The 72,089-nt window shown below is 36.1% G+C and overlaps 1 protein-coding gene across 2 annotated transcripts; it reads left to right on the plus strand.

The window, feature by feature from the left end:
• The first annotated feature begins 9,993 nt into the window (after positions 1–9,993).
• Positions 9,994–60,133, plus strand: LOC142334975 (uncharacterized). 2 transcript variants are annotated; one of them, XM_075383306.1, is made up of 13 exons: positions 9,994–10,215; positions 15,871–16,008; positions 16,609–16,747; positions 17,288–17,478; positions 20,748–20,854; positions 21,228–21,437; positions 35,583–35,805; positions 41,147–41,212; positions 41,579–41,775; positions 45,679–45,990; positions 47,569–50,319; positions 54,395–54,663; positions 59,356–60,133. In XM_075383306.1, exons 1-13 carry the CDS (start codon positions 10,101–10,103, stop codon positions 59,528–59,530), a joined length of 4,893 nt encoding a protein of 1,630 aa, XP_075239421.1. In that variant the 5' UTR covers positions 9,994–10,100; the 3' UTR covers positions 59,531–60,133. The 2 variants fall into 2 exon arrangements, with proteins under 2 accessions (XP_075239421.1, XP_075239427.1); XM_075383312.1 differs by lacking the exon at positions 54,395–54,663 and having other exon boundaries at positions 59,356–59,476.
• The last annotated feature ends 11,956 nt before the right edge of the window (positions 60,134–72,089 follow it).

The following is a 72,089-nucleotide window of genomic DNA, read 5'->3' on the forward strand; positions in this document are numbered from 1 at the left end:
TTGATTGCAATTAAATTGGCTGTCAAAAGCGAAAGCATTAAAAATTATTTGAAACAATTTTGATGAACGTAGAATTTTTTTGTGAGTTGATAACTACTCACGGCATTTTGTATTTTATTTCGGGGGTCAAGTATCAACTTCTTAACGATAAAATTTTTACTGAATTTTAACTGTGAAGATATTTGCAATTAATTGGCTTTTTATCAATTATAAAAAATTTTTTTAGAACGGCTTCGCAATCAATTAACTGTAGGGCATAGTTGCAACTCACAATTGAAAATCCACTCGTTTCACATTCCTTCCCTGCACTTAATTGCCTCAATTTTACAGTTCTAAGGTTCCATAATGGAAAAAACAAAAATTTAACAGTATGTTAACTTAATTTTTGGTTTTCAGCGGATGATAATTGTCATCCAGTGTTGTTTACACTGTTGTTTTTCAGATATTTAATATTACTATTAATGGTATCATCCAGTCGTTAGTCGCAGCGTACGCCACTTGCAGCAAAAATGCGAATTCAGCAGTTCATAGTCGATTTGGATAACCAAAATGCCGTGTACAGACCAGGAGATGAAATAAGAGGCAGAGTTATTCTTCGACTTGCAAAGTCCATTCGAATTAGAGGTAATAATTCTCGAGCCTGCCTTTCAGAGAATAGATTATTTACCACATTAGTTGCGAGCGAAAACGAAATTTGATGCTCAAAGGGTATTTTTTTGTTTTCTGGGTCATTATCTTGTTTTCTTACGACTCGAAGAGATACTAGGTGAGCATGTGGAAACAAGTGTTGAGGTCAATTGTCTGGTCAAAATAAGGGAGAAAATACGAGTGATTTTGTTCATACACTTCTGAGATAGAGGTTAAAAAAAGTTTTTGTTAAGTGATTAGAAATTGTTGTTACCGTGCAGCATTTTCAAAATTGTTTTGTTTTAATTTTATTGACGCAAGTGGTTCTTCGCACACATAATAGCAAAAAATTGTGCGCTTGTGACCGTTTTCCGCCATTTTGAGGATAAAACAGACTCGTAGATGAAACTTTAGCTATTTTGTCATTTTGCGGTTATAGTCACTTTCAGGGATTTTTCATTGGAAGCTCTTGTTGAAGAATTGGGGCTGTTAATTTGACTCATCTGCTTTTGCCATTAGTTGTTTGTGTTCTAGTGCTGTTTGTTTTTTGTTTTACATTTTTCTCTGCTGATGTTTGTGTATAATATCATTTTATTGATAGATTTGAATAATACGAAATACGTATTAGTTTTAAGTTAACGAAAATTGATAAAATTGAGTCAATTGTTGCCTTTTTTTGTTTTTTTGACTACTTCTGCCTGTTTGTTTCATTCTGCTTGTATATTATACCTTGTAAGTATTCTTTTGGTACTTGAACACAATTGGATGTTTAATTGGCCTGTTCACAGTATATCAGCAATGAGTTGTTTATTTCCGCCCTATGGATTTTCATTGTGATTTGGCGGACTGCTGCGTGGGACGTCCTTTATTACAGAGAAATAGTATGGAAACTGCGTTTCGTTTTTTTATATATCAGGTTTGGGGGTTGAGGGTTTGACTTGACTTGATTCCAGAATTTTATGTCCAGATTGTTGATGAAGAGAAATATGCTGGATCGATGGTTGCTGCAGGTCTAATGAGACGCTTGAAAATCTTGTTTTTAAGACACCTCCATTGAAGGTCTTCAACGCGATATTGGCAATGTCATTATACATGAACTATTTAATAATGGATTCAATTCCATCATTTTGGCCAAACCAGCCAAAATGTTACCACTGGAGCTTCGGAGCATCAAGAGAAATATTTCCTCCGGGACAACAGCCATTTGAATGTTGTGGTTTAACGCATAATATTGATTGGGACACTCGACGCTTGTGGCGGGTTTAAAAAACTAATGACGATAGAAGCAACCTTCTCCAAAAAGTTGAAATCACAACTAGATACGCACGACGAGTACCGGGGTGGGCATTATTATTGAAGTAAGAAATCGAATGGAAAATTTTGACTTTTGAAAATTTAAGTTTTTCTGATACTTGATGATTGAAAATTTTGTCAGCCTCAACAAGTTAAGGAAAACGATAGATAGGTATATGATTAAAAATTCCTTTTCAGGATTAGAAAACAAAATCACCGGGAAATTCAAAAAATCAGGAACAAATATTGGAAAATTGATGTACTAATTGTAAATAATATGTGGTTGTGGTTTTGTCTGTATATAATTTCAAAAATATGTTTTCATTTCAACTCGTTTGTGAGAATCGGTAGATAGGGTCAATGACACGATCATAGAATGTATAAATCATTTTATTCGATTGTGAAAACGGTTTTAAGTAAACCTGGCGATGAGCGCAATGTTCGAAGACGTTCTTTTTTGAACAAGTTCATCGGGATTCTCTATTTGGGGCACCCTTGTTTTGCATTTTCAAAAATGATCAAACGGAAGTGCTTGATTTTTCCGATCCTTTCATCTTTGCTGATGACTTGAAAACCTTATCTGTACAGAAAGAGTATTGGGAAATTCAAGATGACTATCTTTCCATCGAGATGTGGGTTGAAGGTAATAAAATGGTGCTTGATCCCAAAATATAGTTGTAACCTATTGTTTAGATGCAATGGAAGTAATTTAAAACTTATGGGAGCTGTTTTAAGGCCTGCAAATATCTCCAAATTTAAATGCTTGAACGGATTTTTCAAATATCCAACATGAAAGGCATCCCGTTTCGCGTCGTGATAGAGAAGAGTGAACCTATTCAACTCCGAGCCAGGGACTCAAAGAGCACGCTTCCGGTTCTGGGTTAGAAGCCTGAAAACTGGCCTTCGTCGTCGATGTGCCGTTCCTTGGCCTCACGTCATTCTGAACATCTTCGTCGTTTACTTCCTCGAGTCTTGATCCCAAGTCGTTGAAGGCTTCCAGAGCACCTTGTTGATAGCAATATACAATTGCAAATAAGTTGGGAATCTTTTGAAGAGTCGCTAGCATGTCCTTAACCATAACTGGATTATTTCTGTTCGTCTTGTAGTGTGGCAAGGTTTTGACGTTAATGAGATCGTGTTACAAGATACTCTTTGTCTTTTCAATGTCACTAGAGGATAGATTGTTGAAAAGGTTCTTCTCTGGTGTGAACGAAATGGGTTTGAATTTCAATCCAGCAATCGCTTGGAAAATCTCGTTGAGGTTTTCCAGATCAGTGGCCCTAATCGAGACATGAAGCTATCAGCAGAGATTATAGAAGAATGAGGGTTTGACTTGGCTTGATTCCAGAATTTTATGTGCAGATTGGGGATGATGAGAAAGATGCTGGATCGATGGTTGCTGCAGGTCTAATGAGACGCTCGAAAATCTTGTTTTTAAGACACCTCCTGTGAAGGTCTTCAATGCGATATTGGCAATGTCATTTTACATGAACTATTAAATAATGGATTCAATTCCATCATTTTGGCCAAACCAGCCAAAATGTTACCACTGGAGCTTCGGAGCATCAAGAGAAATATTTCCTCCGGGACAACAGCCATTTGAATGTTGTGGTTTAACGCATAATATTGATTGGGACACTTGATGCTTGTGGCGGGTTTAAAAAACTTGTGACGATAGAAGCAACTTACTCCAAAAAGTTGAAATCACAACTAGATACGCGCGACTAGTACCGGGGTGCGCAATATTATTGAAGTAAGAAATCGAATGGAAAATTTTGACTTTTGAAAATTTAAGTTTTTCTGATACTTGTTGATTGAAAATTTTGTCAGCCTCAACAAGTTAGGGAAAACGATAGAGAGGTATATGATTAAAAATTCCTTTTCAGGATTAGAAAACAAAATGACCGGAATTTCAAAAAATCAGGAACAAAAATTGAAAATTTGATGTACTAATTGTAAATAATCTGTAATTGTGGTTTTGTCTAAATAATTTCAAAAATATGTTTCTATTTCAACTCGTTTTTGAAAATCGGTAGATAGAGTCAGTGACACGATTATAGAATTTATAAATCATTAAATAGTTTCAGATTATATGAACCATCGGGGCAACCGTGGTGGCCCCTTGTTTCTTAGATCGTGATCACTGCAATCTATCCTGCATATCTTTTCTACATTCCTGCTGTGGTAGGAGTCTGTGGATATCCTCTTCACCCTCCTCCACTCAAACCAACAGCTCATTCCAATTTACCCTTTTTTCGAATTTTTTCATTTTCTTGCAAATTCATGTTTAAAATTTTTGGCGCTAGCTCACTTTACCATTCTGTTAATTCCATTGAAGAAGAGTACCTACGAGAAGAAATTCAGGAGCTAGTTCACTCTTTCCCCGGCTTAAACATTAATCCAAAGTCAAAGAGTAACGTTACAAATTTCTTGATTTCTGAATCATTGCACTACGAACATTTTATTATCTGGCACGATCTCATTAATAATACCATTTCCAAACACCCAAAACACCCAGAAGTCACCCCTCTTGAGGTTACCAGCCTACTTGAGAAACTTCGCGGTCTACCAAATTTGTTTTGCCTTGTCTATTGCCACCGCGAAGGGGCACCTGAAATCTTTGACTCACTCCGATCCTTACCTTGCTTTATTGTCAACATTACCCAACATATCCTTAGCCCAACGGAGAAAAGCGACAACCATATAATCGAAAAGTACCGAAAATTGCATCAGTCACCAGATCTTGAACTGCGCACTCTATCGGCAATAATTCATCACTACCCCCAAATAGAACGACTCTTCAAAACACGAGGACAGAAGAGAAGGAACCAGGTGGAGAAGCGCGAAGCAAAGAGACAGAAAAAAGACAACGCTTAGTGCAGGTTAGGTTTGTGAGTCCTTGGCTCCGAGCCCCTCCACTAAGTACCCTGTGTCGCTTGTCCTCTCCTCCTTCATGATGAACAAGCACTACACTAGAAAGAAAATGGTTACCGACAGTTGTTCGTCCTGCAATGAGAAGATACCAAAAAATGAAAAGTCATTCGATTGCGCCATGTGTGGAAATCGAATGCATTTATCTGAGCAATGCACGGAGCTTAGTGAGGTAGCACTGAAGGGAATCCTCGCACTTCGAAAAAATGTTCTTCTATTATGCAACAAATGTGTTGGAGAAAAATGCCACGAAACAATCATGCAAGATGTTAATGAGAACAAAGACCAGAGGGAACAAATGCAAAATATCGAAGTGGAAATGACTGCCATGAAGCAGACTATCAGTGAAATAAAAACATTCCTGACCCACAAAGCAAAGGAGGCTGAAGTACAAAACCCAGTGACAACTAGCGGTACAAACATACCAAAGAAACCGCCTGAGGAACTGGACGGAATTCGAATCCGTGGAATTAAAGAATGTGCAGATAAAAACGCAATGAACCGCCAAAACTATGACTACATGGAGGTGCAAAAAATCTTGACTCATCTAAATGTGAGCACTGAAATCAAGGATATAATCCGACTTGGAAAGTACGATGAGAATAAAACAAGAACGATACTGATCAAAATACCAAATCCATGACAGCGAAGAAAAATCCTACTGTCCGCGAGAGAACTTAAAACATTTGACACACCAATATTTCTCAGTCGTCAACTAACTCGCGAGGAAGCGGACCTGGAAAACAAAGCACTTAAACGAAGACGCGAGATGATCCAAGAAGGCATTGAATCTAAAAATCTTAGAATAAACTACGGCATTCTCTACCAAAAGATCGGAAGCGCATGGTCTGAAATCAAACTCTCTCACTCAGCAGTTGAGGATTGACTATCCGCCTACCTGAATATCCTTGTTTTCAACGTGAGAAGTATACTTGAACACCAGAGAAGGACACACTTTGCAAACTCAATACAAACAAAAAATCTATACGAAGATTTATGCTTAACGGAAACCTGGCTCACTGAAAATATACCTGATGCGGCTTTGTTTTTACCGTGCTACGAACTTCACCGAAAGGACCGCCCAAGCAGCAACGGCAAGTCAAGGCATGGTGGGGTCTTGATAGCAATTTCAAACTGTATTCCGAATTGTGCCATCGAAAGTGAATTTAATGACTGCGTCATAGTGCGACTGTCTATCCAGAAACCTGCTATCATATGCTGCATCTATAGCTCACCCAAGATAGTAAATATAAATGGAAGTCAGTCCAGTTTTCGAACTTGATCAAATTCTTGAGGAACAAAAAGCTTGAGTTCAACGCTGCCTGTGTCTACATAGTCGGTGACATAAATTTTGACCATACAAACTGGCTTTCAATGACGTCTGCCACTCCTGATCAACAGCTTGTACTAGATGATTTAACCGAGCACAACTACCAGCAGTTAATCAAAAGTGAAAATGGTCGATCTCTGGATATCATTCTGTGCAATAAACCACAAACAGCTCTGAACGTGGCGGTAGATAACCAAATGAGAATTCTTCATACCTCAGACCATCAACCATACTCCGTCAAAATCAGCCTCCAAGCTCCACTCAACCATGAACACACGCCGTTACCAAAAAGGGAACTAGATTTTTCGCTATTTGCTTTCAAGAAATCTAACTGGAAGGAAATTAACGAAATCATAAAAGATCACCCATTCAGTCCATACTGTTTCAGCAATCCCGATCAAATGGTCGAAAAGTGGTACGAGTGGCTCTATGAAGTTCTGAAGGACCTTGTTCCACGGAAAACGAAGCATCGTCGCGAGCTAGCACCATTGGTAACACCTGTGTCTTCCACTCTTATCAAAAAGCTGAAAACGTTGCAAAAGAAACAAGAAACCCGTCCTACGAACGAAAACGAAGGAAAAATAGAAAAAGTACAAACGAATCTAATGACATCCCTTCAAAAAGATCAACATAGCTATGAAACACAGCTTTTCCAAAAAGGCAGGTTCTCGGAGCTCCAAAAATACCTCAAAACGCTGACCAAAGCCAACCATATTCCACAAGAGGTTTTCCTCGATGACAAAATAGCTCGAACTGACGCAGAGAAGGCGGAATTGTTCAATCAATATTTCCAATCGGTGTTCACTGAACAAACTTACACCGCTTAAAAGCGTGTTGCACATCCGACACCGCTAATAGACATTATTCACTTCAGCCAAGCCGAAATAAAAGAAGCGATGTCAAATCTTGATGTACACAAATCAAAAGGGCCAGACAGCATAGGAAACGAAGTCCTCAAAAACTTGTCAGAATCACTGTGTAAATCTCTTTATATGCTCTTCAACCTTATTGCAAACAAATGTCACTTTCCAAATGAATTGAAAACGAGTGAAATTGTACCGATGTTCAAAGATGGCAACAAGCAGGAAGTTACAAACTATAGACCGATAAGCCTACTGTCGACTGTCTCGAAACTGCTTGAGAAATTAATTTTTAACAAGTTATATCCCCTTGTCTCGCCATTCTTATCAGAATCACAGCATGGATTTCGTTCAAAAAGGTCAACGGAAACGAATCTAATTGAATTCTCACACCACCTTTTCATCAACATTGCTTCGCCCAGCTGCGATTTCCTCATGGCTTTTTATATTGATTTCAAAAAGGCATTTGACAAGGTGAACCACGAACGACTGATAGAAAAACTCTCTTCTTTGGGAATCGGAGGAGCATGTCTGAAGTTGTTGATTAGCTACCTCACAAACAGGAAGCAAATGGTTCGAATCAACGGAACTATCTCGACTGTACTGAGCGTTATCAGCGGAGTGCCACAAGGATCAGTTCTTGGTCCCTTGCTTTTCTTGGTTTTTATCATTGACCTTCCCAACTGCTCCATGTCAGACTCCTTTGGTTACGCTGATGATTTCAAGATAGTTGGAACCAACCCAGTGGCAATAAATATCGACATTCTGAGGATCTGGAAATGGTGCCAAAGTAATCTCATGGAAATAAATTTATCAAAAAGTAAATGCTTGTGGTTGAAGGGCGTCGGCACAGTCCGCTTGCCAAATTTCAGTTTTGGAAGCACTTCAGTAATTAAAGACCTAGGAGTAGTTGTAGCCGACACTCTTACATGGGCAACTCATTCTCAATCTCGTACTCAAAAGGCTTTAAACGCTCTTTACTCTATCAAGAGAAACCTTTCTTTGTCAAATTACGCAAACAGGAAAAACTCGTATGTCAGTTATCTTGTTCCAATTATCAGTTACGGCTCAAGTGTGTGGAAACCAGGCAAAGTTGAACTCAGTCAAATTGAAAGTGTACAGAAAAAAGCAGCAAATTGGATCACTGGAGCCAAAATTCCTTACAAAGAACAACTCTTAAAACTCAATTTACTTCCCTTATCCTTATAGCCTGAGCTACATGTCGTTTTGTTATTTGCAAAAATTTTAACGGGGAAAGTTGATCTAAACTGGAAACTTCATGTATCAATAACCGAGCCAGGTACAACTCGATACCAAACGACTTGTAACTTTATATGTCGACAACCAAAACTCAGGAAATGTGAATCCGATTATTGGTACAGAGCCTGCCACCTTGCGAATACCTTTAATGAGTTCTTCCAATACGATATCCTATTTCATGAAAACCACAAAGCCAAACTTCTCGATCTGTATTTTGTCTACTTCAGACTGCGTTACGATGAAAACAACACGTGCTCTTGGCGAATTGTGTGGGTGCAACAACTGCATGAACGTGAAAAAACTGAATTTTGTTATCTAATAAACTGAACGAAACAAACTGGGGTTAATGTAAAACCCTTGGACTTTTTCTTAAATTCTGTTTTATTATTATTATTATTATTATTATTATTATTATTATTATTATTATTATTATTATTATTATTTTAATCGATTGTGAAAACAGTTTTAAGTAAACCTGGCGATGAGCGCAATGTTCGAAGACGTTCTTTTTTGAACCAGTTCATCGCGATTCTCTATTTGGGGCACCCTTGTTTTGCATTTTCAAAAATGATCAAACGGAAGTGCTTGCTTTTTCCGATCCTTTCATCTTTGCTGATGACTTGAAAACCTTATCTGTACAGAAAGAGTATTGGGAAATTCAAGATGACTATCTATCCATCGAGATGTGGGTTGAAGGTAATAAAATGGTGCTTGATCCCAAAAAATAGTTCTAAGCTATTGTTTAGATGCGATGGAAGTAATTTAAAACTTATGGGAGCTGTTTTAAGGCATGCAAATATCTCCGTATTTAAATATCAGATCTGATGCTGAAGCTGCACATGAAGGAGCGTTTGAAAACATACAAATAAGAATATTTATCTTCTGAAGTGATTTAAGTTTCTCAGTGTGAGGTCCTTCATTAATTTTCGCTGATACTTCTGGTGTTTTTCTATGGATTTTTCTGTTTAAATGCTAACATAAGAGATATTCAGCATTAAAACACTGGAAACAATGTCGTGAAGTGGATAATTGGCGACAAAGTAATAATAATATTGGACGATAAAAAAAGATTGGACAAATAACCGAATTATCAAATTAATTTGGAAATTCGTGGAAATAGATTTTCGGAAGACAATGTTTGCTCGTGGCAACTTGCGATTGCAGCAACTGGAAGAAATAAAACTGAAAGAAATTATGTTGATTTTAATGAGTGGGACGTATCACTCCCTCCGCAACTGCATTAGCCGTAAATCCTCTACAACAAAGCCCGCAGTCCGGTAGTTGGAATAATTGATTGCAATTAAATTGGCTGTCAAAAGCGAAAGCATTAAAAATTATTTGAAACAATTTTGATGAACGTAGAATTTTTTTGTGAGTTGATAACTACTCACGGCATTTTGTATTTTATTTCGGGGGTCAAGTATCAACTTCTTAACGATAAAATTTTTACTGAATTTTAACTGTGAAGATATTTGCAATTAATTGGCTTTTTATCAATTATAAAAAATTTTTTTAGAACGGCTTCGCAATCAATTAACTGTAGGGCATAGTTGCAACTCACAATTGAAAATCCACTCGTTTCACATTCCTTCCCTGCACTTAATTGCCTCAATTTTACAGTTCTAAGGTTCCATAATGGAAAAAACAAAAATTTAACAGTATGTTAACTTAATTTTTGGTTTTCAGCGGATGATAATTGTCATCCAGTGTTGTTTACACTGTTGTTTTTCAGATATTTAATATTACTATTAATGGTATCATCCAGTCGTTAGTCGCAGCGTACGCCACTTGCAGCAAAAATGCGAATTCAGCAGTTCATAGTCGATTTGGATAACCAAAATGCCGTGTACAGACCAGGAGATGAAATAAGAGGCAGAGTTATTCTTCGACTTGCAAAGTCCATTCGAATTAGAGGTAATAATTCTCGAGCCTGCCTTTCAGAGAATAGATTATTTACCACATTAGTTGCGAGCGAAAACGAAATTTGATGCTCAAAGGGTATTTTTTTGTTTTCTGGGTCATTATCTTGTTTTCTTACGACTCGAAGAGATACTAGGTGAGCATGTGGAAACAAGTGTTGAGGTCAATTGTCTGGTCAAAATAAGGGAGAAAATACGAGTGATTTTGTTCATACACTTCTGAGATAGAGGTTAAAAAAAGTTTTTGTTAAGTGATTAGAAATTGTTGTTACCGTGCAGCATTTTCAAAATTGTTTTGTTTTAATTTTATTGACGCAAGTGGTTCTTCGCACACATAATAGCAAAAAATTGTGCGCTTGTGACCGTTTTCCGCCATTTTGAGGATAAAACAGACTCGTAGATGAAACTTTAGCTATTTTGTCATTTTGCGGTTATAGTCACTTTCAGGGATTTTTCATTGGAAGCTCTTGTTGAAGAATTGGGGCTGTTAATTTGACTCATCTGCTTTTGCCATTAGTTGTTTGTGTTCTAGTGCTGTTTGTTTTTTGTTTTACATTTTTCTCTGCTGATGTTTGTGTATAATATCATTTTATTGATAGATTTGAATAATACGAAATACGTATTAGTTTTAAGTTAACGAAAATTGATAAAATTGAGTCAATTGTTGCCTTTTTTTGTTTTTTTGACTACTTCTGCCTGTTTGTTTCATTCTGCTTGTATATTATACCTTGTAAGTATTCTTTTGGTACTTGAACACAATTGGATGTTTAATTGGCCTGTTCACAGTATATCAGCAATGAGTTGTTTATTTCCGCCCTATGGATTTTCATTGTGATTTGGCGGACTGCTGCGTGGGACGTCCTTTATTACAGAGAAATAGTATGGAAACGTCAAGTAGAGCTATTGTTGGAACGTCACTACTTTTATAGATTTTTCCCCACAAAAATTTTTAAGAGTTTTTATTTTTGCGGGATTTAAAATTGTTTGTTTTTCGCGTTTCGTTTTTGTATATATCAGGTTTTTCCGTCTGGAATTATTTCGTTTTGCTTCGATTGGATTGCAGAGTTTTCCCGCTATGGTTTTGTTTCGTTGTCAAGATTTTTGTTACGAGCATATAACTTCACATTCACTTCGAATCCGCTTCTCCATTCGTGCAATTTCAACTACGTTTTTTTTATACAATGATTGTTTTTTTTGACACTAAAAAATTGATTTTCCTCACTTTCAAAATCACCTGTGCTCACTTTTAGGTCAACTGAGTGTATGCCACTCTAATTGAAGATTCTTTGCACGAAGCTAATAGAAACAACACAAGTTATTAATTGCTCTCAAACGTAGTCCTGTCGGTCTTTTTATGCGATTTTTCGCTTGACCAATTTTTCGTCTGACGCATTTGACTTTTGGTCCTCAGAAACGGGATAAACAGGTAGCGCCCAGCAAGCCTTAAGAGCTCTTAGAGCCTTTCAGCTGAAACCCACACCCCAACCAACCACCGCTCCCACATCAGTCCCCCAATCCACTTTTGCACCCCCGCTGCGCTTACTTACGCCCCTTCAATTAAGCTAAAGCTAGCCTCGCTAAACCGTGCCTAGCTACTGACGAAGCCAACCGCTCGCCGATAGTTTGAGAGCAGTTCGCCCGACGTTAGGTGGTAATGTCAATTTCTTTTGTTTCAAATATCAAACAGTTTTATTGTTGATTCTAATCATTGAAAGCTAATTCAGTATATTCGTTGTTCGAAAGTTTCAAAATTTAAAAATGAATTTCAGTAATTCTTCTGAGCAATATTTTAGCATCCATATCCGTTCAATGTTTCTCTAGGAACTTTTAAATTGTAACAAGATTTAGTTTTGATTTTGAACAGATCCTCTTATTTTTTTTTTGATAGTTTCATCAAGTTTCAAAAAAAAAAACGTCAATTAAGAGAAAGCCCCTCCCCTAAAAGGGTAAAGGATGCAAAGGATAAAGAAAATAAAGCATCAGAATTATGAACAAGATAGATATGGTAAGTAGCAATTAAAGTATAATATGCAGTGATTTTGAATCAAGATTAGAAAAAATATCAAGCATTTAGCATAGCAGCCTCCCTTCCTCTACAATGGTTCATATTGACGCTTCTACTGCAGGGCGCCTGCGCATGGAGCGCGCGCCACGGAGGCAGAGTATGGAGCTACGTAAAAGAGCGAAACTTAATTTTGTCCTTATGTACGTGATCACGTCCGAATATGAATCTTCTTTCTTATCGCTGATCCTAGAAACCAATCTCTGTATGGCTTTTGATGCTGATGGACCAGCTCCTCCTGTACACGAGAAGATTTACGGACAGAAGGTGGCTTTCTCGACGTCGATTATCCTTTGTTCGTATTTCAGCTTCTTGATGGACTCGTGATATTTGTAGGAATCCGGTATGCTTCTTGGGCAACTCTTCGCATACGGATTAAACACTTTCACATCAAAGAACGTTCTGCTTAAGCGTGAATCGAAGAAACCATTAGCTTTGATATCTAGTCGAGCGTCGTCATCAATAGTAGTTGTATTTGCGAAGGTTTCCCCTTGCAAAGACTGAAGACAGGGCTCTACTTCGACATCATCGCAGACCTCATTGAGCAGGTTGGCAAAAGAGTCACGGATGTCATTGTGTCTTATGTGCGTTTAGCCACCTTTTGGACAATGAAGAGCATGGGCTACATTAAAGTTTTCTCCACATGCGCATCTTGATGGCAATTTTACGGGATCCCATCCATATCTAAGAGCAATTCCATCTCTAAACTCTCCCTTGGTTAAATCAAAATGATATCTTTTCAATGGAAGTGCATTTAGCCAGCATGATGCTCCTTTTTCCATAGCCAAATCTAGAGAATATGCCTCTTTATCATTGATGAGATCTTTGATTGCCAACTTTTTCGCTATAGCTTGTTCCTGTTTTTCTTTTCTGATTTTCTGAAGTATTTTCTCCTAATAAAACTCTGCATCTATAGCGTTTTGATTCTGTAACGGCTCACAAACCCGAATAGATCTTTCATATTCGTTTGCCCTGTCTTCAGGAAGAAGAATGTTCAGCCCACCCTCTTTAAGAGGAAGAGAGAAGACCTTCCGGTATCTGTCACTGTAAGAGGGATGATTCAACATTGAAGATATAAGATTTTTATCAATTATTTTTTCGGCTTCCCTCAGCAGACTGTCCGCGTTTGGAGTAGTCCTAGCAATAAAAGTCAACTTGTGTTGCAATCCGTTCGTAAATGATTTGTACACATTCTGAGGGGACACCTTACTATGTTTAGCGAGTTTCTCAAGCATGTTAGAGTAGTTCACTGACTTTTCTTTCAGAAAGTCGTTACAACTTTCATCAGAACCAATAACTGAACCTAGGAGTCGATGACCTTCAATAACATCAACATCTAATCCCGAAAAAACTTTGTTCGCCTTCTGAACAAACTCAGGTTTTGTAATAAGATGACATTTGATCACATTATAACCGAATGCACTGTCATGTTCATAGAGCTTATCTAGCACGAATCGCAGTGATTCAAGACTACCGGCCACATTACCGTCATCTGCGTACCATTTATGAGTCAAATTTTGATCTTCGAGCATGTCGATGAGAGGAAGTATAGCAACTCCGTACATTGCCATGGCTATTGGATCACCTTGTGTTGTTCCTTCTTGAGACTTGATTACTCTTTTATCAATGAAGAGGTCTGATGGGGTCTTATACGAGTTTCTGATTGCTGTATAAATTGAGGGACAAAGCTTTCTGATGTTGTTTAGAGCCAGATCTCTATTCAAGCTATTAAAAGCGTTCCTGGCATCAATCAGTAGGATACCTTCAGTACGATCTTCAAGAAAGCGCTGTCGGAGTGCATGGATAGCATGTTCGATGCCACTCTTTTGTCCAAGGCACATCTGTACGTTTCCCCCAAGTAATTGGAGATCTCATTTAACGCACTTTACTATGCTCCCGCCTATAATTCGTCTTATGACCTCGCCAATGCCAATTGGTCGAACCCCAGGGCATTTATCTAGTGCAATCAGACGGCAAGCGTTATAAGAATTCATGAAATTTAATTCTTCGGTGGCAATTCTGATTGCAAGTTTGGACACTGTTTTGCAAAGATCGATTGAGGAGGATTTGTATGATGTCAAAAGTCGTCTCCACTCGCTAGCATCAAGACCAGATGGGCCATGGCTGCCATTTGTTTTCATTGCGGCGCGTTTTATTTCAGAGACATTTATTTTTTCAAAAATAGAGGGATGGAACGGCAAATACCGATTTTTCAGGTCAGTTACTACGTACTTAAGATCAGCTTTCTGACTGCATGGATGCTTTTCTTGTAGAAGATCGAGTAAGCATTCGATATCTTACCGGACTCCATTTGTTTGTCAAAGGCTTTAAATTCATCCACTTCTCGTTTTCTATTTAATTTCCTTAAGCGTTCCTGAAGTGCCTTGGCCTCAACAAAAAGGTCGTCGAATTTGCATCTGATCCACAGATCGAGCCTTCTAGATAAGGTTTTTGTTATTGAAGCATCATTTTCACTTTTGGATCTTGCGAGAAGTAAATGCGGCATTATCATTGTGCAAATCATAGCGAATTCAGTCTGAGGTCCATCTTCAAGCGTTCTGGTGAGAATGATGTTCATAACATCTGCAATTTTGAAGCCTACTTTATTTTTGCTAATGGTAAAGAAGATTGGTTTCCAATGAACTATTTCGTTGTATATTTTCCTTAGTGTTTCTATTTGTTCGTCTTTAAAATTTTTCCAAAAGTTGCATGGTTCCGGGGGTGTCTCGATTGAGGGTGTTGGATCATGTTCTTGAGGGTCAATTTTTGCAGGTTGACTGCAGTGTTTGCAAATGAAGTTTGGATGGTGATCGTTTTTAGTTGACAGACCACTGCATTTGATATGCATATATGTACCGCAACCGTAGCACCAAACTCCACCTCCTCGGAGGTGAATAGAACACTTAGAGCAATGGGTTTGAGTATCTGACATTGTCATCAAGTTTCAAAAATAATAAAACTGCGTACAATGTTTCAGGTCTATGTTTGTGATCAGTGATTATACTTGAAAAAGAACTAAGTGCTTCAAAGAAATTGAAACCAAATTTTGTTGTCTCCGTCAAGTAGGATGTTTAAAGTATAGAATTTTCAATCTACTTTTGCTGACGCGTTATGTATTTTCTGTAATTTTTGGTATCCTAGCATGTTATGAAAATTGATCCATTTTTCTCTTTGTTCCGAGATATGGAATATAGTTTTTTCGGAGTTGGTTAAATATGTCATGAGTCGATTTTGAAGTCAATTTTGAGTCTCAATGTCGGCTTAAGGAATTTTCTCACATTTGGTAGAAAATTTTTGGCAGGTAGTTTTAACCACCAGATATCGCTATTTAAAACTCTTGATTCTCTTGGATCTCAATTAATGTTGCAAACAGATTATTTTTTCTGTTGAAACGTTGTTTCTACCAAGTTTGCTTCTCGGTGATTTAGGTGGTACTAAGTTGGAGATGATGCGAATGGTATGCGTTGAGCATTGTACCCGTTCACATCTTTTCTATTCTCATTTGAAATGCTACGTTTCCTCATACTTTTTACTTTTTTGCCTTGCTCGGCGATTCTGATCATGTGAAGCTATGAAATGATTTTGTAGGTTTGAGACTGAACATTGTTGGCGAAAGCTTCAGCCGGTGGGAGTTTGGGAAGAAGTCTACAACGAATACAAGCTCATCGTATATTTACAAATCATATGAAAAATACATCGACTACAAACAAACGCTGCTAGGAAAAGGTTTGTTATTTTTCGCTATTTAGAAGTGATCCGCAGTATTTATGAGAATTAAAATTTGACTTTATGCACTACATATACAGCAGTACTCTTCAGGGTATTACCCTAGAACATTTAAATTAAATACTTCTGCTTGATAATAAATTGGCACGTAATGTATTACGGCCTGATGGCACTTTAAAAACTTCCAAAATTTCCTTGCCATTGCCTTCTAAACAAGCGATTTAATCTCGCCTTGTGATATAGAACTCATGTTTCACGAAGGAAGGGTTTGCTCGTTTTGGAAGGGCTCATTTTATACTTATTGGAATGGTTGGATTATACATCACTGGAAGGGTTTGCTCTGTGGCAGTCTATTATTTATATATAAGTATACAGAAGCCCCCCCTCCCCACCCCACCGACTAACCTTTTAAGGGATGGTCTTTATTGTAATTGACGTTGATGCGTTTTATCGTGGACTAAAATAGTACAAAGCAGGCATATCAAAAGTTCATCTGCATTTATTGATGTCCCAAGTAAAAAATGAAAAGCCTTCGGAAAAAATAACCTCGGGTAGAAAGGATGAGTTAAAGAAATCATACTTTGTGTTGACATTTTATAGAAGAGCACGATTCGAAGGCTAAGAATGTGGGACTGCAGAAAGGCGACCATGTGTTTGAGTTCAGTTACAGATTACCCGTCAGTGAAGATGGGGGAGTGGATCTACCAACGTCCATCGAAGGTGCCTATGGATATGTTAGGTAACGTTATCCTCAAGTGTTTGCTGACAGTGCATTGTTAGTATTTGTAACCTTCTAGCAATAGTCATACGGGCTTGAGACACAGATTTTTTAAGAAAAAACAGATGGTAGTTAATTATTTGTGATCATTGATTTCTGGCGAAATTTCGATCACGATGATTGAGTGGAATGAAACAATTAATTGCGAATAATCAGAGAAGATTGATGATATCCTAGACGACTACAACCTTGTATCTCAAGTTGAAACGGTCATGTGCAAGTTTTAAAATGTCAGATTTCCCTAAAAACAGTGCCAAATTTTAAAACTAACGGCGTTTCAGAACTCGCAAAGTGCGGGTTTCAAACAAGGAGGGTTTCTTGACTTTGAGAACGTCAATTTGAAATTCTGGTTCGCTTCTTGAACCGCTAACATGTTTTAAAGAATACTAGGGTCATTTAACCAATTTTTCAATCAGAGTCATGTAACCATTACAAAAAGTCTTTTTAACATACAAATTATTGAGATTATTGAAAATGTGGGATATCTCGTTTGTGTATCAGATATTGCATTCGTGTTGTGGTGGACCGGCCAATGAAGCGCAACCAGTGGACTTTGAAGCCAATCACAGTGCTGAAAACGATGGATCTGAACCAGGAGCCCACTGCACAGGAGACGCCCAAAGTGTGTAACACTAGCAAAGTGAGGTCGAAGAGTTGCGTGTGCAGAACTGGAGCGCATAACCTTTCCCTCGGTTAGTTAACTTTTTAATGTTAGTTAAGTTTTTAATAGCCGCACAGCGATAGCTGGGGCTATTATTGGCCTTCTCTTGGTTTTTTTTACAATTCAAAGAATTTGAATTGTATTGGGGCGCTGTCTTTTTTTTTAAGATCTGTTCACACATTTTCATGATTTTTGAAGTCAAATTGGAGTAGTGATTTTGGTCACGCCGAAACAGGAAATGGAGCGAAAAATGGTTTTGCGGCGTGAATCTTTTTCGCTCTAATTTTAAAGTAGAGTGAGAAAACTGTGTTTGAACAAAAATTCGGTTTCCCTTTAGTGGTTTTTTGTTCACATGCGGCAATTTCACTTTGATTTTTACTGTTTTTCGATTATTTGGACCGGATTTTTTTTCTAAATGGTTTTTCCAATCCATTCACAGCTCATTCTAGACCTAGTTTTTGTGTGAATTAAATTTTCATTTCTCGCTAGTGGGTTTTTTGTTCACATGCGGCATTTTGACATTGATTTTCCGTTTTTTCTTATTTTTTGATCTGATTTTTTTAAAATGGTTTTTTCAATTCACTCATAGTCCATTCTAGGTCTAGTTTTTCTGTTTAGTCAATGAAAATTTTTTGAATTGTACGTCAGGACTTGTCCTGCTATGTTTTTTATTTCGTCGTCATGATTTTTGTTACGACCATATGACGTCACGGCCACTTTTTGTTCATTCGTTCATGCAATTTCAACTGAATTGCATGTGTGACGTCATTTTTCGCTCTTAGTGGAGCGAATTTTTTTGTTCATGCGCGTGATTAAATTTTTGGTCACACTTGACTTACTTCTTTCTCAAAAATGACTTCCTCAATTTGAAACTGACTTTTATTTACTTTAATTCAAAGAGATAAGGTCAAATGGGTGTGTGTTACTCTAAATGAAGGTTATTTGAGATCAGCTAATAGAGGCAGCAATAAATTTATACAGATTATTAAATACAGATTATTTAATACAGATTATTAATCAAAATATAACAGATCAGCCTTCAATGGAAAGACGAATTTTTTTGGTCTGTCTTTTTTACTTTTTTTTTAGACTGCCGATCTACGAATCTATTGCGGCTATTTTCTGGCACTCTGCCAGCTATGTTTAATGTTAGAACACTTTTTTTAAATGTTGATTATCTTTTTCCGCGGAATGAAGTTGAGTGAAGCCATTATTGTAAGCATGTTGGAATTTTTCTTGTTATCAAAGTTATTTTTGATTTTGCGCATTTTCAAAGCTAGGGGGACAAATTTTTGTGTGTTCATACCATACGGCAGTTGATACGAAACCACGTAAAATCTGTGAATTGACCCCAAAACCAATCTCGTCTTTCACAATTTCTCCCAAATGAAATACAAGAACAAAATCTTGGAGGGTAACTGTACTGTTCTAGTAAAGCAGAGAAAACTGACATTTTTTGTTACATTTGGCTTAAATAACTCTGAAAAATGACTTCTCTCCCTCCCAAAATGATCTTTGCTCAAATGAGTTAAGATATATGAGAATATAATACTCAAAGTAAAGGTATTATAAAGGTTGAGTCAAAATATGTCATCTAAGCTGTTTAAAAAATATCTTCACTTCTTGGCTCTTATTTTTTCTTGGCTTTTTGGGATTGGCGCTCGACAAAGCTATCGCAGCTATTTTCTGTCAATCTGCCGCCTATGTTGAGCAGCTGGCTTACTGCAATGTTTGAAAGACAACTATAATTTGTTTTCAAATCGATTATCAAAGATATCCTATATATTAAAAGCATGGCAGTTTATAGGGCATCATGTTTAACTAAAGGCATTAATGCCACTGATGAGCATGTTCAAGAGCTCTCGAAGAGGATGTTTAGGAGCTCTCGAGGAGCATGGTTAAGAGGACAGATCGTGAGAGGTCAACGGCCAAAAAAGTTGCTCTCTTAAAAGGTCAAGGTCGGAAAAAGCGCACTCACACTGATTAGAGTCATTCACCAAAATGCAAAGAGTCAACGACTGAAAGATGAAGATGCCATAATGTTCATGCGCCGAAAAAATCAGGGATTCGAGAAAAGTCAGTGACCGAAAAAATGTCAAATTTTGAAATAGATGCAAAAGGATAATTTCCAAAGAAAATTCAGATGGAATATGATTCTTCAAAAAGCGCCGATTTATTTTCGTTGCTTTCTCTTTAATAATAGCTACGATAGTGATAGCTGAGCGGAGCTATTATTGAAATGTACTTGATTTTTTTATTTTGTTGACAAGATGATTGTTGCGAGCAAATGAGGTTATGCTCCTCTTTTGCGAAGTAGGTCTTATTGACTTATTGCGAGTTTAACGATTTTTCGCTCTCGATAGAATGATTTATGGTTTTATCGCTTTCGAACAAGTTTTGTCATGAATTTTTTGCCTGACGGATATGAGTTTTTAAATATACTTGTTTTCCTTTTCTCGATGTTCGCGAGATTTAAGTTGTGCTCTCCTGGAGATTTTTGAGAACTCGAAACTTCTAGTTGTTTTTGAAAGTGAGGTAAAAGCTGCACCACGGTTTTAAGCATTATTAGTTATTCCTAGGAGGTTCTGATGTTGCTGTAAGCTGCTTCGAAAAGTTTTTAGCTTACCGCAAAGGCAGGTTGCAATTGCGCCGGTACTTACTTTCGTGGTAATTTTTGAAGGCTCGTCGGTTGTTTAATTGTGATCGGAACAGAACATATTAAACTTCTGTTTATATACCGATTTAGCAGTTTTGTTCATTATTGCTGGACATTGCATGTGCTTATTTTCTTTTTTTGTGGGGAGAATTTTTCGTCAATTCAGGTTCGTATACAATTAATTAGATTTTGGTAAATGCATCATTGAAATTTATATTAGGATGAGCACATATATTCTTCGAAAGATTTGTCAAAGTTTTCAAATAAAATTTTTTTAGCTTGCTATTGCTGACCTGCTAGTGCTCTTGAATTTTTCTGCTTCATTTTAGTGTTTTGGATCCGCAAACTCTTATTTCAATGCATTGCTTTTTTCTATACGTTTAAATTAGATAGATGTAAGGCAACGAGAGGGATTTCGTTTGAGATCATATTTTTATAAGTTGTTGCCTCGTTTTGCATTCCACTTTTGTGAATTAAAAAAATTTCTAAACAAGAGTTCTGATCTGAAAAAATGTTGGGGAAATTGAAATAAGTTTTTGGTCATTTTTTCAGACTTGAAATGAAAAGAAATTATTGGGCAATGTGAAGACTTGAAGAAGTTAATTCATTTTCCGCTTGAAAATAAGTATTTGGTCGATTTTTAGATTTGGAGCGTACTGGCTTCTGTCCTGGTGAGAGCATAGTGGTGAATGCCAAATGTGAAAACGGAACAAGCAGAAAAATCCTGAGAACGTCTGTGGATTTACTACAGGTAAGAGTAAGAACACACGTATTGCTAGTTCGATTTTTATTCAAAACTAAATTATGAAGTATATTAATTTTAAACTGAATTCCAAATTTTTTCACCATTCATTAACTTGCAGGCACTGTTGCATTCCACCAAATTTTCAATTCTTGTCAAGTTATTAACTCAATGCTAAACAATTAGCTCAGTGATTTCACCGAAGTTTGTCAAACGCAGCTGAAATGGAAGCAATGAGCTCTTGCCAACTGGCTTTCGGATGAACTAGCTTTGAGTTTTTGCGGTACAACTTTTCAGTTTATAGGTCATGTACTTGAAAATGTATTTGGATGATCTTCATTATTCACTGAACTGTCCAGATGCCATTAACATGACTTTCCAGGTGATCAACTATCTGGGCAACAAGAAGCCCCTGATTGGATCAGTGCAGAGCAAGACAAGGAGGACAATGAAGGTGGTGCAAAGCGTGAGGGGTGAGGGCTGTGGGGGGCACTCGATTGTGCACTGGAATAACGTGCCCCTCATAGTACCCCCTGTGCCTCCCAGCAGACTGGATGGGTGCAATATTATAGATGTGCAATACCTCATTAGAGTCAGTAGTAGTATCTAAATGTTTCATTGTACTCATAGGTACCCTAAAATTTTGGTCTATGTAGTTCGAGCAATAAAGCTGTTCCCTATAAAACCATTAGCGTTAGCGGTTAAATTGCTCTTGAACGAAGTTCATAGCAATTATTGTAAACGTGTGTCTTTTTTAAGCAACAATTTTGCTTGACAATTTTGACTTTTTGAGTGACTTTTACGCCCTTGGCTTTTTGCGTTTTGCGTGATCTAAAATTCTCTCTCAATCACAATTTCGAGCTGCTGAACTCAATTGGCGGCAATTTAATACTAATAGTCAAATGAAAAGTGCGCTGAAACTGGTGTCATTTTTTACTTTAAATCTTAATAGGTGTAAATGTTAACCTCTAAATGTGGTTATTTGAAGCCCACTATTGATTTTCTTAGTCCCATTTAGACCCCCCCCCCCCCCCGACTGAAGCAGGCTGCAATTGATTAGAGCTCCCACTAGTCGTTCGAGAGCAATTCTTCCGACGTTTAGTCGGTTATGTTTCTTTCTTTCGATACAGTTGCTCTCAGTAACTCAATGTTTAACAATCAATTAATTTGTACAGCTCGAAAATTACTGGTTTTTGTTCTTAACGAAAGTTTGTAGCAATTTGTGTTGTCTTTTTATGCCATTAATTACATTCGGCCAGTTTGACTTTTTTAAAGTTTCTGACTTTAAACGTTTGAGGTCCTGATTGTGCGTCATTTAAATTGATGTCGGTAAATGTTAAATAACTGAACTCAGATGTGAGCGCTAACTGGCTGCTGTTTGCTGCAGCAAAATTCAAACGAAGAGGGCCCAGTGCGCTTTGGGTGCTCAATTTGAATTGTTTATTTGTCGATATTGAACCCTAATTTTGTACCTCTCAATGCTGAAATGTGAACAAATTTGAACTGTCAAATAGGTAAAGTTTGGCTCTGAAGCAGACCTCTGACGCGAGGATATTTTATACGATATTCATCAATCGTTATTAATTGTTGTAGCAGTTATCTGGGTCCTGGTAGTTTTTGATGAGATTTTCTGTTTCATTGCTCTCGAATGAGAAGCAATTATTGTAAACGTGTGTGTCTTTTTTGTCTTACGCAAATTTTCGCTTGACTGATTTGCGCTTTTCTTCTAGAATACTCTTTGACTTCTTAAGTGACTTTTTCACGCACTTCTTGATTTTTGAGCGGTTTCAATTGCTCTCACTCCGAAATAAAACTTGTTGTTCAAACAAAAACGATGGTTAGATATACAATGACAAGGCCTGATGGGCGAGTGGTTCTAACACCGTTGAGGTGAAGAAAGCGTACTAAGGAGGTCGAGGTTCGAATCCTACGTTCGGCTGATTTTTGGACATGAAGAAAAATTTATCTAGGCTACAGACCCTGAAATAAATTGCGCCGCCTGTCATTCGAGAAATTTTTCCGACGATAGTCGGCTTATGTTTAATTACTGTCAAACGAAGCTTGTAGCGTTTTTTCACTCCTCTGGTCTGTTTTATGAGTTTATACTGAGTCACCATGTTTACTGTTTAAGGTCCATATTTTAAACGTTTACTTAATATACTGTTTTTGGTTTTAATGATTTGATAAGACCAGTTTCCTAAAAAAAATGGGAAGTGTGCTCTGTTGACTGTTCCTTTTTGTGTTTCATTTGGTGTACACTCTTTTGACCACTGAAGTGTGTGCTAATGATACTGATAGCCAGGTTCCGTGTTTTTTTTAAATTCTTTGAATTGTAATTTGGGATTTTTCCTGCTATAATATCATTTTTGATCTCCCTCACTCGATAAGCGCACTTCTGCCCAATTTATTAAATCTAAATTGAGACTGTAGACTCTAATTGAAATTAAATAGAGGTTACTTTAAAATAAACATTTATGCAGCTATGTAGCATTGAAAGTCCTGGGTATTTAAAATTTGATTTGAGAATAATCATAGTTTTAAATGAGAATAGTTCTAATTAGTTTTGAATAGTTTTTTGTCCTTGGTCGTGGTATTCTGTTTTAACTAATGGTCTAAGCTGTCTATTTTGCTACTTTTGTCCGTCAGTCTGTTGGCTATGTTTCTTAATACTTTCGATAAGCGCACTTCTGCCCAATTTATTAAATCTAAATTGAGACTGTAGACTCTAATTGAAATTAAATAGAGGTTACTTTAAAATAAACATTTATGCAGCTATGTAGCATTGAAAGTCCTGGGTATTTAAAATTTGATTTGAGAATAATCATAGTTTTAAATGAGAATAGTTCTAATTAGTTTTGAATAGTTTTTTGTCCTTGGTCGTGGTAGTCTGTTTTAACTAATGGTCTAAGCTGTCTATTTTGCTACTTTTGTCCGTCAGTCTGTTGGCTATGTTTCTTAATACTTTTGATAACAAATTAGTATATTTCGATGCCGATAATTTTAATGATAAAATTAAACTGGGGCTAGGTTGATTATTTTTTTCCGGTACAAAATTTATTTTTTCCGCCGGTTTTACTGGGACACCAAACTCCATTTGCCCTGTTTAACCACATTTAATTTGTTAATAATATTGGAAAAAGATAGTGAGGAAAATGTTGTGACTTTTATAATAAAAATTGAAGTAATTTATGGAATGCGCGCGTGTGAGCTTGCCTCTATTTTTTGAAAGAAAACCGGGATGCATTCTAGCTGATACTGAACTGGGAGCTCTGGTATTGACCGTTTTACTTTATTTACCACGTCAATACCCTCATTTCCTTCTTCCCTTTCGTCACAATTGCTCATCGAGTTAGGTTGAACTTATGAAGGCCACTGGGAAAAGTGGAAGACGGAGAATTAGAGCACCCAGTTTATCCCTACCTCGTATCCCACTAGGCAATACTGTTTTGTGCATTACTGTCTTCTTTTAATGCTGCAATTTAGCGTGGACATTTATATTCTGTTCTATTTTTTCCTCAACCATTGCTTAGATAGAACCATCGGCCGCTGGGGTAGATAATGCACCGTTTTCAACGTATAAGCATAGCCTGACAAGAAACCTAGTAATTAGAAATGATATGCGAAAAAGTATGTCGCTTTCACGCGTTTCGAAGGATGAATTATCACTTAAATCATCCGAGAGCCCGAATAACTTGTATTAAATAGTTGCATGTTGCATGTTAGGGGGTGTAAGAATGCGTAACTAGTGTAAAAATGGACCAGTACTGAATTCGAACCAGCATCTATTACTTGCAGGCCTTAACATCTTCAATTTGGATGTTGTCTTTCTTGTTCCTCAAGTCCTCATATTTGAAGCTAAGTATACGTTGAACAAGTAGCTTCTTGTCAAGCTGATCTTATTCACAATTTACTTTAGGCTTTTGCCTCAACGTTCTAACATTTTGTAGCTAGAAGATTTTGTATGTTGTGACTTTTATGCTAAAAATTGAAGTAATTTATGGAATGTGTGAGCTTGCCTTTATTTTTGAAAATAAAACCGGGATGCATTCTAGTTGAAAACTATCAACTAAAAAACTATCAACTAGTGACTAACACTACATGTTAACTATAATTGCGACAGTGAACAAATCTGTTAGTGTTTTATCGAAAAAGTTTTTTAATCAATTTTTATTTCCATCGCGATGGATTGAATCTGATTTTCGTGAATCAAACAAATATATCAAAATATCTCACAGCTTCTAAATTTCAATTTTGTCTGTGGTTCAACTTGATGCTAGCTCACTTTTTGATTTCATTGGAATCATTTCCTCTCTTCAATGCGTGTTCGCGAAGTTGACAGGAAAGTGTCTGTATTTTATACGTGTGTGTGGGTATACATCAAAGTGGTGCAGCAGAGCAGAAATGGTAGACGACTGTGCAATTTGAGCATCATTAATGGAAAGAGAGACGGAGTGAAAAGGTGAAGCATCAATTAGTCGAACGATTGCATAACCGACAGGAATTATGCAAGCATTCGGCGAATCGATGCCCAACTTTTTCTCAATCTCTCTCTCCCCCCCCCCCCCCCCCCATAATGAAATATATTTTTCAATGGCAATTGTCACCTCTTAATAGGCGACATAACCCGATACTAGAGTGAAAACGCGTTCAATTTCACACACTTATGAAAAAATTCACAGGATTAAACCATATTTTGTTTCCAGAACTCCCACAGTTTCAAAATCCAGACTTTCAAATTTTCCTACATTTTCGTCTAACGTGTCTAATGTGTTGTTTTTCCCGGTAAAAGTTTCATCTGCCGATGAAAACATGCTCGACTACAGGTTATGTAACCCAATGTCGTGTCTACAAATAACCCAGCTATCAATTAGTTGCCCCCATGGGAAGTCTGAAGGCTTTGATCTCGGCGTTAAATATTTCCGCGAGGTGATTATCAGCCTATCCATAATAGTTTTTGCATAATCGGGAGGACAAGCTGTGCATTGAATTGTAAACGGCTACCAGGTTATGGAAATTTCACTTGTTTATGAAGGGCATTACAGTTAATGTCAGTATGCTACAGCTTTAGAGTTATCATAGCAAATGAATGAGTGACCGCTGTTAGTCTGTTACTTTTAATCGTAATCTGATGAAAAAAAAATCGGTAGATTTTTTGTCTGGTGTTTTAGAAGCTTATAAGCAGAGATTGTTCTCAAGATTAAATGAATAGATTGGTCTCGAGTCACCATATGCACTGTGAAATGAGATATTTCCTTTTAGCTTCATTAGCAATAATTAAGAAATGAGATAGTTCCTTTTAGCTTCATTAGCAATAAATATTCCTATTAACTTCATTAGCAATAAATAAGCAAAAAGCATTTCAGGGTTAGATTCAGTGACATTTTGCGACAGCATTATTTTGATGCTTTCATTGCTGCTACCATATTAAGTTTGCAATCGTCTCACGTCGATATAATATGACGGTTTACGATTGATATTTTTTATAGCAGCGATTTTTCACTTAACCGCTTAACATGGATGAACAGGTATGCGATTCACCAAAACTGTTTTGAGGAGGCAATTTCATAGCGGAAAGAGCGTTTCTTTTGCTTAAAATTCCCCCCTAATGCTAGCTTGCATAAGCCCCACCTGCTTACTAAGGAAGCCAACCGCTCGACGGACGTTTGAGAGAAACGCCCGTCGTTAGTCGGCGATGTTTTTCTTGTATAGACTGTTTAGTTTAAGAGTTTTAAATCAATTTTTGTCTTGTCTTAATTTCAAACTAAAACGCCCATTTTTGCGCTTTTTTTTGTTTCTGCCAATATGTGGTTTAAGTTGCTTCTTTAGCTATTTTTCTCAGCTTTCAAAGCTTCTGAGTGAAAGCAAGCAGTATTGGCTTTAGATAACATCGCCTAAGCATAACATGACAATTTTAGTTTTAAAAATTCTTCAATTCTTCTAGTCAGAAATTTGAATAATTTTTTTGTTCAATTTTATGCCGAAGTGTGTCAAGTTTTTCTGCCTACATTTGCAATATACTTGGGTTTTTCTAAAATTCTCTGTTTTTTTTTCAGTTTTCCATGTGAACAGAGAAAGAGGTCCGAACAAATATTTGATACGTTGTACTGATAATGGTGGTCTTTGGAGCAGCCACTTATTGTTAACGTTGCAAGAGACTAGGAAATTCTAAGGTAATCTTTAGTTACCCGTTTTAGGTTTATTCAGATTTTTTTTTTCAAATTGTGGTGGCCTACAATTTGCTATTGGCTCCTTTTCAATAGAATAATTTTCTTTCGGGCAGGTAGGATTCCTGTCGACTTTTTACACTTACTGAAACGTTTGAGCTTCAGTTAAACAGGTTCCAAACAAAGTTTTTGATTAAAAAAAATAAATGCCGTTTTTTGTTTTTGGTTTGTAGAAATAGTTTCAAATAAACTGTTATCAGATTTCTACTTTTCGTTCGTTTCTTTCGTTATTTTTCATTTTTTTTCATTTGTAGTACGCCTGGCCAGAAGCATAGTTGGTTGAGTTAAATGGAACTTGCAATTTTTATACAGCTTCTCTGTTCGAACTTAACAATTTGCGTTTTGTTATCCTCTTAGTGCTTTTTCTCTTTCTCCGTTTTGCAAGTTAAAAACTTTAATAAATAAAACTTTATTCAAGTGATCTTTTATTTTTTGTAAAGTTTTCATGTGAGGCATCCATTCACCGGTTTCTTTTTGAGTACCTACTGAGAAATAATGTGTGACGGTGTGGCTACTTTTTGAGAAGATGAAAACAAAAATCAATAATAGATTTTGATTTTCATTTTTTTTCCATTTTTCTCTGAAGTTTTCTCTTTAATGCCAATCGTGTGTTTGTTTATAACATGGCTGACCTAACTCAACTGAGTTAAATAGAGTTCAACTAAGCTAAATAATTATCAGGCTATGGTCTTCGGAAGACCTTACAGTTTGAGATTTCATGAAAATAGATATAGTATTTGCAATCCGCTCTTTCTGTCTTTGGACTTAGTGTTTAATTGGTCTCGAACGGGAAGCAACTATTGTAAGCGTGTGCGGTTTTTATGCAGAATTTTTGCTCGACCGTTTTTGCGCTTTTCTAGAATAATCTTTGACTTCTCAAGTGACTTTTTCACGCACTTCTTAATTTCTCAGAGATACAATGACAAGCCCATGATTTCTGAGTGGTTAATGCTTCTGTCTAGGTGAAGGAATCGGACTCAGGAGGTCGGGATTCGAACCCTGTTTTGTCTGAAGTTTTTGCACCCTTAAGGAAAAATTTACGCCCCACCTGTGATTCGACGTTAATCGGTTATGTTTTCAATTGCTGCCATTAAGATACTGGAGTACTTTGTACTACGAAAGCAAATCAAAATACTTCGCACTTAAAAATGTTTCCGTACAACAATCATTTTTTATTTTTCGTTCTTTCAATCCAAATCTGCGCTGTGGAAATCAATGGTGGCTAATTTCCGGCAATCTGGGTTTTTAAAAATTAGGCTAATGTCCAGTTTTTAGTGGACCTGTACAGTGTCATGCTTTATTTAACCGCTGCTCAAATGGCTGTTTTCCATAGGCGCTCTGAATTTATGCCGCGCATCAAAACAGTTTTTTGGTATCGTACGGATTGTGATTGATAAAACAAATACAGCATCTTGAGGCCTCGGAGATCGTTAGCTAAATGTCATAAGTATTCTCTAGATCGTGATCTCTCTTTTTGTATCATTTAATGAGTTTTTGTGAATTGTGTTGAATCCGTTTTCGAACGAAAATTAATTGCTCTGATGAATTTTTTTTACATCCGCAACTTTTGAAGAATATAGCAATAATGGTAATAAATTAGCTTTTCTAATTTCCTTTATTTATGCCTCCCTTATTTGTTTCAAATTAAATATTATAATAGAAACCTACAAAAACCCACAAAAACGGCAATTATTTAGACGCTCTCCTTATTGATTTTTTAAAATTGTATTACCTTTTTTAGTTTTACGTAAGTCATGACTTTCCAGCTTGACTTCTGACTTACTCACATTTCGAATTGAATGGAATTTAGAATTGCTTCAGAATTGCGCAAATACGTTCGGGGTCTCAAAAGACAACAAGAGAATTGGGAAAAATTGATAAAATCCAACATTAAGGCTTAATAATAAGTATTAATGCATTATGTCAGCAAAAACTTTCTAGTATACTGCTAACTTGTAATAGTAGAAAACTTGTTGTCCCACAATTTAATAGGTTAATGAATGTAATTAATATGCAGACCACAAAAGAACACTTTTTGAGAGTTTTTGTCCTTTTTCTTTTTTTCCTACCTTATTCAATGTGAGCGTCAATAAGGTGTCAATGGCGGCCGGCTTGGTTTTAAGTGAGCAGGCTTTGTTTAACTTGGATGCTATTCCAGAATCTTCTGGCAATGACATTCTTCTGTTTTTCGCGACATTTGCATTTACTGACGTTTGATTTACGTTGACCGTTTTAGGCCTTTATTAGGTTTTTACAGAAATTTGAGCTTTTAAGTTTTCATTGCTTTGAGTTGGACGTTTTTCTTGTTCCTTTTAAATTCAAATTTCGACAGTTTGAGAGGTTTGGCTAATCTTTTTCGATTCGTTTAATAAATTCAGATCAACTTGAGTCAATTTTTTTCCCATTTTTTGAATTTTTCGGCCTATTTTTTTCATCTTAGTCTTCAGAATAGTGTTAGTGTATTTGATTAGCTAGGGCTGTACGTTTGGTTTCGTTGGTAACTTTTGTTTTAATATCTATCATATAAATCATATAAATTTTGTTTTTAATCCATCAAATAAATGTAAGCACTTAATTGAAGTTGTTTTACTTGTATTTGTAACTTCAAAATGGCCGAGATTGACCGAGATTTCCTTGATATTTCTACTAAGCTCTTATTTTGGAAGCATGCTGTTTAGCGCAACGGGCGTTGGATGAATAATTGATGCAGCAAATTGATCTAGAAGTATTGCGGCGACATTTTTGTTGTTTCTGTTTTCCCCTATCTCTAATTATGTTTGACAGTGAGTTGTGTTGTCTTTGTCTCATGCTGTCATGCCGTGAGAGTCTATCAAATTCAATGCATCTTGGAAGAAGTTTTAATTGGCAGAAATCACATAAAATTAAAGATGAAGAACTGTATTTGAAGAAATACTTAATCTCACAACGTGAAAACATTGCTTTTAAAGTAAATTGGGAGCTTTGAAAAGTTATTTTTATTTTTAAGGAATGAAATGAAATATGCAAATGGATTTAAATTTCATGTAACCAATGTGTAAATTGATGTTTAATTTTGGCGCTTTTATGTTTTTTCGGACTAGGTTATTTTTTGGCTATAATTTTATTTACTCTTTCCAAGAAAAGGTCGCCGAGCTGATTTGGTTATCGCCGTTCATGATGAGCTTCAATTACACTTTATGCTCAAGAAAAATAGTTATGAGTTATTGGGGGGGGGGGGGGGGGGGTGATAAATGACGACGCTGGTGGACGAACCAGTATGGATCCAAAAAGTTTTTTTTGCTCAAGTTCGAGATAGAAATATGCAATATCGTTGAAAAGAATTGTGAAGCTAATGTTTTCCTTGTGTATTTGGTCGGTTGGTAGTTAATATTTATAGAAAATATCAATAGAAACGTAACTAACGAGGAAGTTGCTTGCTAGCTAATTGTTTTTATCCATGAATATACGCGTTGTTTACATTACCGAAAACTTGGCTTAATTTTGTTTCCTGTTTGTTCGACGTCCTTTGCAATTCGCTCACTGAAAATTTAATCGAACATCTTATATTTGTGCTTTATCAGCATATTTTGAAGATATTTTTAATGGAAACTTTTGTACTTTGAAATTCGGTTCGTAAAAGTGTAATCGAACATCTTATAATTTGGAGACTTGATTAAACTTTTCTCACATATGCTCTACCTAAAGAATTTGCCTGAATTTAATGTAATAGCTATTATGTATGCATGCTTTCACCTTTATGCCAACCAATATTTGCTTATTTCGCGACTAATTTCCACGAATCCGCCCTCCCTACCCACAGCCACCCTCACTCCCCTGCCCCTGCCCTCACACCTTCACGGCTGCTCTGATTGCATAATTGTTCGAATATTTTCTTGGATAGCCTGATACATGTTTTGAGCACGCAATTTATTCTATGTGCGAATTCAATACGACAAAGGTGAAATATTGAAAGGGGGTAATACCATGTACACTTTTGATGTATACCTTAACCTTTTCGAATAACACAAGTTTTGCTCCAAATTCACTTTACTTTATTCATTATTCGGCTATGTGGGTTGCTCTTTCGTTATTATATGCACTATATAGCTTGAGGTGTATGAACGCACTAAGATAGAGGTAAAGAGTCGCCTCTCTTTTGCACTTGTTGGGAAAATAAAAGGAGAAGTAGCGGAGGTGGTAGCTAAGATGGAAAAAAGAATTGAAAAAGAAATCTGCACCGCTAAGCTCTAAATGCTTTTCGGTTGCTTTTTATTTCTCTGTCTATCTTTTTTTTTTATTTTTTCTCCGCTTAATGTTAAGTCACAATTCCAGACAGAATATAACATAAACTGCGCCGTGTGTAGCTTCAAATTTCATGCTTTTTATGCGCCATCATCTTTTGAAGTGAAAAAGGAATGAAGTTTGCTTTCAACTTTATCCTTTCATAACTACAAGCGCCCTTTTTTATTATTTAAATAAAAATACAGCCTACATACCGTCAACTATTAACTTATTTTATTAACTAAGTTAGTGGATGCATGTTGGTTTAATGTTTAAATATTCTGTTTACGCAAAGTGTATTAAATTTTTTGAAGGTATTCCGCCAATTTTTGAATTACTTTTCTGCGCAGAATTATCCGGATAAAAATAAGCTATATAATTCCGAGCTGTATATGAAACAAGTGTGTGAGAGAGAAACAACGTGTATGTATGTATGTATATGCATGCCTTTTTCATTCCTAGTTGTTTACAGTGTTGGGAAAATGGCGCCTATTTTCCCACAAGTATCCTTGTCGGATAGAAAGCAATGGAAAGGGGGAAATGTCCATTTACACGCATGGAAATGATCCCTCTAGTTTTCCATGGACTGTTACCATCCATACTTTTTACTTTTTCATGCTGGATTGGAAATTGAAAACAATACAAGTTTCATTTTGGACTGAATGGAATTGTATCGTGCTCCTTTTAGTTAAAATGGAGGTTCCTTCAAATGAATGAAACACGTAAAGAAATAAGTGTATGTTGTTTTTGCTAAAAGTGTTGCGTAACTACTATAGTTGATTCAGTGTTATTTGTTGGCTACTATAACAACAACGGGTTGGGTTCTAGCGTGGACAGGGCAATGACAATAAATCAAAATGAAATGAGGCGAAGAAAGTCCAGAGTGTTAAGGGATTATTTAGTGTAGCACCGCCCCTTCTCGAATATTCAAATTGACTGTGTATTTTCAAATTGAACAATGAAAGTAACAATGTTTGTTCAAGAAAACAGCAAATATCTACAGATGATGCAAATATTTTGGGCAAAGACAAGAAAATTCTCGCGTTTAAAAATTGAAAGATGGCCTGGAAGTTTTCTAATGGTTCAAAATTCAAAAGAGATTTTGCATTTTTCAATTAGCTGTCTTGAGTTGGGTTGAAAAGGTTCCTGCTTTGAGACGTTTCTTGAATTCTTGGAACCGCGTTTTTGTCAAATAGATTTTTTAATGGCTCTCAAACGAAGTTTGTAACAATTATATTTGTCTTTCGCTTGACTGATTTTTCGTCTGACCCTTTTGTCTTTTCGTCATCAAAAACGGGATCAACAGGTAACGATCGGAAGGCATTAAGTTCTGTTGGAGCTTTTCGCCTTTTTAGATTTAAAGTATCTGATTCGACAAAAACTATTCTGCAGACATAATTTCGTGGTGTCAATAGCGGTTTTTAATTGCTCTCATCAAAATTTAATTCAAATAGTGTAAACGTGTTGGTCATTTTCATGCAAATTTTTTGACTTTCCGAGTGATTTTTGCGCCCTTGACGTTATCGTTTTGCGTGATTTAAAGTTGTCTCTCATTCACAATTTTACGCAGCTGAAATCAAGTGGCGGCAGTTCACTACTAAAAGTCAAAGTCAAATGAAAAGTGCGCCAAAATTCGTCATTTTTTCACTTCAGATTTTATTAGCGTCTAAATTGGTATTTGATAACCTCTAATGACGTCATTTGAAGCGCCCTAAACGGCAGCAGCTATTGACGAAGGCAACCGCTGGCCAGTCGTTCGAGGGCAATTCGCCCAACGTAATTTGGTTGTGTTTGCAGTTTCTTTCTTTTGTAGCGTTTTCATTTTACGCAAAATCTTTTGACTTTTTAGGCTAGTTTTCTCTCATTAAGTTGTTCAGAGTGCTTTTATAAGAACATTTTCTCAGCAAAGCAATCTAAATTTAAAGAGGATGTCAATATTGAAAAACGTAATCAAAATTTGAACGGGATCACCCTATAACGCCGAGTTTTAGACGCTTTTACTAAAACTCTGTTGAAGTCATCAAAGTTTTCAGGTGTTATGCAAAATGGTATCGATACTAATCGCTCTATCCACTTATTAAGAAGTAGGAGTAAGCCTGACTTTAAATTCCTAACAAAATAAAACCCAGTTTTGTCATCTGTCTTTTTTGAAGGAAAATATTATATAACTTTTTTAATAGCCGCACAGCGATAGCTGGGGCTATTATTGGCCTTCTCTTGGTTTTTTTTTATTTCGTCGTCATGATTTTTGTTACGACCATATGACGTCACAGCCACTTTTTGTTCATTCGTTCATGCAATTTCAACTGAATTGCATGTGTGACGTCATTTTTCGCTCTTAGTGGAGCGAGTTTTTTTGTTCATGCGCGTGATTAAATTTTTGGTCACACTTGACTTACCGCGCTCTCAAAAATGACTTCCTCACTTTGAAATTGACTTTTATTTACTTTAATTCAAAGAGATAAGGTTAAATAGGTTTGTGTCACTCTAAATGAAGGTTATTTGAGATCAGCTAATAGAGGCAGCAATGACTTATACAGGTTTTTAATCAAAATATAACAGAGCAGCCTTCAATGAAAAGACGAATTTTTTTGGTCTGTCTTTTTTTACTGTTTTTTTTAGACTGCCGATCTACGAATCTATTGCGGCTATTTCTGGCAATCTGCCAGCTATGTTATGCTTTTCGATCCCAGGTGGGGTCAGGGGAATCAACTAATACTATTTTCCACCAATCTGGCGGGTATGCTTTGTTTTATTTCGCTGTGAAGTTTTGAACCTAAATCATTTGCGTTGCAGAATTCAAAACTCATAAATGATTTGTTCTTTGGCTAGAACTAAGTGAACTTCTTATGCTAGTTTGTTTTAAAATCCTATTAAACACTAGATAGTCCCCTCTCTTTGCTTTCATTCATTTCTTTCCCACGATTACACGGAGCCATTGACTGGCACTTCCTTGGTGTTAGTTTGGGATTAATTTGTTCATGTAATAACTTCCCAGATATTGAGGCGGTTCGTTGGTTTACTCACAGTAACAGCTGGCAAATGCAATTCTACAAGTCCAGTGCCTGAAATTTGATCGTTGTGTGTAGTATTAACCGTTAGAGGCTACAGACTTTTGGTGGTTGAGTTGTTCAGTAAAATATGACGCGAAATCGACTCTGTGGCCGCTAGAGCAAAAAAGAGAAAGTTTTGTCATGGTGACATGTTCTGTTATGTTTCAGTTTCATAGCCGAATAAATTTGAATCTGTCAGGATTAGATTTCCTATTTAGAAAATCTTCAAAAAACACTCGTAAATGTTTCAAACTAACACGAAGTAGCGCGACAATGCTAGAAGTGCTGAAAGGTTGACAATAAGTTCAATGAATGGTGTGGAAATTAAAAATCTTAAAATTTTTAAATTTTGAGCCCTAGAGTTTTCAGCTGCCTGAGGATTCCGTGGTTTCTAAGTTTCATAATTAGTTAATGACATACCATTACATTTTTTGATTTGTTAAGTTGCACTTTAATTTCATACTGTGTATTGTCATCATTGTGTTTTGCCCCCCCCCCCCCCCCCCACGTCCGCAATGCGCACGTGCCGCTATTTTGTTACATATAATGTGCTAAATGACGAGACATAGTTCGAAACGGGGTTTTAAAAAACACAATGGGGGCCGAAACAGAATAGATCCGAATTAATTCAGGGCTGCTATTAAAATGCGATCGAAATAAGATTATAGAGATATCAGATCAAAGATATCGCGTACATTGCTGGAGGCACAATCAAGCAACATTGGTGGTCTTAAGGGCCACTGAAGTTGTTTCAAATGCATTTCAAGCTGCTGTTCTTCATTTTAAAGACAGTTAACGATTTACATGCGCTGTTTTCAAATTTAATAGCTATTTTTACCAGACAAAATAGTCAAAACATGCGATGACATAATATGGTATTATATGGTACGAGAAATTAAAATCCGATTGCTCGTCAAAATATGCAAGAGCGCAACAAATTTACAGAATTTTTACCTGACCTGAACAGAAAGTTGAAATTTTGAATTTGAACATTTTTTGTTACCAAACATGTTTCTGAGCATAAAAAAATTGAATAATGTTTCAAGAAGGACACAAAAATTTGGTTTACGGCTGCTTCTAAATTCCCGGATTAGTTATAGTATTTTACGATTTATTTTTTAAGTACGTTTTGATTCAATTATATCTAACCATATTAGCTGTATTATCATATTTAATTTAAAATGGACGTATCTGTTTCAGTTTACAGCGTACTTGAAAAATGGCAAGCGACTGTTCTGCGAAACTGGGGTCCTGGTGGGAACCGAACCCCTGACGAGTAGTTATGCGGCATACTACGGAGAAGGCATCAGCTGTGTTGTGGACAGAAGCACATCGATTCCCGCAGAGTTAAATGCGAAGAGTCAGCAAGGCGGAGAAACTGAAGAGGAAAATGGAACGGAACCGAAACAATATGTACAAACAGGTATAGTGTACCAAATGTCGCTTGTATGAAACGGGCAGTTGAAAACGAGATCTAGCTTGATGATGTTCAGACACCATTATTATGTATGATTGCGTGATTGATTGAATTGCAAATAGCCAGGCAGATATAGTTGCTCAGACATTCCAGACTAACTTTATATGTTCTTAATTGATAACGTGGGGAGAACTTTAACTACGTAGTCTGTAATTTTTGTATTTTTCTTACCTGATAAAAGTAGGGAGAATGCCAGATTTTATTTTGATCATCAATAAATCTGGTTTATAGTTATTTAAAAAATGAATGAATGACTGAAGAAATGTTGGCTACAAATATGGTTCAGTTTTTTTTATTACGCAGAAACGACAGTTTTTTTTGTTGTAACCTAGGTAGCCATTAGATTAGTCAAAAGGATCATGCATGATGTTGTACAAATCATAACGTATTTCCTTGTGTTATCCTTATATGGAATTGAGGAAATCTTATATGATTTTTGAATAAAACTCGAATTAATAGCCGCACAGTGATAGCCGGGTCTATTATTGGCCTTCTCTTGGTATTTTACGACTCGAAGAGGCTTTATGGTTTTCTGTTTTTTTGATAAGTGAGCGAGCAAGAAAACTGGAAGTTCAGGGAGTGAATAAAGTTTGAAAAAGTTGTTATGTTAGAGTGAACAAATTCGAAGAGCGGAGAAAAGAGAGTGGTTCTTTTGTTCATGACTTCGTTTGAAACAGAGCGAGAAATGTAGGTGTGAAGAAATTTTCGCTAAACGAGCAAATTCGTTTGTTCACGTGCGGATTTTTCCAGCTGTTTCTTTTTGGTTTTTGAAATTTCTTTGTCGTATAAAAGATTATTTTAGACTAAAATTATAATTTTCAGATTATTTGATGGCGTTTCGAAAATTTTTAGTAATTAAGTAGAGTTTTGCGCTAATTTGGAGGTTTTTCAACTAATTCTCCGGTTTTAAGTCTATTTTATTAATTTTTGGCCCATTATTGTGTTTTATTGCATTTTTACTGAGTTTAAGCTTAATGATGGTGGGCAGATTTTATTGCAAATTAAATTTAGGTTTTGTAATTTTTAATTACCTTTTTTTTGCTTTATTTCAAAGTCAGATGTTTAATTGCCCTCAAACGAAGTTAGTTGTAATTGTATTAGTCCTGTCGGTCTTTGTTATGCGTTTTTTTTAACCGATTTTTATTTTGACCCATTTGCATCAAAAACGGGATAAACAGGTAGCGCCCAGCGGCAATAAGTGCTCTTGGAGCCTTTCAGCTCACTAGTCTCCAAGTATGCGATTCAGAGAAACTGTTTTGGAGACTTACTCATGGTGTGAAGGGCGGTTCTGTGAGGTTGACTACCGCCACATCAGGCCCCTCTCACTTCGTCCGTAAGGGCCCCTACACATTGTTCAGTCCTTGCACATTGTTCAGTCCCCTGCACATGGTTCAGTCCTCAAGGGCCCCGTGCAGCCAAAAACCGCCCTCCCCCGCTGTGGTACCTCCGCTGTGGTCCCCCCACTATCCCCCCTCCCCGCCCGCCGCCGCCCTTACATCACGCCCCTTCAATTAAGCTAAAGCTAGCCTCACTAAACCTTGGCCACCGCTCGCCGGTCGTTTAAGAGCATGTCGCCCGACGTTAATCGGTTATGTTTTATTTTGGCTATTCCGAATTTTTGAATGCAAGGTTATTGTCTTGACTGCTCGAATTATTGTTTTCCCATTGTATTTTTACTTGAAAACGTGATTGAATTTTCTTTTTTTGTTGTTTTAATTACTTTTTATTTAAATTTTGTTTACTTTTATTTAAATTAAGATAGTATTTTCTTTTTTCTGATGCTCACGGCCATCAGAAAAAAGTTATTTGGCAGGCTGATTTTTGGCAGACATTGTTGGCTGATTTTTGGCAGGCTGATTTGTGGCAGTAATTGTTTTCGGAATTCTTCTAGCTTTTTTTTACCGCAAGTACTTTTCGTTAAGATTAAAATTACCGTGTTGACTAATTTTCTCTGAGCGAAAGAAATTCTTTGAGCATGCGCTTCAATCAGTGAATGAATTGTTGACTTTGAAAAGTGTTTTTGAGAGAATGAAGCATATAGTTAACCCTTTTGGCTGTTTTTTCGTCAATTTGACTCTCTTTCTTTGCTTGTAATTTGGTTGTTGTTTAAATAGTTTTTGACCAATGCTGCATTGTATGTAGCTGGCTGAAATTGATAGCAAAGTTTTTGAGATCCTAGTAATTAGTTTTAAGGGCCAATTAGGCACATATTTCTCCATTTTTTTGGATTATTTCATTATATGTTTGTTTTTTTTGCATCTTTGAAAGGTTATTTTTCTGGAAATAAAGTATATTTGGCAGCGTCCTTTGATAGTTTATACATTTGGCTCTTATTTATAGCTTACCTCATTTTTGTTTTATAGAACTTTAAATCTACTAATCCGATATTTGCTATTTTTGTCCAATTGTCTGTTTTTTGTTAGTTTTTTTGGGTTTAGTTAGTATAAAGTCTCTTTGTGACCGGCGCGGCTTTTTTTTGTGTAATGAATAATGGTTTAGTCTTTGGCATTGACTTAGAAGTGCAGTGAAAAATTTGTTCCGTAAACGCTGTTTTAACGATATTTTTTACGGAAATTTTTTTGCAAAATTTTTTAGTGTTCCAAATCTTTGAACTGTTACAACTTTTTTGTTTACACAAGAGATTGAACATCTTCCGAGCCATTAATGCCAAGTATAATTTTATGTTTTTCTTGCTCGTTTTCCTATTTGATTCTGAACTTTCCGAAACTATTTTTACGAAGTCTTTTTGTTTCTTTGTTCTCTTTTTGACAATGTTTTCGTATTATTCAAACTCTAGCATGTATCATTCTAGCTTTCTCCACAAATCTAGTTTTTTTTTCACTGATTTTCATGCGTTAAAAAATTTAATTTCAAACTTTTTTGCTAGATTTTTAATTTTTCTTGGTTTGCAACTGATTTCATATATATTTTACCACTTAGGCTTTTCTGGGTTTAGTTTTTAAAACTTCGACTGAAATTCAGTTTTTGCGAGTTTTTTGGGGTTAGGTCTTAAATGAACTGTTTTTTTTTTCATTTTGTGTTACTCTGTTCCTTTTTTAAAATTATTTATTTTTTGCAATATTTAGAATTCATTTTGTCTGCTATCTCCAATAAGTAAGAAATATAGCTTCTTTTCTTCAGTCCTAATTCTTAAGTGCTCTGACGCCAAATGAAATTGTTTAGTTTTTTTTTCTTGAGTCCTCTTAATTTTAGTTTCCTTTTTTGAGGACAGAAATTTTATTACATGCCTTAAGCTTTCCGACTGTATCTTTTGGGTCATAGTTGATTGTGGTGTGCTGATTCTTGAAAATATCTTTAGTTACTTCGTGACAATTTTACTGGTCATATTTTGAGCCTATCAATATTTCTCTATTTTAAGAACTTTGGCCAATTTTCAACGCCACCAGATGTTTTTAGTAATATAAATTTGCAGTATAAAGATATCTCATTGAGTGTCATCTGTCAACTTTTTGTCTTTAGGTTTAAATTTTTGTGTCTTTTCGTATAATCTTGATTGCTTTACTTGTTTTTATGTAAACTATTTCATTGACGTCAATGCTCAAATCTTTCTCCTTATGAGGTATAATCTTTTATACAAATAATTTCTTCAAAGCTGGTAAGGTAAAGAATAACTGCTTTACCACAAAAGATAATGGTTTCGGCTGTTGTTACGGCCATGTTTTTTACAATTCAAAGAATTTGAATTGTATTGGGGCGCTGTCTTTTTTTTTAAAGATCTGTTCACACATTTTCATGATTTTTGAAGTCAAATTGGAGTAGTGATTTTGGTCACGCCGAAACAGGAAATGGAGCGAAAAATGGTTTTGCGGCGTGAATCTTTTTCGCTCTAATTTTAAAGTAGAGTGAGAAAACTGTGTTTGAACAAAAATTCGGTTTCCCTGTAGTGGTTTTTTGTTCACATGCGGCAATTTCACTTTACTGTTTTTTCGATTTTTTGGATCGGATTTTTTTCTAAATGGTTTTCCCAATCCATTCACAGCTCATTCTAGGCCTAGTTTTTTGTTTGAATTAAATTTTCATTCGCTAGTGGTTTTTTTGTTCACATGCGGCATTTTGACATTGATTTTTTGTTTTTTTTTTCTTATTTTTTGATCTGATTTTTTTAAAATGGTTTTCTCAATTCACTCATAGTCCATTCTAGGTCTAGTTTTTCTGTTTAGTCAATGAAAATTCTTTGAATTGTACGTCAGGACTTGTCCTGCTATGTTTTTTATTTCATCGTCAACATTTTTGTTATGCTTTTTAATCATTCGTTCATGCAATTTTAACAGAAGTGCGTGCGTAACGTCATATCTCACTCTTAGTGGAGCGAGTTTTCTTGTTCAGTCGCGTGATTAAGTTTTTGGTCACACGTGACTTGCCTCACTCTCAAAAATGACTTCTTCACTTTGAAATTGACTTTTTTTTAACTTTAATTCAAAGATATAAGGTCAAGGGAATGTGTGTCACTCTAATTGAAGCTTATTTGAGAGCAGCTAATAGAGGCAGCAATAACTTATACAGATAATCAATTAGAAGATAATTTCTCATCTTTTAATGAAAAGAGCGATTTTTTTGTGTATCATACTACAAAGGTATTGCGGCAATCTTCTGGCAATCTGCCAGCTATGTTTGGACTTTGTACAATTCAGGTGAAAAATTATCTCAACATTTTCGTGATGGTGTGTTCTTTATTTTTTTAATCGATGGTGCATAATAACTGTTACAGAAATGTTGTATTACACGTTTTTAGAATTTATTATGATCCTTTTATAATTACCGGGAAATCATATAAATCATATCTGACCTTGAATAATAAACAGGAATCATTATGATCTTGTGTGTTTCCCAAGAATTCTATATAATGGGTAACTGGGAAACATGTTTAGTGACAGTTAATCTCAAATTTTCCAATAAGAAATTTGGAGGTGAAGAAGTGTAAGAAACTTTAGAAATATGTCCGCAGAACTATTCACGTGTCAGGGCAATTTACACAATGACATTATACGCAATGCCATTATACACAATCTACGCAATTTTTAGGACAATTATTTAGCCGACTATACATTTAAATGGCTATCACAACCGAACATGGGATTATATTGGCCGATTAAGTATGTTAAAACTTCCTTTTAATAGCGACTGCTAATTTGTAGTCGGATTATTAAACGAAAAGATCAAAGGGGCATTGGGCAAATTGGCATTGTGTAAAATGGCATTGGGTAACATGGAATTGGGTTAATTATCATGTAACCAGTAGAAACTGAATAGCGATATGTGTTTTCAGGAACGGAGGCTAAAGTGGAGACGGCAGATGATCAATTCTTCCCAGTCTACACGAATGTGGCATGTCGTTAGTACTTCTTCTCTGATCGCTACTCTCATGCGGCCAAAGTTTTTCACGAATTAGTTCCAGGTTTATCGTTTTTTGAATATTTATCATTTTGGCTCTTATAAGTTATTTGCTCAATTGGCATGAATTTAAAGTCGATAAGTGGTAAGTTTTTCTCTGAAATTGTTAGCAGATTTGTTAAAAAAACAGATGTATTCTGTTTCGCGGTTCCTGCTTAGTGGACATATACGCCCCCAGGCGCACGTGTTGTTTTTACATAGTATCGTGTTATGTAGCAACACATAAATTGTAATGAGGCTCCGCCCTCCTTTCGCATTTTTAATTTATGGTAGATACAATTGGTTTAGAGTTGTGAATAAATTTCAGCACCTGCGTCGTTCGAGGAGTGTGTGTACGGTGGAGCAACCCTGACCAATGACGAGTACACTATGGGACAGACAGTGTTCGTACCCCTGTACAGAGTGTACCACACCCTCAGACACCAGTCCATTGCAATACAGGCATATGGCAGGGCCAGTATTGTTATAGAGGACATGTCCCCGTACAAACCCATCGGGGTTCCGGTTAGTGAAAAATAAATGTTCCGAGTTTTGCAGGCAGTTAAGTTTAATCAGAGTTATTGTTAATAGCTCCGGAGCAATAGTGATGCCATTATAGGACTCATCGTAGTTGTTTTACTGAGAAATTCCTTTGGGGCGTTGTCTTTACGACTTGAAGAGGAGTTTGGAATTTACGAATTGAGCGATTTTTGTAGCAATTATAAATTAATCCTGTGGTCTTTTTTACTGCAATTTTTAGCTTGAATAATTTTTTTCGTCCTCAAAAACGGGATAAGCAGGTAACGTCCGAAGGGAATTAAGTTCTCTTGAAGCTTTTCGGTTCACTAGACGCTAGGTATGCAGTTCACCCAAGCATGTTGTCAGGGCGGTTCTTTTTGTTTGACCAACCCGCGAGCTCAACTACGCCCCTCGCCCCACATCAGACCGCTCCCCCAATCCCCACCCCTGCACTTTGTTACACCCGTAACCCAACGAGCTCTTGTTGGTTTTTTAGGTTTCATCCGTTTGTTTTAGGTTTGTTTTAGCTGTTAGGTTTCTTTTGTTCTAGATCTCATTCGTTTTTTAGACAACAGGTCTATATAAAGCCATGGCAGCTATTTTCTGGAGATCCGCCGGCTATTTAGTGAAAGTGGTTTAGGAATTGTCGTGCAATGCTTTTTTTAGTGCGTCGTCTTCTTCGATTTTTGACTATTTGATCGCATGCCTGGAATTAATGTTCCCGCTTTTTAATTGACTTCCACCACTTATTAGCTGAATTTGTTAGCATTATTACCACGTTTTCTTTCTGTGTAAGATTTATATCAATCGACATTTACTTTTGTATGAGCATGCACAATATATCAAGTAAAATGACCTCAATTATGAAACCAAAATTTAGAACTTAAATTTCAACGGAAATTCATTAAGAGGTCACGCAGACTCTATTGCTCGAATGACGTTACTTTGCAAATTTTGATTGCAAAATAAGGATTGAATTTGGGGTGCTCTTTTTTTAACATCTGTTCACATGTTTTCATGAACTCGATGTCAAATTGGAGTAGTGACTTTGGTCTTGCTGAAACAAGAGGTGGAGTATAAAACGAGTGGTTTTACAGCGTGCAATTTTTAATTGCTTTCGAACGAAGTCTGAAGCAATAATTTTAAACGCGTCGGTCTTTTAACGACTCGAAAAGGAGAATTGAGATTCTATAGGCTTTTTTATCTGACGTAAGTTTGTTCATGACTTGAACTTTTGACTTTTGTTTTCGAACGTTGAGTTCTCCCCTAAACTAAAAGCTGTGTCGTCATTTTTTAAAGCTTGATCTGCAGTTTCATTAGGCTATCAATTTTTTCGTTATTTCTTTTCTTTGATTAATAGTCGGCCTCATCTTCTCAGCCGGCTATTGTAGCGCTCCTAATTTTTTTTACAATTCAAAGAATTTGAATTGTATTGGGGCGCTGTCTTTTTTAAGATCTGTTCACACATTTCCATGATTTTTGAAGTCAAATTGGAGTAGTGATTTTGGTCACGCCGAAACAGGAAATGAAGCGAAAAAGCGAGTGGTTTTGCGGCGTGATATTTTATCGCTCTAATTTTAAAGTAGAGTGAGAAAACAGTGTTTGAACAAAAATTCGCTTTCTCGCTAGTGGTTTTTTGTTCACATGCGGAAATTTCACTGTGGTTTTTACTGTTTTTTCAGTTTTTGGATCGAATTTTTTTCTAAATGGTTTTACCAATCCACTCATAGTTCATTTTAGGCATAGTTTTTTGTTTGAACCAAATGTCCAATTCTCGCTAGATTTTTTTGTTCGCATGCCGCATTTTGACATTTTCATTTTTTGATCTGATTTTTTTGGGAATTGGTTTTCCCAATTCACTCATAGTCTGATCTTGGTCTAGTTTTTGTTTAGTCAATGAAAATTCTTTGAATTGTGCGTCAGGACTTGTCCTCTTATGTTTTTTTTTGCTTCCTCGAACAAAAAAATGTTTTGCTTTACCTCATTTTGCCGCTTTTTCAACATTTTGCGTGAAATCTTTTAGACTTCTCTAAGCTAGTTTCTCTCTTCTCTTTTTCTGCTAAAATTTATTTTGAACAGCAGTTACTCAGCAAACCAATTCAAAATGAAAAAATTCAGTATTAAAAATTGAAGTCAGAAATAGAAACGGGATAAACCTATAAAGACCTATTTTAGATGCCCGCTATTTGAACGTCGTTCCTTTAAGTTTTAGTTACCATCTCTAATGCTTATTGGTTTTGATAGTAGCCCCTGTAGCCTCTCTCTAAGAAACAGAATTATGTTCAACTACAAAATGCCATCAAAATAAATCGGACTTAGAAAATTTTTTGTACAAAAATTTTTTTCAATATTTTCTATTCTTTCAATCCCAATCATGCTTATTGGAATAAACGGTGGCTATTTTCCGGCAATTTGCCGGGTATGTTTTCTTATTTTAGGTATGGTTAGGTTAGTTTTTATATTGCAGGGCTCTTCGAGTATTTTCCGGTTTTCTACCGGCTAGATGTTTTTATGCAAAAGTTTGGCTTGACCGATTTGACTTTCGAGTGCCTTTTGCGCCCTTGACTTTTTTCGTTTTGTGTGATGTAAGTTTCTCTCTCATTTGAAACTTTAATTAGCTGAACTCAAGTAGCGGCAGCTCACTATTAAAAGTCAAATGAAAAATGCGCCGAAACTTTGAATTTTATTGGTGGTTATAATGATATATAATAACGTCTGTCATTTGCAGCCCCGTGGCAATTTTAGTCCCCCCTCCCCGACTGAAGCAGGTTGCAATTGATTAGAGCTCGCACTTATCGTTCGGGAGCATATCTTCCGATGTTAGTCGGTTTTTTTCCCTCTAATTTTTAAGTAGGTTGGGAAAACCGTGGTTGGACAGAAACTCTTTCTCGATTATTATTTTTGTTTGTGCGGTAATTTGACTTCTGTTTTTGTTGAAGTTATTAGTTCTAACTGCTTTTCGGGAACAATTTCCAGTAGTTTCTTAGTGCAGCTTTTTGTTTAGTCAATGAAAATTCATTGAAATATAGTTCAGGACTTGTCCTGCTATGTTTTTTTAAATTCTACGTTTCAATCACGTTTTTCAGATTACATGAGTCAGGACTTTCGTGTTTGATTTCTGACTTACCTCACCCACTGTTTCAGCTGAGTGAGTTTTTAGAGTTCATTCAGCACGTTTACTCGAATAAGTTGCAGGTCAAAAAGGGAAATAAAAACAAACGGGATAAACAAATAAAGCCCAAGCACTAAGACTTAATGTTCAAAGACTTAGTGCATTAAGTTATCAGCATTCCTTGGAGTATACTGCTAACTGTCATTAGTGTTCAGTGTATTGTCCTCCTAATGAGACTGAATTCACCACATCAACTCTAATGAACCTGCGGGCCACATTAAAACACACTTTGACATTTAGGAAAAATACTAAATTGTCATCAATTTTCCTCTTTATTTTTCTCAATTTGTTTCAATCCAAACGTCGGTCGGTGGGGTCCACGGCGGCTATTTTGCTATTTTACACCACTTTACAGACTTTTTTGCGTTGAGTTTCGGTTACTCTCGTTTTATCGAATGGACTTAGCGCTTGTTTAAAAACGAGGTTAGTGTGATGATTAATTACTTCTGCACAGGTTTCTATTCAATTGTTTTGGGAATAAAGATGCATACCAATGTTTTCTCAGTCGACAACAAAGTTTTTATTATCTCATTCGTTACCTGGCTTAAAAAAATGAAGCTGAAATTATATTTAAAAATTTGTAAACTTTGTGCGACGCGTAGCTCCGCGATTTCAAGCAACTTGTTAATAATTAATCTGAGTGTTTATAATCGTTGAGGGTCCTCTGATTCAGTCCTAAAAATAAAATAGTTTTTAGAGCTCTGAAAGGCATCTGATTCAATCCTGATATATTGTAGGTCAGTGTGCAAGTGAGTGAAGTGCATCTGCCCACTGTTGGCATTCAAGAGGAAGACGAGGAGTACTTCGACGATGACCACTCGGATCCACTGGCCTACCGAGAGAGCACTGGTGAAAACGAAGACTCGGAAATAACATCATCTCCACTTCCGAATGGAGAGTACATTCCGGAGAGACCTCTGGAACCGATCATGTTTGAAGTGCATCACAGTGGGGAGTCGCAGTATGCCTCGGCTGCTGAGTCACCGCAAATGCAAGTGTACCCTGCTAACGGAACTGAAAACGATCACTTTGTGGCACCAAACGCCAAGGTATCCAAGATATTTAGTGTATATTTGAATACTGCTTGTGGACGTGTTGAGTGATATATGTGCATTGAAACAAGGCCGGTAGGCCACAGAATCAATTCATTAAAAACAAAATTGAGTATCAAAAAAGTGGTATACTGTGTTTAATTTGCAAGAGTATGTGAGTTAGCGTCCATTTTTCTTTCCGATCTGTTATTGGATAGTTTTATTGGACAGATGAATTAGTAGAGAGTTATGCTCTTTCTACTAGTCAGTAAATTAAGATAATTTTGACTTAGAAAAATTTTTAAGTGGGTTTTGATTTCTGCTTTGGGGCTTTTTCTTGTGCATATTTTGTATACATCTATCTTCATAGATAAATGATTATAGACTCGGGGGCTTCTAGTCAACTCCTATATTCATGTATAAGTTCTGACAGTAGTCAAAAGTCAAAGAGCATCATAATATGGGCTATTATTGGCCTTCTCTTAGTTTTTTTTACAATTCAAAAAATTAGAATTGTATTTGGTCGGTTTTTTTGAAGATCTGTTCAAACATTTTGACGATTTTCGAAGTCAAATTGAAATGATGATTTTGGTCTTGCCGAAACAGGAAGTTGAAGGAAGCGAGTGGGTGGTTTTGGGGCTTGATTTTTCGCTCTAATTTCAAAGTAGAGTCAGAAAACGGTGCTTCAACAAAAATTTGATTTCTCGCTAGTGGATTTTGATTACATGCGGCATTTTGACATTGACTTACTGTTTTTTCGATTTCTTAGATCTTATTTTCTGAATGGTTTTCTCAAACGGTTCATAATCCCCTCTAGGTCTAGTTTTTTGTTTTTTCAATGAAAAGAATTTGAATTGTATATCAGGACTTGTCCTGCTATGTTTTTAATTTCGTAGTCAAGATTTTTGTTTTGACCATATGACGTCACAATTACTTCAAATCTGCTTTTTGTTCATTCGTTCATGCAATGTCAACTGAATTGCGTGTGGCGTCATTATTCACTCTTAGTGGAACGAGTTTTTTACAATTCAAAGATTTTGAATTGTATTGGGGCACTGTCTTTTTTTTAAGATCTGTTCACACATTTTATGTATGATAGAAACGAAATATTCTATTTTCCGTGTTAATTGCTCTCGAACGAAGTTTGAAGCAACTATTGCACACGTGTCTTACGCAAAATTTTCGCTAACTCGTTTTTCCACTTTTGTTCTAGAACATTCTTGGCCTTTTAGGTACCTTTTCTGCGCTTGACTTCTCAATTTTGGTGTTGTATCAATTGCTCTCATTCTGAAATAACATTTGTTCCTAAAATAAAAGCGATCGTGAGCGGTTGAGTGTCATGTTCGGTTCGTTATAGGTGAGCGGTTAAGATGTCAGACAGCAGTCCTGGAGGTCAAGGGTTCGAAACCGTATGAGGTGGTATTTTGCGCCCTTAAAAATTGCTAAGCTACACATCCTAATTTAAATTCCCCTCCCGGCCTGTCCGAGAGCAACGTTCGAGAGCAATTCATCCGACGCTAATGTGTTTATGTTGGAATAACAACTGTATATGTTTATAGTAAATAAAATCTTTGCTAATCAGGTATTTCTGTTCAGGTTTTGAATGGAGTTGAATACCACCAGGAAAGCTCAATTGACACTCCAGTGCGAGAAGACGACAACAACAGTTATCCGGCTACAGCCATTGTGTCCATTGAAAATGAGAATGCAGCGGAATACAGTGACTCTGAGGCGGAACAGGAACCAGAACCGGTGGCTGTTCCACCTGAATCCGTCAGTGACGATGTTGGACGAGAGGAGGTCTTTTTGGAGAATCATGTCGCACCAGTCCAGGAACCAGAGGAACCCAGACCCCTGTTTTCAACCGAACAGGTTTTGATAGCTTACGAGAAGGAACCATATTCAGTGGAGGAGGATATACCTGAGATTGAGGAAGTGGAAAATGTCGCCGAGGAAATGAAAGTTCAAGAAAGCTGTCCGGAACCACCGGTTTTGGCTCCTCCGGAAATCGAGGAATCATTGGTTCCCTCAGAGCCGAAGGAGAACGAAAGTGCTCAGTCTGTAGAGTTGGATTCGAACGGGCTACCGATTGGGGCAATGATACCACTTACTAACTCAAACGAATCTTTCAACAGTGATAACACAACAGATGATCAACCTGCGTCCGAAGTTTTCCAAGAGGAACCAATACCTGTAGCGCCTATAATGTACACATACAATCAGCAAATTGAGTCACCCGTGACTCAGGAATCGAAGGTCACAATTGAAAACGTGCGAATCATTCAAAACGCTAGCATGATGGAGACTCTCGAGATCATAACCACAGATGTAGGAACTGAATTAAACAGTGAGCCATATATCAACGGAGAGGGTGATAGCTACGAACCAACATTGCAGATTGCTCCTCGCGATTACCAACATCCCTCGCAAGAATCGGGCAGGTACTCTGAAAGTGATGCCGCTATGTACGAAGACTTCAGAGCTGACGATATTGAAGCGCAGCATGATCGATTACCAAACGGAACTGCGAGCAACACTCTCGAAGAACTGAGCGTTGATACTAATGCCCCGACTGTTGATTTGGATTCTACGGAAGCTGAGTATCATTCCGGATCTTCGAACTGCGCGGAGTTCATGGTCAACTCGCTTACTCCAGATTACTACTTGGTGGATAATGACAATGCAAATAACTCAGCGTTGACCCCGGATCTGCCGTCACCTAGTTTTCCAGAACCGATTGAAGAAAATGAACCATGTGAGGAACCAGTGGAAGCTTCATTTGAGGAACCAGAACAGGAAGAAGAACCCGAGGAGACCCAGGTTGACGATGAGGATGAGTCGTATGCGGCCAGCGATAAAGACGAGGTCACTGAAGTTTACCAGCCGAAAGAGGAAAAAGATGAGGAAGAGGATTTGGAGAAGAGTGCAGAAGTAGAACGACAATCTTCAAGTGGAAGTTCATCGCTTGTTGAACCTCTGAACTATGTTGAGACGGCTGAAAATATTGCAGAGGCAGCAATAAGAGAAGCTACAGTCCAGATCTCAAAGGACGAGGTTGTCAGAACTTCTGTCCATTTTAACGTTGAAGAAGAACCGAACACGGGGACTGACTCTCCTTCAATCGCACCTGAGAAACTCCTGTATGTTGATGATGTTAACACTACAGAATCTTCCGACAAAACAAGTTATGACAATGTGCAGTTTGATGATCTTTTGGACTATGAAGAGAATACGAGATCTGATCAGGTTGAAGATCTCAATTCGAGTCCTACTGAGAATGGTACACTTGAGAGCACTGAGTTGTCGCCGCCGCCTTTAGTTCATTTGGACTCTGTGACTAACGATTATGAGAATGAACAGGAACCAGAAAAGGTAGATTTGGGGGTGTTTCTACCACCACCTCCGGAACCACCAGTGCAACATCACGAGCCACAGTTCCAGGAAGTTATTGCTAATATATCACTGGAACCTAGCATGAATCCTAGCCAGCAGCAGTTTGCACAAATTCCCTCTGATCAGTTGTACAATGTTCCAACTCAGAGCACGGTTGAGTCAAGTAGCGAAGACGAAGATGATGAAGAGGGGCTGTCTGCTATTGAAGAGGAACCTTCACTAACTACTCAGGACGGAGAAGAATCGACACCACCCCCAATTCCTGACAGAAGTCTTATACCAGACTTCCCAGCTCCACCGATTCCACTACGGGCACCAGCGCCAGAACCTGAAAGCTACCTTCCTGACCCTACTTACAGTGGAACTGTAGACGACTATCTGGCAAATAAATTCCAAGATGATCCATTTCCAGTGCCAATTATGGAACCACTTTCTCCCATTACTGAAAAGACTTTTGACGGGGAAACAACCGCGGATGAGGCATCGCCGAGCGTGTTCAGTGATAACAACACTTCTAAGCAGTTTGATTTGATGATGTCGGATTGTGGCTCTTATGATGTGAATGAAAGTGATCCTGGAATGCCAGTTCCTAGTGAGGTAAATCAGACGTTCAACGACACGTTCCCAGAAATTGACGACGATGATGCAGCGGAAGACATGCAAAAGCACGAGTATAGTCTTCAGAGCGATGATCATTCGAATGAGAATCTGGAGTCGTTGGTTCCACCGGAACGTGAGCCGATAACACCTGAGGATGACATCTATATCTCCTATGGACCAGGAGTGAGTGGGACTCTGGTGTCTGAGCATGCTGAGAATGACGATTATGACATAGACGACTTGATTGGACCTGGACCCGAATCAGTGCCACCGCCGATTGACAGGTCTCAGAAACCGACTGATCAGTCGCCGAGTCATGATAGCGGCAGTTCGCCTTTCCATGCACAAAATGAGGTGAGCATGGTTTTTTAATAATAGCCGCACAGCGATAGCTGGGGCTATTATAAGCCTTCTCTTGGTTTTTTTTTACAATTCAAAGAATTTGAATTGTATTGGGGCGCTGTCTTTTTTTAAGATCTGTTCACACATTTTCATGATTTTTGAAGTCCAATTGGAGTAGTGATCTTGGTCACACCGAAACAGGAAGTGGAGCGAAAAAGCGAGTGGTTTTGTGGCGTAAAATTGTTTCTCTCTAATTTTAAAGTAGAGTGAGAAAACGGTGTTTGAACAAAAATTCGCATTCTCGCTACTGGTTTTTTGTTCACATGCGGCCATTTCACCTTGATTTTTACTGTTTTTTTATTTGTTGGATCGGATTTTTTTCTAAATGGTTTATTCAATCCATTCATAGTTCGTTCTAGTCCTAGTTTTTTGTTTCAACCAAATTTCCAGTTCTCGCTAGTGGTTTTTGAGATTGATTTTCTGTTTTTTTTTTAATCTGATTTTTATAGAAATGGTTTTCCCAATTCACTCATAGTCCGTTCTAGGTCTAGTTTTTTTGTTTAGTCAATGAAAATTCTTTGAATTGTACGTCAGGACTTGTCCTGCTTTGTTTTTTTATTTCGTCGTCGCGATTTTTGTTACGACCAAATGGCGTCACAACCACTTCAAATCTGCTTTTTGTTCATTCGTTCATATAATTTCCACTGAAGTGCGTGTGTGACGTCATTTATCGTTCTTAGTGGAGCGAGATTTTTTGTTCATTCGCGGGATTAATTTTTTGGTCACACTTGACTTACCCCACTCTCAGAAATGACTTCCTCGCTTTGAAATTGACTTTTATTTAATTTAATTCAAAGAGATAAGGTCAAATGGGTGTGTGTTAATCTAAATTAAGTTTATTTGCGAGCAGCTATTAGAGGCAGCAAAAACTTATAAAGATTTGTAATCAAAATATAACATATCAGCCTTCAATGACAAAATATAACATATCAGCCTTCAATGAAAAGACGTATTTTTTTGGTCTGTCTTTTTTACTGGTTTTTTATACTGCAGATCTACAAAGCTATTGCGGCTATTTTCTGGCAATCTGCCAGCTATGTTTTTGATGGTTACTTATTAACTGTAAACATAACCGTTCTCCTCATTTTCAGTGGTTTTGAGTTCTACTGAGGTTAAAAGGTGACCACAATTGGGGTCGACAACATGTTCCCCATTTTGTCCAAAATCAAGCAATTTAACTTGTTTTACATAAGTATCTGTCAAATGACTTGTCAAAAAACCGATTCTTGAACACGCAAAATTAACAATAATTACAACCCTCTGGAGCACGTACGTGCTGTATTAACGTATAATGATCTGATGTGTAATGACACACAAGTTAAAGTGTGGAGAGGAGTTGAAAGCGGTCAATTCTAGATATTTTTCAGTTGCTCTCGAACGAAGTTTGAAGCAATTATTGTATACATGTCTTTTTTAGGCAAATATTTGGTATGACCTTACTTTTACATTTGTAGCTAGAATATTTATCGCTAGCTTGAGGGATTTATGCTGTCTTTCCGTTTTCAAAAACGGAATAAACTGGCAAAGCCCGAGGGCAGGCAGAGGCATCTCTCTTAGGGCTATAGTAGGCTCTAAGTGTACGGTTCATTGAAGCTGATGAGGAACTCTTGAGGAGGATTATATGCATTAAAGGGCGATCTTGGACCCCCGACATTCTATCCCTTGCTTATCCATGCCTTCTTCGGCTAGCCGTCCTGTAATTAAGCTGGCTAGAACCAAAGCCAGCTACTCGCCCGTTGTTCGTGATATTATATTTTGTTTGTGTAATATGTAAATCCTTGTATAATATATAAATCCTTTAATATCTTTTCTGTGGAATAAGTTTATGGCTGCGAAGCTGTAAGCTGAGCGTAGCTATATTGTTTTTTATAGCTGCGACGCTGTAAGCTGAGCGAAGCTATATTGCGGTGCTCTTGGTTTTTTACAATTCAAAGAATTTGAATTGTATTGGGGCGCTGTCTTTTTTTTAAGATCTTTTCACACATTTTCATGATTTTTGAAGTCAAATCGGAGTAGTGATTTTGGTCACGCCGAAACAGGAAATGGAGCGAAAAGCGAGTGGTTTTGCGGCGTGAATTTTTTTCGCTCTAATTTTAAAGTAGAGTGAGAAAACGGTGTTTGAACAAAAATTCGGTTTCTCGGTAGTGGTTTTTTGTTCACATGCGGCATTTTGACATTGATTTTCTGTTTTTTTTCTTATTTTTTTATCTGGTTTCTTTTAAAATGGTTTTCTCAATTCACTCTAGTTTTTCTGTTTAGTCAATGAAAATTCTTTGAATTGTACGTTAGAACTTGTCCTGCTATGTTTTTTTCGTCGTCTGACGCTCTTTTTTCGTTTTACATTTGTTTACACAGCAAAGCTGAAGTCAAATTTTTCTGAATGACTTCTTCCTCTCATTAACGGCATTTGCGCTCGTGACGTCATTTCTCACTCGCTTTAGCAAAAGTTTTTAGGTTATTTGCGTGATTAGATTTTGATACGTGACTTACCTCACTCAATAAAATGACTTTTGCACTTTAAAACTTAAGTTTAATTTGAATTTGTTTAAGGTCAAAGGAACTCATATGTGCAGTAAAGGCCCTAATAAAAGGCTTCTGCGGAATGAATTTTAACAAGCTTTATTAATTTATCGCTGAATAATTTTTACCTAGTTTTTTGAGCGGCTTCAATTTTTTTTTCATTTTAGATCTGTATCTGTTTCTAGATCTGTATCTGTTTCTATCTCTATTATATGGCACGCAGTCTATTCTTTCGCAGCTATTCCGGCAATCTGCCGGCTATGTTTTTGGCTATATTGCAGTTATAGCGTAATTTTTTTATGTTTCGTCGTCTGACGCTCTTTTTCGTTTTCTATTTGTTTAAACAGCAAAGCGGAAAAGTCAGATTTTCTGAATGAATTCCTGGCGTCATTTCTCCCTCCCTCCCTCTCTCTCTCTCTCTCTCTCTCTCTCTCTCTCTAGCAAAAGTTTTTAAATTATTTGTGTTATTAGCTTTTGACTGAACTCACTCGTAGGTGTCTTAACTCACTCAATGAAATGACTATTGCGCTTTAAATTTTAATTTGATCTAGTTTAAGGTTGAAGGAACGCATATGTGTAATTATGTTTCCTAATAAAAAGGCTTCTGGCGAGTGAATTTTAGTGAGCCTTACAAATTAATCGCGAAATGTTTTTACGTAGCTTTTTGAGCGGTGGCTATAACTTTGAACTTATACCTGTCAATTTTGCAGCTATTTCGGCAATTTGCCGACTAACTTTTTAATAGGAAGACTGTTACATGTTTACAATGATTTCTTGAGCGGGAAATATAGTTAAATTGAAATGGAATCCTTTTTCCAGTAATATTAACTGTTCAGCTAAACTTTTTTTGAGCTATGACTTGTCCATTCAGTTTTCCGTCTAATAGTCTTGCTAGAAAATATCAAAGTGTTGAGTTACTCATTTTAGTAATCAAAGGTTGTTCCTGGGGTAGTATATCTGATTTCACAACAAGAATCCGTAATCTATCAACAACATTTTTTACGAGGCAATTTCTTATTCCCCAGTTTATTTGTTGGTTCAACAGTAATATTTCATTGCAACTGTGATTCTGAAATATAATTGCCTTGAAAGTCACATGAGATAAAACCAGCGAATTGAACAGCATCATCCTAGTTTCAAGTTGTTCCTGATGTCATGTTAAGTAATTTAACCTAATAGCTGCTGCCATTTTAGCAAGAACTTTGTTCGGTTGAGCATTTTGTACATAAAGGTCCAGCATTGCCTAAATACTTGCTGCAAACTTCATACGAGAGCTATTATTGCTTGAAAATGTTAAATTACTTAAAAAATCTAAGGGTTCATTGAAAGTTTTAGCGAATCAGGAACGATACGCCTTTGCTGCTCATGATATTGATTGCCAGGTGTTATAATGAGTGATAATGATATGCTATTAAATAATGTCACAAAAAGGGGGGTTGTCACTTGACGTGATAAGGGTTACCGATGGACGAAATCCGAAAATTGCATTACGCGAGTTCTGATGTAGGTTGCACAACATTCCACAAACGACGAGGGAACAGGCGACTCGTTTGACGAAGATGGTAGAGACCGTGGAATGAGTATGGTACAGGGATCCTATCCTGATGATGAGGAAACGGAGGGTAGAGTGGGTGGAATGGGAGCCTCGACCAACGGGGAGGTGGAAGAGGAGGCGGAAGAATCGGCAGGCGAGAGGGGAGAAAGTAGCGATGATGTTGAAGAAAGAGATTGCTTTGGAGGAGTTGACTCGTGTGACCGACTCGAAGAGTTCGGAAGGTTTGTTCTACCAAAAAGAAACTATCAGATGCCAGACTATCAGTTGCAAGTATTTCTATCTCAAAGCGACGTTTGTGATGCGTTCGGTATTGCTATCTCATGCAATTCAAATAAAGATTCGAATAAATGCAATTAGAATAAATGAATTGCTTATAGATAGTTAAAGCAGTAAAAATGTATTTTGAGGATACTTCTCAAATTAGTTGCTCTCCGACTAAGTTTGTGGCAAGTGATTGATGACATGCTGGCCCTTTTTTGTTTTTTGTCCGATAAAACTGTCGGAAATCAGTTATGATTGAGAAAATTTTTTAACCATCGTGACTATTTGTGCACTTTAAATTTCTAAATAAAATTGTACGCTTCAAATGTCTTCTGTAACGTCCATTTGTTATCATATGTAATTCGATGTTTTTAAGTAGCCGCGTAGAGTTATCCAGGATTATTATTGGTATAAGTGTCCTTTTTTGTCAAATTTGTCCTTGCAATGTCCTTGTCTCAAGTGGCTCGTCAGTCTTCAGACTTTTGTCAATTGTTTTATAAACGTTTTGAGCATATGCCTTGTATCGTACCCAAACAATTGACCTTTTTACTCGCTGGTTTAAAAACGTGAAACGAGCTAGCGTTTTCAAATGTTTTTGGGGCTCTTAACTTTGCAACAGTAAAATTTAAGATTCCACAAAATTGGATTGATAATTCGCAAAATTGGGTTTGTAATTAGGTCATCGTTGAAGGTATGTTATGCTGTTAGAAAATGCTATTAATTGCTCTCAATTGGAGTTTATATCGATTATACTAATCCTGCTGATCGTTTTTATGCAATTTTATGTACTAACAATTTTTCGCTTGATCGTCTGACCATTGGATATTTCGTCCTCAAAAATGGGGTAAACAAGTAAAGCCCGCTGGGCATTTTCTTCTCTTAGAGCCTCACAGCTCACTAGTCTCTAAGTATGCGATTCACAGAAACTTTAAGAGACTTCATAAAGCTAGCCTCCATAAGCTGGAGCTAGCTACTGGCGAAGCCAACCGCTGACCAGTCGTTAGAGCAGTTCGCCCGACTCTATTTGGTTATGTTCTTGTTAATTGCTCTCAAACGAAGTTTGTAGCAATTATATTAGTCCTATCGGTCTTTTTTGCGATTTTTTGCTCGACCTATTTTTCGTTTGACGCTTTTGACTTTTCGTCCTCAAAACGGGCATTAAACAGGTAGCGCCCATCGGGCATTAAGTGCTCTTAGAGCCTTTCAGCTCTGTTTCAGCTCAAACTGTTTTGGAGACTTATACTTATGGTGTTAAGGGCGGTTCTTAGAGGTTGAAGACACCCCCACTATTGCCCCCACCCCCCCCCCCTCCCCACCGCGCTGTTGCTCCCCACCCCACTGTTGCCACCCCCACTCCTCCGCGTGGCTACGTTCGAACGAGCGATCGCTAAAAACACGCAATTTTATACTAATTTTCACAATTTTTTTCAAGCTTTTTGAAAATGTTTGTCATTTTTTGAGTTCTTTCAGCTCTAGGTGTCATGGAACCTCCTTTAGGGTTGTATAATAGGTTACATAGTTTCTAGTGGTAGTGGAATGGTTTCAACATTTTAACATCACAAATTTTAGCATATTTTTGACAAAATGTGCAAATTTTTTCAATTTTCAATTTTTTCAAAATTTATTCACGTCTTTCCAGACCCAGAGGCCAGAAAACGTCCTTAAGGGTTTGGTAATAAGTTACTGAATTTTTTTTGCCATGGAATAGCTGATTTTATGACAAATTTTAGTGATTTTTTTGATAACTCTCATTTTTTCAAGTTCTTTGAAAATTTTCGATATTAGGTTCCTCCAGCCTGAAGAGCCGAGGAACTTCCTCTAGAAACTGACAATAGGTTACTGTATAGTTTCAAAATGTAATGGAATGTTTTTCAAAATTTCAACACCACGAATTTTACCATTTTTTTTACAAACTTGCAATTTTTCAGTTTTTTTGACATTCATTCTCATTATTCAGGTTTTTCAGCCTAACACAAAATCTCCGTTAGGGTTTGATAATAAGTTATTGGAAAATGTCTTTTGGCCATGGATTAATTTTTGAACTTTTATCACAAATTTTATCAGTTTTTTAATGCAACTTTCTCCAGCCTCAAGAGCCACATAACCTCCTCTAGGTTTTGATTGTAGGCTACTGCTTAGCTTCTAGATGTAACGGAGTGTTTTTCAAGATTTTAATGTCAGCAATTTTCAAAAAAAATTGCAATTCTTTCAAGTTTTTAATCTGGTTTTTTATGGTTTTCCGGCACCGTGGTCATAGGGACCTCCTTCAAGGTTTGATGATATGCTGTCGCATAGTTTCTAGAGTTAATGGAATGGTTATTAATATTTTAATGACTCCAGCTTTAGCAATTTTTATAATTTTTTTCAAATTTTCGTAATATTATTTTCATGTTCCAAGTTTATGGATCTTTGAGCCAGTGAAACTATTTAAAGCTTGAAATAGGGATAGTGGATAGTCTCTTGAAAAAATAAAATGGTTTTGAAGATTTTAATATCTTGAATTTTTGCAAGGTTTTGTTCAAATTTGCGATTGTTTTCAAATTTTTCGAATATTTTTGTCATTTTCCGAGTTTAACGATCTTTACTGGCCGTCGAAGCTTTTCAAGTCTTGCAGATGGGTTACTTGAGATAACTCCAGAGACAAAAAATAGTTTTTAACATTTTCACTGCGAAATCTGGAAGCTTTTCTTTTTAATTTTGCAATATTTTGCAATTTTACTGACGAAGCCAACCGCTCACCGGTCGTTTGAGAGCAATTGGCCCGACGTTAGTCGGTTTTGTTATTGTTCTGTAATTAAGCGGGAAAACTAATGAAGTGGAAAATTTTTTGTGCAATTATGCCAACGTTTATCATGATTCTAAAGCAGTTTGCCCGCCGGTGATAACTGCGCTGGTCGTCTAAATTTGATCGGACTAAAGCACGGAGCGGAGCAGAAAAGTGAGTGTTTTTGCAGCGTTGTTGTAAGAAATATAATTTAGGATTTGTCCCGCTATGTTTTTTGTTTCGCTTGAAGCTCGTTATTTTTTGTGTGGCTTTTCTTCTTGCCAAAAGAAAAATTTTGTCGATCTTTTTGGGCTGCTCTTCTACGGCTTTATGTGCGTGACTTTATTTCCTACATGAATGGGCAGTGGGTTTAACGTTAAAATGCGTTCAATTTTTGATGATTCATGACTTACTCTCTCTAAATGTCTTTTAACACTTAGGGGAAATTAAGGTTTCTAAAACTTTTCGTCAATAAAGGACTCCCATATAATGAAGGGTGTTGTTCGGCATTGAGACCAAAATAAAAAAAAGCAAGCGGACTTTTACTGTTTTAATAGACCTGTCAGCCTCTCAAAGGCTATTATTTAGGCGCTTTCCGACTCGAAGTGAATTATTGGTTTTCTACAGGTTGATTTTTAGCTGAAGCAAGTTTGTTCATGACTTGAATTTTGACTTCTAAGTAATTGGGAACTGCTGGTAATATTCAAGGTGAGAGTTACTGAAAAATTTGGATCCCAAAAGTTCCCCTACATATCTGAGCTTCTGACCACCCACTCTAACTATGTCTTACCTATCCCTCACCCACATAATCCTTATCTGCCCCCTCCAACTACATACCCCCCATCCCACCCCAACCTACCCCCTTATTACTTATCCCCTTGTCACCTGCTTACCCCCGGCCTACACCCGTCCCCCGCCGCCTACCTTACCAACCCCCAATGCCGCAATCGCTACATGCCCCCACTTGCCTATCCCCACTATATATACCCCTCACCTACCTACGCCCCCTACCTACCCCTACCCCCCCTCCTGCCTCCCAAAAATACACCTATCTAACCCTATTGCTGTCTTATGTCCTAATCTCATTAATGAAAGGTTACATTGGTTGATAAGTTGGATTTAGTTGATCGAAATATTTGTTTCATTGAGTAGATGATTCTTTCTCTAAATTTTACACTTCGTTTCAAAATATAAGCGATTTTTTGAGTTTTGCAAGTGTGCTAGTATTTTTTGTCTCGTGGCTTAGTGTCGTTAATGAAAGGTTTCATCGGTTGCTAATAAGTTATATGATTTTGACACATTCTTTTCAAACAGCAGTAGTTGATATTTGAGTCTTACATGTTTCTTTCTATCAAAGTACATTTTGGCCTTCGAGTGCGATGTAATTTAGGTCAATTTAATGGCTCTAACTTTTAGCTAACGTTTTGATTTAGTGATATTCCATATGTTTTTGAAGTGTTAAAATGAATTTTTTAATCTTGTCTTCACTTAATGTTCCATTATGCTTTTTTCAGCCTTTCTGTTTTTGGATATTTTGTGACTTCTAAAGTTTTATTGTATGCTGCGGTTTTCTTTCTTTGACGTCGCTTCAGATATTTCTTGTCAAATTCTGTTCTTGCCTCTTTTTTGATTTGTCAGTCATTGAGTTGCACAAGTTAGCTGTATTGTGTACTCATTCTAAGGAAGCTTATTGTCAATATTTTCATAAAGTTGTTTTTTTGGTGATTCTTAAAACACACGGTCTTAGAAAGCAAAAATTTGCTGATATTTTTTGATCAATCTTTCTCATGTACGATCAGGGGCTTTGTTCACACTCTTAGATTGATTTTGCTTTAAAAGTGATAATTGTCAGGCGGTCAGATCATTCAATTCTTTTTTATTGTTGTAGGAAAGATGATGAGACAGAAGGAAGAGAGGAAAGTGTGACAGATGGAAAACTAGGGAGTGAGACGCCACAGCCACCTGACGACCTCGACCACCTCCACCTCATGGATTCCACCCCTTCCACCCATCCTCGTCTGGTGGAGGAGGACTTCGGACCTGAAGAAGGAACACCCATTTGAAACCAACCAGAATAGACACCCATTATGTACAATTGTAGAATTTAAACTGGCTGAAAAAATTGGGAATTTTTTTTTGTATCTTCTAAAATTGCTTCTATTTGACTTTAGAGATAGTTTGTATTTACTGTTATAGTACCTCGTGGCAATGACGTTTCGTAACTAAATTGAGCTCGCGCTCTCACTTGTAGATTCAAAATATTTGTACACTCTTGATGGTAAAGTTGACCTAAAAGGACTGAATTAGACAGACAGATTTAGCAAACAGCTGTAAATTTTATCGCGTATTTACTGCATGTATTTAGAATACTTGTCGTTCTTACTCTGTGATATTCAGTGTCTATGTGCAATTCGACCCAATTTAATAAAGATGTCACAAATTTCAAATTACTCAAATACGAAATTTACCCACCCCAATCCAAAATTCCAAACAGTCAGTGCAATGATCTAAATATTTTCATAGTTATATGTTTCTAATATGCTAAAAATTCAGTGTAGTTATAACTACTCAACTAATACCGTGCACTTAGTTTAAAAAATACCTGTGAGATCTTTTCCCTTATAACACACCTCGACAAAAGTATCCAGTTTGAAGAAACTTGCAAAATCTTGGTAAGGTGTTGATAATATTCTTCACAAAACAACGCCATCAAGAGATTTATCGTCAGCAAAATTTGCCTGCGAATGATCTAGAAAAGGCAGTCCTAATTTTTCTTTGAGAGAATTGAGATCTTGAATGTCAAGGTTCCTGCAAACTAAGTTTTGTTACACTGGGTAGCCCTCGCTGGGTTTGAGTTACCGGACCCACTAATCGGGGAGAGGTTATAACGGCAAGGTCCCATTTTTAAGTTAAAGCATCTTGCAAGTGTTGTATGAGTCGATTGTTGCTGTAGTAATTCTTTCCTGTTTTGTTACCGTTCTTTCTATTCTGCGAATGTACATATTAGATGTTTTCAGTTCTCTCTCTTTCCTCTTTTTAGACTAGATTATGAAGCTGTCACATTTCCTTCTCTGTATGCTACGAGAGTTTTAAGAATTTTCCTAACTTTGATAGAAATTCAGTATTATTGGAGAAATTAAATTAAGATTAACCGGAACTATTTCCTCGCCCTCCCACTACTGCGCAACCCACGCCGATGTGATATGAGGCGCTGTATTTTTTAACCTTTGTACATGCATCCCGCCACTTATTAGTCTGCACTTACCATTATCAGTGCAGAAACAATCAGTAGTATGTTTACATATTGTAACGAATATGAAAATTTTGTTTGCAGGGGGAGGGGAAGGAAACATTTCTGATTATCCATGCTGGCACATGCGTGAAAAATGTATTATAATTTGCTACTTTCGAATGCTATAATTTAAATAGTTGCTATACAAATTGAATGAAAGGCGTGTTTTAAAGAAATGCTACCATGATCGTCGTTTTAGACATCTTGTGATCTTAACCACCTTTTATCTGGTTGAATATAAAAACAATTGCTAATTTAAATAATGGAGAAAATTTGCAACATAAGGAAGAATTGGAATGGCTGATTATATATATTGGTTAATAACTGATTATATTTTGCTAACGTATGATTTTCTAACTTTTACTCAGAGTGGTTAAGATCACTATTTTGTACTTGTTGATGCATTGTGATGCGTATTTAATGTTTCCCCGATTGTGAATTAACAATTTTGTCCAAAAGCATTTATTATAGCTGCGAAGCTGAGCGTAGCTATGTTGCGGGCTCTTGGCTTTTTTACAATCCAAAAAATTTGGATGGTTTTGGTGCTCTGTTTTTGTTACAATTCAAAGTATTTGAATTGTACAGGTAGGCCGTTTTTTTATGATCTGTTCAGTTTTTCGGCTTTTTCACGTCGATGAAAAAAGTAGATTGAAGTGTGGTTATTTTTCAAACTACTTTTAAAGTGAAGTGAGAGTCGATTTTCGATCTTTCGGTCTTTGAGAGGTAAGTTTTTTTTCAAGTGCGTCAATTTGACTTCTGTTTTCAGTGTTTCTTCTCCCACTTTTTTCATCAAAAACATCTAATTCGTTGCTAATGAGACATAACGAAACTATTTTGTGATCCGATTCAGTACCTTCTTGTTTTCATGACTTTGAAACGATTTTTTCTCAAAAACTTGTGTTTTGCAAGTATTTTGGTTTTATCAAACAAGCTTCAATCGATAAACCAAATTAACCTTTAATTAGTTTTTTTAAATTAATCTGTAATCGATTGATATGGTTTTAATTAATGTTTTTAATTGTTGCTGTTCAAAAATTACACTTTGTTTTTTACGTTAATTGTTTCAGGAAGTTTTTCAAAATTTTGGGTTTTTTGCACTTTGCTGGCTTTCCTATTCTAACTTTTGAGAGCTCTCATCGTTACTAAGAATGTTTTAATAGTCATTTCAGTTCATATAGTTTTTTCACCAATTAGTCAATTCAGTTCATAGCTACTGCTTTTTGTGATTTATACGTTGTTTGTTTTTTTTAAGATTTTTTGAATTTTGCTTGTATTTGTTGTACTCATTGCTCTTACATTTATTTATCTCGTTAATGGCTAGTCCCGTGGTTGTTAACGAGGATTCAGTTAATTGAGTCAGCTGCTTCAGTCTGTAGCTATTGCTTGACTTGATTTTTACATTGTTTGTTTTCAAAAAGTATCGGCGAACTTTTCTATTGCTAATATTTGTTGTAGTTATATATTTTTTTATCACTTAAGCTCATTAATGACGTTTTTTATTAGCCGCCTAAGCTCCCGAGCCGGCTATTATAGCGCTCCTATTTTTTACAATCCAAAGAATTTGGATTGTATTTGTGCGCTGTTTTTTAACTTGTTTTTCACACTTTCTTCTGATGATTTTTTAGTCTTGGAAACGGGAAAGACTGGTAAATATCGGCAGTCATTTAGTTGCAATAGAGGAGCTCAGTTGACTTCACTAGTGTTTTAAGTGTTTATTGTACTGAAACTCCTAGCATCGTCTAAGTTCAAGTCCTGTTTTTCATGCTTTTTGTTTAGTTTTTTCCTAGAGGAGAGTTCAATTGACATTTTTAAAAGTTCCTGGTTGTCTTCTGCAAGCTGGAATTGCTTATCAGAAAGTCTTTTTTGATGTATCTGTACTCCAAACGTAATCCAAACGTAATTACAAAATTTTGTTGTAATTTGCAAATTTTTTCAATTTTTTGGAATTTCGATTTTTGGTATTTTTCACGTTTTTCGATTTTTAGGGCCAAAGAATCTTTTCAGAGCTTGGGGATGGGTTGATGAGTAGTCTTAAGTGACAACAATTTAAATTTGATGATTTAAAAATGAGGAATTTTTGCCAGATCTCATTAAAAAGTGCTTTTCAGAATATCTTTTTTGATGTATCTGTACTCCAAACGTAATAGCAAAATTTTGTAGTAATTTTTGCAATTTTTTTCATTTTTTTTTGGAATTTTGATATTTGGTAATTTTCACGTTTTTCGATCTTTAGGGCCAAAGACTCTTTTCAGAGCTTGGGGGATGGGTTGATGAGTAGTCTTAAGTGACAACAATTTAAATTTGATGATTTCAAAATGAGGAATTTTTGCCAGATCTCATTAACAAGTGCTTTTCAGAATATCTTTTTTGATGTATCTGTACTCCAAACGTAATAACAAAATTTTGTAGTAATTTTTGCAATTTTCATTTTTTTTTGGAATTTTGATATTTGGTAATTTTCACGTTTTTCGATCTTTAGGGCCAAAGACTCTTTTCAGAGCTTGGGGATGGGTTGATGAGTAGTCTTAAGTTACAACAATTTAAATTTGATGATTTCAAAATGAGGAATTTTTGCCAGATTTCATTAAAAATTGCTTTTCAGAAAAACTTTTTTGATGTATCTGTACTCCAAACGTAATAACAAAATTTTGTAGTAATTTTTGCAATTTTTTTCAATTTGGAATTTTGATTTTTGGTATTTTTCACGTTTTTCGAGCTTTAGGGCCAAAGACTCTTTTCAGAGCTTGGGGATGGGTTGATGAGTAGTCTTAAGTGACAACAATTTAAATTTGATGATTTCAAAATGAGGAATTTTCGCCAGATTTCATTAATAAGTGCCATTTTTTTCATGATTTGTAGAAGTTTTGTCAATTTTGAAGTTTTCGGATCATAAGAGGCCTATGAAGATTTTCAGGGGCTCAAAGAGGGGACATCGGATAGATTTTTGTGGCAACTGTTTGTTTTGAAGATATGAATCTCTGGGGTTTCAGGAAATTTTTTATTAAGATCTGCCAATTTTTTCATGTTTTTCAAAATGTGTGTCATTTTTTGAGTCTTTTGCAATTTAGGGGTCAACGAAACTTTCCATGCTTATAAAGATCGGCAAAACATAAAAATGGCAAACTTTTTAAAATTTTGCTTGGATTCCTCAGAATAATGTCCTCAAAGCAAATTAGGTGTCGCAAAAACCAAGCAGTAATCATCTTAAACCCATGAAACACTCCATTGGCCCCTAGAGGCCGAAACACAAAAAATGACAAACATTTTCGAAAAATCTGAAGAAATTGGCAAATTTTAATAGAAGTTTGCTAAAATTCCACAGATTAAAATCTTTAAAACTATTTAGTTGTCACAAGCAACTACCCATAATTATACCCAACTAAATAGTTTTGAAAATTTTAATCTGTGGAATTTTAGCAAACGTTTATTAAAATTTGCCATTTTCTTCATTTTTTTGAAAATGTTTGTCGTTTTGTTTTGTTTCGTCCTCTAGGGGCCAATGGAGGGTTTCATGGGTTTAAGATGATTACTGCTTGGTTTTCGCGACACTTAAATTGCTTTGAGGACATTAATCTGAGGAAATTAAGCAAAACTTTTAAAAGTTTGCCATTTTTAAGTTTTGCCGATCTTTAGGCGCCAGTGCATCTTTTCGAGGGCTTGAGAATGGGTTACTGAATAGTCCTTTAAGACAATTAAAAAGTTTAAAAGATTTTGTTTTGAGCATTTTCTGCCATTTTCCTTTAAAAACTGCAATTTTTAATGTTTGGGAAATTTCTTGTCCTTTTTCGATTTTGTCAATTTTTTAGGCGCTACTGAAACTTTTCTAAGCTTGTTTCTGTGTTAGTAGATAGATATCGGTGGCGTAAATCCCATTTTTGAAGACATTGGCCCTAAAATTTTGGGTTTCTTATCGTTTTTCTTAAGCCTTTTTGTCGTTTAGTCCTCTTTAATTTATGTGCAAATCGATTCCTGCTGGCCTGTAATTTCACTATTCTTTTTATATCTGCAAGGATAAATTGGGCGTGATGACAAACCTGTGAATATTTTGTTAGTAATAAAAGACAAATTTTTAATCATGTTATAGTTTTTTTTTAAGTTTTTTTGGAATTATGCTAAAGAACGGTATTTAACATTATTATTCCAGGTGTCTTTAAATTTCGAATGGCGTCATTGTCTCTCTAAATTTATGAAACTGTTTTTTCTTTTGATTCGTAATAATCATTTGGTTTGCAGGTCAGATGGTTGACTGCCTTTTTTCCATTTAATTTTTTTGATTGTTTGTTAGGACTTGTCCAGCTTCAACTTTTTTTTTTACTTTGTCGTACTAAGATGTCTTTGCTTTAACTTTTTTTTAAATTAATCAAAATTTGGCATGAAACCTGGTTGACTACTCTAAACTAGTTCACTCTCCGTTCATTCTGCTTAAGATGTTTTTCGACAGCAGTTGCTCAGCAAAGCAATTCAAAATGAACGGAGTCAGTATCAAAAAACGAAATCAGAGATATAAACAGGATAAACCCAAAAAGCCCAGTTTTAGTTGCCCGTTGACGTTGTTCTTAGTTAACATCTCTAATGCTTATTGCTATTCAAACAAGCCTATATTTCGTCTCACGAAGAAAAACTGTTGTCACACTCTAAAGTTGTTTGTGTGCAAATAACAATTTTTTCCAGTTTTTCTACTGCTTTTCAACTTTTTTCGATCCCAATCTTGGTTTTGTTAATCAACGGTGGCTATTGCTAGCTGCTTCTTTCTTAAAAAAGATTTGATTTTTCGAGTTGTGCTATTATTTGTTGTACTTATTTCTCTCTTATTTACCTCGTTTATGGCACGCCTCATCGGTTGCTGACTTTTAAGCTATTTGTTTGCAAAGAGTGTGAGCGAGGTTGCTGCCAATTTTTTTTTGTTATTATTGTTGTTATTAATTATCATACATGACAGGTTCCATCAGGTGCAATTGAGAAATATTTGACTATAATTGGTAGTCTTATCCCTAAATATCAAAGACGAGTTTCATATTTTCTAAAAAAAAGAAGTTGATTTTCAGTATTGCCTGTTTTTGTTGTTTTTGGTGAATCAGGTGCCGTTTGTTTTCGAGTTGTTTAGGTGAAGTTTTGGATTTGGCCTTTATATTTTGTTCTATTGTCATCTTTCCAAACATTAGAGCTGCTCAACAGGTTTGTAAAATTTTATATATCTTGCTTTTTCTACTGATGTTGGCATGTAGCTATGCTGTTTTGTTACTTTGACGACCCTGACTTTCAAAATTATTCCAATCTTTTGGCAGTCTTTGCCCCTTTTCTTCGTCTATTCTTAATTCCCACAAGTTATTTAAATTTGTGATTATTCTAAAGATGCCTAGAGTCAATATTTTTTAGATAATTCTGATATTTTTAGTGATACTTAAAACACTATATTTGAAAACAAAGTTTTTACTCTTTTTTATTCTTTTGATTATTTTTACTTTAAGTGTACATTTTTCGATGTTAAAATTTATTTTAAAAAAATTCTAATCTTACGTAGAGTCATGGGTTTTTTTAGGTTGTCTGTGTTTTCCGTTGCTGTAAAAAACGTTAACTGTTGAGTCATAAGTTAATTCAACTCTTTGGAGTGTATGTCAGGACTTGTCCTGCTGTTTTAATCCGAAGAATTTGGATTGTATTGGTGCTTTTTAATATGTTTTCACACTTTGTTTCAATGACATTGAGGCCTTGCGAAGATCAGAAACTATCACAATTTTTTTGCTAGGTTTTGAATGTTTTAAAATGTATTTCATCTTTCTCGAGTTTTTCGTTTTAGTGGCCAATTAACTCCTTTCAAGAATTGCTCCTGGGTTTTTAGGTAAAAGCTTCAATATTGTTAGCAATGATTAATTGGTTTAGTTTGGTTATCCAACTTTTTCAAACTTTGACTGTCTTTCTGTTTGCCTGGCATTGTTCAAATGATCTGCTGGTCAGATACAGTAGTTATATATGTTTTATTCAATTCTATGGATTGCATTTGAAGTCTTGTCCTGCTATGTTATTTTTCGTAAGATGGATTAGAGCTATAAGACCAAAAACTGTTTCAAATTTCAATAGAACCTAAATTTTCAACTTTTGTGAAAAAAGTTGTCTTTCAGGAATGTAATTCAGGATTTGACCTGTTCTTTTTTGCATGATGTTTTCTACAGTTTGCCATGACTTTGAGCTGTCAAAACAGGATAAACAGGTAAACCCTTGAGTTTAAGCGTTTCAGTGGAGGCCACTGCTTAGACTGCTGAACCTGCTGGGAAGGCCTAAATTCAAGGTGAAGAGGTCATTTTGTGCTGTTTTGGAGCCCAAAAGTGCTACTTTTTCGTTTTCTGCCATTTGTATTGTTATCTGGAAAACAAATTAGAACTTTTTATAGTTCAAAACTTCTTGCGTTTTTCAATTTTTTAATGTGGACTTTTTGCGCTATGTGTCTTGGAAAATGAAACTTGGACACGAGAACTGATATAAACGTTTGCAAAATTTTCGTAGTTTTTGAAAGCCTTGTCGTATTTGAGATATTCGATCTATAGGAGCAAATCAAAATCTTGGAGAGGTGGATGATCGTTAACTTAAAAGATTTCAGAGACAGAAGATGTTTTGAATAAACTATTAAGAAATTTAGAGAAGTTTCGTGAAAAATTTAATTTTCTGTTTTTTTTTTTGGATTTTTTCGCATTTAAAAGCCAAAGTAATCCTCTACAACTTGAATATCGGTTGCTCTACAAGCTCTAGTGAACAAAGTGGTTTTCAAGATTTTAATGCATCGTGTTAACCAATTTAACAAATTTTGTATATTTTGTCCGTGATTTTCGAAATTTTATTCTCATTTCTTTTTGCATTCAATGATCCTAAAAGCCGATTGAAACTTCGTTAGAGATGGAAAAAGAATTACTGTACAGATTCTAGTAACCAAAAATGGTTTTGAAGATATTTACATGACAATTTTTAGCAATATTCCATAAAAATTGAAATTTTCATTTTTTTGTAAAAGTTTGTCAAAGTATTTTTGGATTGGTAGTTTTTATGGAAGATTTGTGCATTGTTTTTTTTCCAAGAATTTGATCTTTCAAAACGGGATAGGCAGGTAGCGCCCAATTGGCATTAAGGTTTTTTGTAGACCCTAATCTAACTTTAGTAGTCTGTCGCACACAAACAGCATTGTGTAGTTCATCTTGAGACTTAGGTTAGCGTTCAGCTTTTCAGACAGCTGTTTCGCTTGGCGTGTTCGCTTTACTAAATTCAGTATAGAGCTTTGCTAGGCAAATACTCTCACTGAATCTTGTCTACTGAGTTAGAGAGTGAAGACGAGTTTTAGAACAATTTGTGAATTAAATTGTGCAACTGTACTCGAGAAGCAAAATCATCTGAAATTCGTGAACAAAGAGTGATTCCCAATGCAAGAATATGAACAGCAGACATATGGGTGATCAAGACAAGTTAACTTTGGGTGCAAACGAACCAGACATTACTTCTTAATAACTGTCATTCAAACAAAATAATTACAATGTATATGATTTATACTGCAGTAGATTAGTTAAATGAATAAGCACGTAAATTTTCTTGTATCTGAAAAAGTTTTGAATCTGCACTAAGCTTGATGGTTTAAATAACAATATTGATAACATATAGTTATCTTTTCACTGGTTATATAGGGACTAGAAAAATTTTTGATGTTTATTATGTCTAGTGCTATTAGTAATTTTTTTTTGTAAAATAGATTAGAGCTATAAGAACAAAAACTGTTCCAAATTTCAAGAGAAATTAAATTTTTTCAACTTTTGTGAAAAAAATTGTCTTTCAGGAGCGTAATTCAGGATTTGACTTGTTTTCTGCAGATTTCCATGACTTTGAGCTTTCAAAGCGGGATAAACAGGTAACCCCCTGAGTTTAAGCGTTTCAGTGGAGGCCACTGCTTAGACTGCAGAACCTGCTGGGAGGGACTAAGTTCAAGGTGAAAAGGTCATTTTGTGCTGTTTTGGAGCCCAAAAGTGCCACATTTTCGTTTTCCGCCATTTTTTTCTTATTTGGAAATCAATTTAGATTTTTTCAAAGTTCAAAACTTATTCTGTTTATCAATTCTTTTTATGTGGACTTTTTGCGCTAAATGTTCTGATAAAAGAAACTTGGACACGAGAACTGATTTTAAAGTTTGCACAATTTTCGTAGTTTTTGAAAGCTTTGTCGTTTATGACATATTCGATCTATAGGAGTAATTGAAAATCTTATAGAGGTGGACGATCGTTAGCTTACAAGATTCCAGAGACAGAAGATATTTTAAATAAATTATTAAGAAATTTAGAGAAATTCCTTATAAAATTTAATTTTCTGTTTTCTTTATGGATTTTTTCGCATTTAAAAGCCAAAATAATCCTCTGGGACTTGAAAATCGGTTGCTCCAGAGTCTCTAGAGATCAAAATGGCTTTCAAGATTTTAATGCAACGTGTTAACCAATTTTTCAAATTTTGTAATTTTTGTCCGTGATTTTTGAAGGTTTTATCTCAATTCTTTTTGCATTCATTTATCCTAAAAGGCCATTGAAACTTTTGAAAGGTTTTGAAAATATTTGAAAGGTTTTGAAAATATTTACATGACAATTTTTAGCAACATTCAATAAAAACTGAAATTTCCAATTTTTTGTAAAAGTTTGTCAAAGTATTTTTGGATTGGTAGTTTTTAAGGAAGATGTGTGCATTGTTTTTTTTCCAAGAATTTGATTTTTAAAGACGGCATAGGCAGGTAGCGCCCAGTTGGCATTAAGGTTTTTTGTAGACCCTAATCTAACTTTAGTAGCCTGTCGCACGCAAACAGCATTGTGTAGTTCATCTTGAGACTTAGGTTAGCGTTCAGCTTTTCAGACAGCTGTTTCGCTTGGCGTGTTCGCTTTACTAAATTCAGTATAGAGCTTTGCTAGGCAAATCCTCTCACTGAATCTTGTCTACTGAGTTGGAGAGTGAAGACGAGTTTTAGAATTTGTGAATTAAATTGTGCAACTGTACTCGAGAAGCAAAATTATCTGAAATTCGTGAACAAAGAGTGATTCCCAATGCAAGAATATGAACAGCAGACATATGGGTGATCAAGATAAGTTAACTTTGGGTGCAAATGAACCAGACATTACTTCTTAATAACTGTCATTCAAACAAAATAAGTACAATGTATATGATTTTTACTGCAGTAGATTAGATAAACGAATTAGCACGCAAATTTTCTTGTTTCTGAAAAAGTTTCGGATCTGCACTAAGCTTGAAGGTTTAAATAACAATATTGATAACATATAGTTACTTTTTCACTGGTTATATAGGGACTAGAAATATATTTGATGTTTATTATGTCTAGTGCTATTAGTAATTTTTTTTTCGTAAAATGGATTTGAGCTATAAGACCAAAAACTGTTCCAAATTTCAATAGAAATTAAGTTTTTCAATTTTTGTGAAAAAAATTGTCTTTCAGGAGTGTAATTCAGGATTTGACCTGTTTTCTCCAGATTGCCATGAATTTGAGCTTTCAAAACGGGATAAACAGGTAACCCACTGAGTTTAAGCAATTCTGTGGAGGCCACTGCTTAGACTGCTGAACCTGCTGGGAAGGCCGAAATTCAAAGTGAAAAGGTCATTTTGTGCTGTTTTGGAGACCAAAAAGGCTACATTTTCGTATTCTGCCATTTGTTTTGTTATTTGGAAAACAAATTAGAACTTTTCAAAGTTCAAAACTTCTTCCGTTTTTCAATTTTTTAATGTGGACTTTTTGCGCTATGTGTCTTGGAAAATGAAACTTGGACACGAGAACTGATATAAACGTTTGCAAAATTTTCTGGGTTTTTGAAAGCTTTGTCGTATTTGAGATATTCGATCTATAGGAGCAAATGAAAATCTTGGAGAGGTGGACGATCGTTAAATTAAAAGATTTCAGAGACAGAAGATGTTTTGAATAAATTATTAAGAAATTTAGAGAAGTTTCGTGAAAAATTTAATTTTCTGTTTTCTTTTTGGATTTTTTCGCATTTAAACGCCAAAATAATCCTCTACAACTTGAATATCGGTTGCTCTACAAGCTCTAGTGAACAAAGTGGTTTTCAAGATTTTAATAAATCGTGCTAACCAATTCAACAAATTTTGTATATTTTGTCCGTGATTTTCGAAATTTTATTCTCATTTCTTTTTGCATTCATTAATACTAAAAGACGATTGAAACTTCGTTAGAGATGGAAAAAGAATTACTGTACAGATTCTAGTAACCAAAAATGGTTTTGAAGATATTTACATGACAATTTTTAGCAATATTCCATAAAAATTGAAATTTTCATTTTTTTGTAAAAGTTTGTCAAAGTTTTTTTGGATTGGTAGTTTTTATGGAAGATGTGTGCATTGTTTTTTTCCAAGAAATTGATCTTTCAAAACGGGATAGGCAGGTAGCGCCCAGTTGGCATTAAGGTTTTTTGTAGACCCTAATATAACTTTAGTAGTCTGTCGCACACAAACAGCATTGTGTAGTTCATCTTGAGACTTAGGTTAGCGTTCAGCTTTTCAGACAGCTGTTTCGCTTGGCGTGTTCGCTTTACTTAATTCAGTATAGAGCTTTGCTAGGCAAATCTTCTCACTGAATCTTGTCTACTGAGTTAGAGAGTGAAGACGAGTTTTAGAACAATTTTTGAATTAAATTATGCAACTGTACTCGAGAAGCAAAATCATCTGAAATTCGTGAACAAAGAGTGATTCCCAATGCAAGAATATGAACAGCAGACATATGGGTGATCAAGATAAGGGTGCAAATGAACCAGACATTACTTCTTAATAACTGTCATTCAAACAAAATAGTTACAATGTATGTGATTTTTACTGCAGTAGATTAGTTAAATGAATAAGCACGAAAATTTCTTGTTTCTGAAAAAGTTTTGAATCTGCACTAAGCTTGATGGTTTAAATAACAATATTGATAACATATAGTTATCTTTTCACTGGTTATATAGGGACTAGAAAAATTTTTGATGTTTATTATGTCTAGTGCTATTAGTAAATTTTTTTTTGTAAAATAGATTAGAGCTATATGAACAAAAACTGTTCCAAATTTCAAGAGAAAATTTTTTTCAACTTTTGTGAAAAAAATTGTCTTTCAGGAGTGTAATTCAGGCTTTGACCTGTTTTCTGCAGATTTCCATGACTTTGAGCTTTCAAAGCGGGATAAACAGGTAACCCCCTGAGTTTAAGCGTTTCAGATGAGGCCACTGCTTAGACTGCTGAACCTGCTGGGAGGGAATAAGTTCAAGGTGAAAAGGTCATTTTGTGCTGTTTTGGAGCCCAAAAGTGCCACATTTTCGTTT

Source organism: Convolutriloba macropyga, chromosome 1 (assembly GCF_964194025.1).
Source record: "Convolutriloba macropyga chromosome 1, txConMacr16.3, whole genome shotgun sequence".
Classification (NCBI taxonomy): domain Eukaryota; kingdom Metazoa; phylum Xenacoelomorpha; order Acoela; family Convolutidae; genus Convolutriloba; species Convolutriloba macropyga.

Bases quoted from the DNA above. Each gene is read 5' to 3' on its own strand.
- LOC142334975 (XM_075383306.1), top strand. From the start codon at position 10,101: ATGCGAATTCAGCAGTTCATAGTCGATTTGGATAACCAAAATGCCGTG. The intron at 17,479-20,747 runs GTTAGTTAACTT...GTCGATTTTTAG, and splicing joins AGCGCATAACCTTTCCCTCG to ATTTGGAGCGTACTGGCTTC. The intron at 54,664-59,355 runs GTTTGTTCTACC...TTATTGTTGTAG, and splicing joins CGACTCGAAGAGTTCGGAAG to GAAAGATGATGAGACAGAAG.